Below are 67,576 nucleotides of genomic sequence, written 5' to 3'. Positions count from 1 at the left end.
ATATAGTTGATAATCCTTTACGCTGCGGCATAGTGTCGCATCTATTGATTTCTTATTAGTACAAAAATCGTATCTTATGAAATTACAAAGTTATTTAAAGTGCGTCCCTTGCGACTCAAAGTAGATATGAGAAAAGACCCTGTTAAGAATCGACGAAGTAAGCTGTCTGGTGTACATCTTACGTAGTTTTTTTTTTTTTTTTTTATTAATAACCAATGAAGGTTTTACAGTAGTCTATTAGCTCACTACGAAATTTCTTTGGCTTCCAACATAAAAAATTTACTGACCTTTTCATACTATATTGAATTAATCTTTCTTGCTTCACTACCCAAAGTGCTTCCGTCCTATATATACATTGCATATGCAAATAACTATTACGTAATAGCGTTCGTTTCTTCACAGATTTGTGTAGCTAGGTAGGCTGTTGGCAGATATGCATAGCCAGAACCCATACTTCCTCCTGGATCTACCTATCTGTTTAAGCCAAGGGGTAAATCTTTCCTCGAAACGCGTGCTCGGGCTCTTCTAAGGCTTGCATGCCCTCGCACTATTTATTTGTGGCACGCGAAGTTTCTTTATTATTGACGTATGCAACCTGGCATATCATAGCCTGCCAGCCATTCGTGCGCTGTTTGGCTTGAAACATACTGATATGTTCGGTCGGGTTGATGCGATGACTCGCATTAACCAGGCACTTCGCTGTGTGACGGTCTACATACGCAGATAGGTTTCTATTTAATCTCTTATGTACCTGTACGAGATCTCGCCGCCAAGTGTTTGCTAGTGAAAGTTTTTCCGATCGGGGAAGTCCGGGGGCGTTACTTGGAGGACCCAAGCGGAAGGCCTTGAGGTGCGCATCACTGCATTAGCGAACTTCAACCCTTCACAACCAGCTCCATTGACAGCGCACCAAATTCAGATTGAATGATAGCGGCATGTTCTCCAGAAACAATACCGAAAGCAACGGCAATGTGTTCCTGTTCTTTCTTTTTTGACCCTGATGCTACCTCTAGGGCTGCTGCCCCCGGCGTCTTCGACGCCGCCGCATTTGAGGTTGAATCAAACAGAGCGTCGAGAAGATGTCGAAACCGCTTCCAAAAGTAAAAGCACGCAAAATAAAGGCATAATAGCTACCAAGGGAGGTACAGGGCCTGACGCCAGGGACACGACAAGTCAAAATAGGCCGTCACATTGTATTCTAATAGGGGAGAGGGACAAGTTGGCTGGTGGAGTACCTGCCCCATTGTTGGCTCGCTTGACGAGTGAACAGCGGGGACACAGAGAATTTTAGAAGGATTTCAATAATCCTCCTAAAACTATCAGTATGCAAATCCAGCTAAATTAATTTTAAAAAAAATTGAATAAAATATATGATTACTGTAATCACATTGATAGTAAAAAATTAATAAAATAATACGATGCTCAGGATATTGGAAGTAAAACTAATGGTTACAAGATTCACAGAAGTAGACACTGACAAAGAATAGAGGAAAGCTATATGCTAAGAGGAGTGTGCCATAGTAATGAGTTAACGTCTTTTACCATTGCTTATGGTGAGAGACTCTGACATGTTTCGGGAAGCTGAACACGATCGAGACAAAAGGAGAGGCCTTCCTGATTCATAGCAGTGTATCATTACGCTGATAGTAGTCCAGTCGGCTACCACTTACAGTTTTAAATTTGCATCGCTTTCAGAGTGCTCCCTGGCACGAACGCTGCGACCATTGGTGTGCAACCATAACAAATTTAGGCAAGCGAAGCTCGGCCGTTCTATACTAGCTTTTCTCTCTCTCTCTCTCTCTCTCTCTCTCTCTCTCTGTGTGTGTATGTGTGCAGGATATATAAAAAGGAATTATAACCTCAAGTATTATTTACTTATAATTAATATTTATACTGCAAAATAATATACATAAAATGCTTTCGCTTTTCTCCTGGCGCGGACGTTTAGAATTGTTTTTGTTCTGGCAGCAATAGGCTGTTAATTGACGAACTTCAACGAATATTTGTGCAATCCCAAATCTTAATTTTGTATTATCACTATTCTGGCGTAGACCTTATGTTTAGGGTATTCCCGCAAAAAATCCAGTTGGAAGATTTTTGTCAAAAAATCACGATGATAGTATGCAAATACTCCACCCTATCAAAAATCCAATTCCCCCTTCCAACCCAAATATGTGATAAACCATGTTCTTGCAATAAGTTTAAGTAATTGACATCAATTACTATATCGTCGAAAAATAAGGGTCCAATTTAGCCTTATGCAGAAACATACTGTAACTCCTGATGCTAACTTAACACGGTGTTTTCGCTTGACGTATCCAGGTAAACGCAATTATGGGAATTAATTTAACCATTCTATTTGAGTGCAGATTCATCGCTATATATAAATATACGAACTAAACCACATGATGGTAACTTAACTCCGCGTGTACGCAGTGATGCTCTCGAAACTTAATTAGCCGTACATGATACCCAAAGTTCACAATAGCAGGAATGTTTGAGAGATTTATACCGCACCAGTAGTGAAGATAGCAGGCACTAACAGATAGCTACATTTAGCGTTAGTCAACGAGACATGTACGGTTTAGTGAGAATAGTTCAGAAGCCCCAAGGGGACCGGGCAAATTAATCAGTTGTTTACCGCATGGGTTGCTGTTGCCATCATCAGGATACGTTCGATTAGCTGCGCTATGAGCGATGCGTATATTTACTTACTTCGACGACGTACCTCTTTTTTTAGCTGACTCTCGTCTCTTTTATAATAGACGCTTGTCTCTTTAATAATGGATGCTCGTCTCATTGCTGGTGGGGAATTGCGACCAACTGATGGATTGATGTAGATCCGAACATCGCGAAGTAATTTCTGGAGGAAGTCAAGTCTTCATTTCTATTAAAAATGCAGACCCTTGTAAGGTTATGAACTTTGCTGGCTAAAAATGGCAAAAAATTTACGGAAACAAACGACGGGCTTGCGTCTATATACTCAAATATCTCCGTGGTGCTCTGTCTATGTGCTCTCCGTAATCATACACTGTCTTGAATCTCCCTTAGTGCTCGGTATCAAGCGCACACCTGTTTTTGGTTCTCTCTTTCCCTGTACAATTCTATGGTGGCAACTACTTGTGGCCCTGAACATAGTTTTAGGATCCTTGTATTTTAAAAAAGTCAAATTGTACTCTATCAATACAGAATCTTCAACATAGGACGTCCAGAACAATCATCTGCCTGTGCTGCTCCGTGGAAACATCAAGTAGCTACTTGTGGGTCAGGTCGAGACCGACCGCTTTGAGAGATAGCCTATTCCGATCCTGAAACGACGAAGAAGTATGTTTACCTATTTCGGGCTTGTTTTATTTTGGGGTGGCAGGCGCGAACTTCTTAACGGTTTTGTTTTTGCTAAGACTTCACCACCGTACAGCCATTAAGACTCTCGTGTCGTCAGCGGGACCTCGCTGTTTCAAGCGTGATCAAGCGAGAAGGCGAACAGGACTGAGAACAGGAACCAGGAAGCTCCGGTGGGTCTCCAAGTGTTGGTGGGTTCGAGACGATCTTGACAAAGGAGATTGTGTCAATTTGTTACGGGAGTGAACAGAAAACTCCCTAGAAAACTAGAACCCGCCCTTTCCAGCACAAAAGCCTCTGCGGCCCCTGTGGCCCTTATGGCTGGTGCAGCTTTCACTCTTTTTTTTTCGATGAAAGATTAGTAGTCTGACGAAAAAGGATGTTGAAAGCAAAGCAGAAGTGACTAAAAAAAAAAAAGGAGGTTACAATTTTTGGCTTAGGCAGAGTAACCTACCGGTAGTCCAGCAGAAAAGGTGACCAAGTAGCACTCGACCGTTGTCTATCTTCAAAGCAACAGCAATAATAAGTTATTGGCTGATGATAACAAATGAAAATGGCAGCAAAAAAGCGGATCTTCCTGAGAACGGCTGAGCATGAATTATGTATTGGTCACTACGGGCGTGAGAAGCGCGTCTGTGACACAGTAGCAAGATAACGAGATTGGAGAAGGAGAACGTTTTAAGTATTAATTATCTTAAGTCGCTAAAAATGCTATCGCGGCTTCATCAGGAATGTTTTTTTGTCGTCCTCGTCGTTATCGTTGCAAAGGCAGGAATCGCGTTTGCAGTCTTTGGAAAGTGGGAAACGGCATACGCTATCATTCACTTGAGGCGATTTCTTTGCAGAATTGTACTTTTTAAACCAAATACAAACACTGGCAACGAAAATCAAATGCTAAAAGTAAACTGAACCTTAAGGCTGATGTGTGGATATATTCGACAATTTAGGAATAAGCCAAATATAGGGTGTCTAAACTATTTCCTTTTCATTTCTTTTAATTTTCATTGAGTATACGTATTGAGTAGAAGCGTCTTCATAAAGACTGAACATTGGCTGTAGAAATTCTCTGTTATATAATGTTAGATTTTTAGAAGTATCTAGGTAGAAATCAGGCATATTAGCATTAACAACAAGTTTAACTAATTCCTAAGAAGTTACATATATATATATATATATATATATATATATATATATATATATATATATATATATGCAAATGCATGCAATTTGCGTTCTTCCTTCACTTCTCAACTGAAGACTTGAGCACTTTCCTGTTGCTAACGTCCTCTTTAAAGTGTTCCTCACCAATCGTAATGTAGTATGCACCGTTTGGAGTTGCCGGACAACATAGTTTGGCCCATTTTGCAGCTCAGTTCTAGGGCAATATTCCCGAAGCATCAGCTACCGTCAATTGAGCAGGAAGAGACGCCCTACTGGGCATTAGTCGCCTGAATTCTTATTTCCGTAAATTTCCTTTTCTTGTCCTTAATAATTTCAGTGAAGGTTCTCTGAATTGGAATGAACAAAATGCGGGGCCCAATGATCGCCAACTATTTGCGTGTGATCAAAATAACCGCATTAAGTAGAAAGCCTTTTCAATCAAATAGAAATCATGCCTTTTTTCGCTACCAGCTAGATCGGCTTAAAACCAACCCAGCAGAATCCTGCTGATCCGCTACAAATCTAGGTCGCGAACAGTCGCCGGCACCTATTCTGATAGGCGAATTCAGAGGCTGTTTGACGCAAGCACTCTGATAAAATTTCATCGCAACACAATTACAGCCGCTAACATTATTTTACAACCCTTCCGAACGTCGAAACGCTAGGGATAACGCAGTGTCATTGCGTTGCCCGAGTGCACCAACGTTTTTACAATATTTAATATTTCCTGATAGATATTTTTGTGTGTATATTGACACACTGTCGTTGAATGCAGCCGGGATATAGGGTCAAAAAAGACTCGACGCCGAGTCTGGCGAGCCTACTGTATACGAGGACAACGTTACCTAGACACTATTGGATTATGCCAAATTTGTCCTAACATCTACCTAAGCTTTGTATGATGAGCCACTGTAACCGTAGGCATTTGTGTTCCTTTGTAGGTTCGGTGTGCTACTGGAGCTCAGTTTTACCGCATAAGTGCATTCATCATAGTGCTTTTCGGTAGTTAATTGTAATATCGTGTGCATATATTGGGCAGGTATATTAAATTTTACATTGTAGCTGCCGTTAGTTCAAGCTCGAAGCGATCCTTCATGGCATGTGCAGACTTTTTCCGGCATTGTGATGAAAAACATTTTCCCTGCTTCACGTACGGAATTTGAACCGTTAAGCATCCTGTCAGACGGTTAGCTTCTGTCCTTGACCGAATTCCGACGCAGATTACTATATCTTCTTAACGTTTTTAAGGGAACACATTACTTACTGCACTATTGTATATCATGGATCCTGTGAAAAAGAAGGTATTTACGCTCGATCGACAGTCAATTGGAGAATTTCTGACCCACCTCGAGAATCATCAACTTAATGCAAAAGCCGGTCGGAATATTCCTCATCAGCAAGTTATAAGTTCAGCAGATACGACTAAAGGGTTCTTTAGCTCTGATCACACAATCCTCTTATAGGTTAGCTGGCTACAATGTGTCCACGGGATGCAATTTCTCTTCGAATAAATAAAAGGGTTCAATTCAAGGGTTAAACAAAGGGATTTATAAGGCAAGTATTAATCCAGTTAGGAGAGAAACGTGGAAGTCTAGGCGTAGGAATATGCGCAAAATCGCTAAGCCCGGCTCACAGAGAATATAGCCTTACTCAGTGATCCCCTGAATCTGTTTTTCTGTACGAACACATCTCAAAAGGTCATCTAAATTTGCAGTGCTTAATTATCCTTCTCGGTAGAGCGAGAACTCTGACGTTGAAGAAGTTATAAGAGAACTTACTCTTTGGAGAGCAGACGATGTAAGATATGGCATCATTTGTGCAGGATCCTGTAATTAGGACTTGGAGCCGGCAATGTACGATAGGCAATCGTCTATTAAATACCAATACAAAGATTTACATGCGTATATACACTGTACAGATATATACCATACGTGTGCCTTTTACTCGAACAAACCAAAATCAGCTGCCATGATCATTTGTGTAATATTATTGCTGACAGCTTTTGCATTATACCCTTATAGACTATCAAGCACAGTATTCTTTTTTTTTTAGTAACGAGACCGTTTTTCGTTAAATACATCTGGAGAGATATGCATTTAAAAATTAAATATAGTAATTTGCCCTTTGTTAAATAGTGTATTGATGCCTATCTACATATATTACTTAATCAAACCCTACATATACCTTTTTGAGGTGTAATTTATAACACTTTAAATGTACACATGCACATTCATAAAACGATATAATATCTCATCCTTTACATATGACGGTTTCACGTACCTAACGAAAAGCTAATTTCACACGATGGTTCCTGCAGTTCCTAGGTTATTCATGCGCGGCCTACCACTAACTACCATGTGATATTACCATGTTTCGCTCAGTTACTGCACCAAACTACCTTACGATTGAGCTTCTGGACAGTAAGAAGTACGATACAGATGACCAAGTTGCCTAGCCCTAGAACGAGCACAATATCTATTTTCCCATAATGGAATCCCTATACTATGCATAAGCAGTAGCGAGAACAGTGCACTGTATAGTGCGCTGCGATGTATTGGTTAAACCGGCCAAGTCAAACCCAGGTTGCGTCCGTCATGGCCCCCGTTCGATAGAATTCGAGATCAACCTTCCCAAATTTTCGATCCTATTTTGTCCGAAATGCTGGGGTTGACGATAGATTGAAACGGTGACGGAGGCCCTCGGCAACCGGCGGTGTTGCTACCAGGAAATGGATGAGCCTGTTACGGGTTGTGTGGCATTATCTTGGGATTTATAAAACGAGGCCTTTATACGATTCAAAAGCTCTAGATTCTCCCAGCTCCCTTTCTCTCTAGTAAGATCTAGGCTGAGATGAGGCCTACGGCGCAAGCGACGATTGGTACAACTTTGTGGTCGAGAAATTGTGCAGTGGTTTAAAAGTGGGAGCAGGATATTGCAGAGGAAGCTGTCAATGTCCTTTTGTAATGTGCTGCAAGAGATTTTAGTCGTTATACAGGATCAGCGACACTAAATAGGCGAGTTGGTAAGCATATGTGAGCGGTCGTCCCGACAGATATAACGTGTTCTAAACCACGACTCTGTCTAAGTTCCGTTGACTCGGTTCTGGTTGGGCTAGTGGCTAGTTTTGATTCTGGAGTCCAATGCTGCATATCAAGCTGGCTGTTTCCGCAAAGAGCCAAATCGATTGCATAGAGGAGAACGTTGCCCGAAAATCTTAAGTAACCCTAAGAACAGGAGATAGCGTAAGTTATCACTTTAAGTCACACCTGCCGTTTGGAAGAACGCTGCCAGCTCCGAGATCCCATTATCGATTGTATCCTGTTCTTCTGACGTGTGGCTGCTATTAAACTGGGCAAATGCAGAAACTTTGACGTCGGCAAGGTTGCTTAACCCTAAATTCCTTGAGGCGGAGCCGAAGGCATCTTTGGAGTCTACAAACACTGCGTAGTTAGATCGCCAAGGGCTAGTTACGATTGGCTTGATATCGGCAAATAGGATCTTGCATGGCATTTCGTTGGGCTGCTCCCGTCCAGATCCATGTTTCTTCTTAGGCATCGCGCAGACACACAAGGAACGGTTTATACCAACACTGTGACAATGTTCACATCTATTAGTCGCACGCTTATAATCGGCGACAATATATAAGATATAACCGAAATTCTGTAGAAGTTAAATTTAAGTGATTTTATCCATTTTTACATTTGCAAAATCCTTCAATAGCTTTGCTTATTAAGGCAATAGTTCGGAAAAGCTCATCATCGCAACATGACAATGTGATTTATGTTCAATACTTGAAATAAACCAAAATCATTGATACCTTTTAATATTAGAGACCGGATAAACGTGTCGATACCTCGTCCAATTTATTGTTAGTCAAAGTTCACAGTTATTCTAGACGAGCAGCACTAATCCATGCTCGGCATAAAATGTGCGTATAGCTAAAAAAAAATCGTGACTCCGGCCATGATGAAATCTTTGTTTGAGCCTAAAACAATTAATATCTGGAGCAACAATGCGTGCGGAAATATTTCTATTCCTCTCTATATATTGAATGGTTGTCTTAAACCGTGATCTGAAGAAGGAAGTTCGGCTGGTGGGCGCACAAATATGGTATCGTGCGTAAAGCGTCAACCTGTGAAATCACACCTATTCTAGTCTTTTCACCGTATGTCACCGTATTCGGCATGCGTGATCAACAAGTGTGAAGCGATAACATGGTTTATCTGTGTAATTCTAAATAATCAACACAGATAAAAACTTCTATCTTCCTTGCAGTTTGTACGGCTCTTAAATTATGTCATACACTCTCTATGAGCTAGTTTAAGTGGTTCCTGTTATAAAGCTGGCGAATATCTTCGCGGTTATGCGAAATTCTTCGTTCTGTCCCGCCGATTTAAGAGGCCTTGGCCATTCTCTCTGAGTGAATTTGGCCATTTTCTATATTATACACGCAATGCCTTTAATTTCGCAAAAAATGTCATGTTAGGAAAATTTCGCTATATAGCATCGACAGGTAGCTGCTTCGATCTTTTCTAAATAATAAAATTCATTCGGAGATTGTCACGATTAAACTCTACTACTGGCAATAAGCAGGGCTGTATTGATCTTCGTGTGAATCATCAGGCTGGGCTAGAGGCTATAGAATCTAAGCGGCTAAGCCAGCCTGAACTTGGAAGCGTCTATTTTTGAGAGCCATAACCGTCGCTCCACTTAAACGTTTTTTTCTGTCGAATGGCCCAGTCTAGCATCACCGCCATTTTGGGTAGAACGAGGACAGGGATGATGTAATCGAAAAAAAACCGTATACCCATCAAGAAAGTGTGAGGCTTGCAAGTTCAAAAAAGCGTAGAGACATCTGGCTGATTGTCACGTCCGCTCTTTCAGTGGAACTGACTGAGACTGCGATATTATATATGTTTGTTGGTCGACATTTAACACTCATAAGAATATCTCCAATAGGTTATTGGTTGCGTTCTCCATTATGGTCGAGCTTTTTAAAAAAGCTATTTAGTAAAACCTTTTGTCAGCTATAATATAATGAAGGCAGCAAAGAGTATAACGGCTGAAATCGCTATAGGAGCTTCTTGGTGTTACTCTTCATGGTGTTACTACAGACATAATCGTCTCCAACCTATATTATAACTCGAGCAATGTTATGTCAGGATTTACTCGAAAATCCTTTCCGAACGATCGAAAACAATTGCAAGTTTTGGAGGCCCATTGCGAAAATAAAATTTTTCTTACTTTACTTAAGGTAATGGCAGTCGAAGACCTTAAGTAGGTCTATACACTTGTCGCATATGAGTCGATGATGAGGTAGCAGTATTAGGTATGACCTTAACTGATTGTTGGCAACATAGAGCGTAATGGTCCGCAAAACAGGTGATAATTAAATCATGTGATCATTAAATATCTTTACGTCTGGGAACATAATAGTAATATGTAATTAAGCAACTTTTTCCTAAATATAGATTAGGCTTCGTCGTTGCACGGTACAATATGACATCGTGGCCGTTTACCAACAAAATGAAGTAATAAGCAGCAAACCTATTCTAGCCAACGCCAACGGTCTGACTGGACCCTATGGATTGTCATTTCTTCCGACTCGTTCTGATCACCCGCATTAACGCGCCCAGCTTTCAAACTGCCATCGAGTTTCGTGGCAGAAATAAGTTAAAATACAAAGCGAGATAGAAGTACATACAGTAAAACTGGACGGATCCGGGCTCCGCGTACTCAACCATCATACTTCAAATGTCTGGATGGCCATCTCCGCTTCGACTAAGCAGCGACCGCGCCGATCAATGAAAGGCTCCACGCATAGCCTATAGCGAAATGAATAATACCGTACTGTTTTCGTTTATTGTATCCGCTTGTTTTTTGTGTTTGAATCTCCTAAGGCTAGATCATATTGGCATAGTTTGACGTAGTCGAGAAACGCCATTTATCTCCGGCTCGATATCATCGATAAGCTTTACCCCCTACTACAATAAATGTACTTCGTGCTAAAAGTTCGTATTGTATATACGTACACGTACCCACATAAGTAGCTTGAACTTTAGTTTAGATTTTTGAGTTTTATTTTCCAGTTAAAACTTATCTATATTGTACTTATTTTCTTACGTAGCATGCCTTCGTGGTTGGATGATGGCAACAATTTTCCATATTAAACTTGGTCTAGGTAAATATATTCATTTGATTTATCTACTAGTTTAAGTAACTTGAACGACTTAACATAGATACATATATATATATATATATATATATATATATATATTGATCCATCGATATCGAGTCCTGCAAGCAACATTAAAAGTAGCTTAGTTAAAAAAACGTGTTAGTTAAAATAGAAAAACGATTCCGGTTTCGTACTTTCGAGAGGTGAATTGGCGTGAATAGGCTCTGTCTGCTCGATAAGATCGTCTTCAAAAAGAGGAAAGGCCGGTTTGCAACATGCTCACCTAGGTTCCTATAACACGTTGCCACGGCGTGACTACTCCAGCAAATAGCGAGATACCTATAGCTAGATTGCCATCCCTCGGAAAGAAGCTTAAGTAGATATACTTTTCTATTGTGGCCTAATTCAGCGTTTCTACAAAACGAAGCCGAACAGTATTTGTAAATAAATGCAGCAGACCCAAAATGGAAAGAACCGGCGGGTTTTAAGCTTCGTTGTCGTTAGGCATGCCAGAAACGGAAATTAAGATATACGACTCTCTTTACTATACCTACTGATCCCGTTGCAGTATAATTTTATGTACAACACAATAGAAGAATACTCACTATCAGCAATCATATTTGTAAGACTTTTACATGGCATATGGGGTCCAAGCTTCAACTATATTTGGCAGAGCCGGCTTAATACAGCAGTTAGATTTTATGCGAGATATAATGATCTAGAGTCGCGTACTGCTACGTGCTGTTATCGATTATAGCAAAAGTACTTAATCGGATCGAAATAGGACGAAGAACTACCTTATCATGTGAATTATGGCCGTTGAGTTCTGTCTTCAGTTGTTATATAGCCGTATATTGTTACATACAGATAGCCGCTAGTCTGCTATACAGCCTTAAATTATGGCATGATTTTACTGCTTATTTGATGGCAATATTCCACCATAGATTTTGGTACCACGCCTTTTTACTTTCGACTAATGTGACAGTCTATAAAAGATTTCTTAGATTTTCGTTGTTTACATTTCCAAAATCTGTCAGCAAACAACAGCGCCTCGGCCCTGTAAACACCGGCCACTAAACACTGTGTTGAAGAAGTGGCCTTCAGAATTAAGCATATTTGTATACGATATATATATATATATATATATATCGCAATTCCCATCATGCAAGGAAATTGTCTAAGTATGCCGTCTGTCAAGTATCTGAGTGTCTAGCAATTAGAAGTTTATTAAGGAGGTAAGTTAGGGTTGATTGAATTCTACTACAGATTATTGTTTCCGCACAAGAATCTTTACTTGCTCGTGCCATTATTGTGGCTGCGTTATTATTGGAGGTTTAGAACATAATTCTCTGACTAAACTGTTTCGTAAAATTTACAGAGTTTCCTACTTAGCCTCTAAAAGAAAAAAAAATTATGACAGATCATAGGTACTAATTACAAGAAATGGCTCCGATCACCAATGACAAATTGCCATTGGAATTGGCAGAAATATTAATCAGATGATACCATCAGTCATATCTGATTTTATGACTCGTATCTGACGCTTTTTCTCTTGGTTCCTTCCAGTTAATCGTTTTGGCTTTACTTGATATTCACTCACGTTAACACAGATCTTCTAATCCCAGTCGTTTAGCTGCGGTCGCTATGGCTACCAACAGTACGTAATCTCATCATTGTATGTTAATGAATTAATGAACTCACTTTTACATCTAGGCGAGCAGTGCGAGATAGGTATGATGCAAAAATGTCCGCTGCGCTTATCAATTTCTGATGATAAGATAACAGAAACTTTATCGGTTGATGCCCCTATATGGGAATATAATATATCAGTAGGTTTCAGGCTCGGCAGCAACGATATATGCATTCCTCGGACGTGAACGACGTATTCTCGGGGTATCTAGGCAACAGTTTCATTGCTAAAGATTCAATTGGATTGTTATCTTCTCTTTTCTTATATATTCTCATATATATTCACAGAGCTTTTATGATCACTCGATTAAGCTTCCTGAGTTCGAACTGATTGCCTGCCGTCTTAATACTCGTCAAATGCCTCACAGGATCAAAAGTACAATCTATTATCCAGAGACATTGTGCACGAAGCAAAATAATCCAAAAGAGGAATACGTGAACATTTTACTCATCTACTATCTAACGTTCGATCTTATTTGCTAACTGAACGGACCTAAAAAAACCTATGTGCGAAAGTTTATTCGAAAATGGAAAAAAAATAGGAAGTATTTAAGAGCGACAGCATACGATGTATATACAAATACCCGGTATAACAAATGACAAAAATGCCCACTTAACCCTGGGCCTTTTCTTTGAAGGAGCTAAATTTTTCAGCGGATATCAAAAGCATGCGCGTCGATATTCAAATGGCTGAGCTTCTTATTGTCTTCAAGCTTAGCGGATAGCCATAATAGCACATTAATCACCGTTGCCCTAACGTCATTCTACGTCGACCTTCTGCTATCCACCTGTCTCGCAAGCGATCTGGCAGCATTGCCTGCAGGGATGACATGCAGACAGGAACTAAGCCCGTAACTACAGGTCCGAACATCTGCACTCGCACGTAGGCTTATCGCTTATCCTCTGTCAAAGTCGGTGGTGGGTTTTTTCTGTTTTGCCTTATGCTGTGCAGGTGCCATTAGAGCGCTGTCAGTCACCTTTTTACTGTCGCTCATTGAATTGACGAATCTGATTGATGCTCAGGATGGCCTTGACTGAGAAAAGAACACTACCACACTTAAATACTAAGTAAACGTCCTCTGACAAGGATTGAAAAGATTTTCAAGGAGTTCTACTTATCGGAAAAGGTCGCCCGCTGAAATCGTGATGAGGGGGAACGGCTGGTGCAATCAAAAGTGGCCTGCCGTTAGTAAGTTACACACGATATGCTTAAAGCGAATTTTTTTCATAAACTACTTGAATATTTAAGTTAAGTTGAACTTGGCAAATATGTTGGGTAAACGAACCTTTAAATAGACCGGAACTACGAATTAAACGCAGATAGTCACCGCGCACTATAACTATCAGTGAGTTAATTTATTTTTAGATGAACGAATGAGCGGACTTGTCTTCTAACGAGGCGCAAAAAGCAAAATATAATTTTAACCGACTCTAAAGTTGAAGTTATCGATCTAGAAGTTCTATTTAGCCACTAGTCAACTACGCAACATACTCTCTGCTTGAAGATATTAGTAGAATATTCTTGCCGATATTATTGTTATCCATATTTAGAGCCACAGTCGTTCAGATGCAAATATCTAGACAATTTCTACCATCTTAACACGATATCACTTCTATACATGATCCATATTACGTACTTATATGTGTATAAGTGAATGGATGGAATTTCTGATTAAATTGAGTTTGCATGTTCCTATTATTACTATTCAGCTGTTTTCAGCAAATATATTATTCGACAATGTCCGTCTAATGGTAAACGCTTACTTCTCAAGTTTTTGGCTACTCATTTTTCCCCTCCTATTAGGGTTCGTTGAACATTTCTCGGAACCTTTCCCTATCTATGTACGCCCGTCCTATGCACCCCATTTTTATACTAGCCTCGTTCTATTATAATTTGGACCTGCTGACTCTGGTGCTACTCTCCCTTAAGCATACCTGCTATTGTTGCAATAAATATCTAGTAAAAAAAAAAGTATAATTCTACCATCACAATGTCCTCCTATTTGTTGATGGATAGATTAAGCTAGATTTAACAAGGACATTTTTCTAATGTCCACCAGCAGTTACCTACAGCCAACCAGTAAACAAATATTAGCACTCGTTTTTACTAATTATAGAGAAACATGTTATCCACCGTTTACGCATGCGTGAAATCTAAGACTTGGAGAAATTAGACATTATTGCAGAATCACGCTAAGCGTTCTCCGTTTCGGCCTTTCTAACATGTCAAATAAGAATCAGGCGATCTCAGCTAACAATTTTCGGCACTTCGGTTAAGGTGCGAGTAGTTGTCTGTGAAGAGCTGTCCGCTCAGCTGAGGATCGGACCAGACAGCAAGGAACATTAGCCAGACGCTGAATGAGTCGCAGCAGCAACTGGGTTCGTAAAGGAAAAGTTGGACATGAGAAAAGCTCTGCTCTATGACCAGCCATAACGATATTGTTCAGTTTCAGAGGTAGTAGTTTTATTCTAACTCTGTTCATTTATTTTGAGAGTTTGTGAATAAGTTGTCCCGATTGGCCCTTCTTCGCTGCTGATTTTGAACTTAGTTAGAGAAAATGCACTTTTTGACAGGCCAATTCGATACGTCCGGTCCACGGGAAAAGTTGCACGGTGAACAGAGAAAAAAAACAGCTGAGATTCTTTGAGCTCAGCAGGGGGCCAGGCCGCCTTGCCCAGATTAGGTGACTGGCTGCGTCCGATACGACGGTTCGCTAAATACGCCAGACTTGCAGGACTCGCGGTTGATTAAGTTCCTCCAGTTAGGTCCTGATCGGTCGCGTGCCCTTCGTCCGCCGCCAGGAAATTTGACACGTCCCAGCAATGATCCATATCTTATTTTAGCACGGCGATAATCAGGACAGACATCGACTACGACGCCCTTTTTCTTTGTTTTTATCCCGTAGATCAGTAACAGTACAGTCATATATATATAGTCCCATAAGTTTGGTTTAAAATGTCCTTACGAAACGGAACACAGGCTGACGGACCAAGCGAGTGATCACGGTTATTGAAATGCTTTTGGGAAGGCGGAACAAATCGGAACGGTAGCAAGGTAAGCAGACAAAGAAACCAAGGCCCATGATATCAAAGGAAGAACAAAGGATGACTCCTAAACCACTCTTCGACTTTTGTTAGCTGGGTGGTATTGTAGGACGGACGAGAGCATACGAGGCTAGCCTTAAATCAGATATTGCAGGCTGTCGAACAGTAAGTCGTTGAATGATGAAGATCTTGTGTGCACTTAAGTAACACGTGGATAAGAATATCATTGAAGAACAACAACGAGAATGACACAGAAAATAGCAGATCTATAGATATAGTATTTGTTTAAATCTAATACCGCATTTCTAACTCTATAAACAATACGTACCAATGATATGATTCTATAATGGCCACCTACCAACTCAGGCCCAAATGGGGACATATTCATACGCTGCTTTGGCATGACGTCGTATCCGCTCAACTGGGACAACAGTACCATCCAAGCAGTAGTAGCATAGTACCCGGATGGTTGTAGCAGAGGTAACCGCCGATCGAAGACGTTCGACCGAAGTCTTACCCCCTAGTTTCCATCGTCGCTTGCCCTAAATCTGCCGGTTCGGGGTGCTCGATTGCGGCCATCGCCCGCTGTCCGCCAGTTGCTTCATTAGCATGGCCAGTACAGCATTCGATCTTTTTTCTTCATATGATTAAGTACACACGCCCTGCTGTGCTTGCGTATTGGCCAGCCAGTCAGTCGTGTCGCTGGTGTTGTTGTTGTTGCCTGCTATTGTTGTTGTCGGTCCTGCTACTGCATGACAACGTTCAATTTCACTAAGCGTCGCAGGCAACAACTATGTTGTTTATCTAGGGGGCATTTCTAGTCGGTTGGCTATCCAAACGAAATAGTGGGGCTGCTAAGACATGGAAAAAGGTAATGAGCACCGACGCGGTTGGTAGAGCTTTGTAGATATCCTGCGCTAACATTAAGTAAACGATCTGTCAGTGTTGTGTCCGTTTGCATTGACCATTGCAGCATTGCAGGAACCATTTGCACTGATTGTCAGGTTTAATGAATGCATCTGTCCGTGTTTTCAGCTGTCGATCATAGATTTGGCTCGGCCGGAGTGTCTACTTGTTGCACTATTGGCATTATAGTGTTGTTTAAGAACAGGCAAAACTTCGGATGTTGCTGATGGTATTAGTATTAGTGAAGTTTATGCCGCTAGGCACAGTTAAACGTCAAAGCAGACGTGCTCACCTCTCACATGCATCGACACTCTTCTATTGTTTTCAGCAAATCATAGTTAGAATGTAGTCTCCTTCAAGTAGTAGCGGGATATACTTAATATATATGGGATAGCCATCGTCGCATCTCGCTTTACTTCAATGGCTAATCGCTCATGCATTTGCCGTGGGTTTCCGTAGCGCGATTGTACGCTGCATACTCTATTGGTCGGCGATGTGAACGGTACGCCGCGATCTGTCCTTTGGGTCCTGGTTCTGCAGCTGCCGTAGGAGCAGTTGCTATAGGAAACAGTTGCACACTCATAAACGCCTGTAGTTACTAGCCAAAAGGGACATTTAGCTCGTGGCAAAAAAGGCAGATCCCTAGAGGAGAAGGTTCTACAAGTTATTGCGGTATCAACGGTAACACATAGCGCGTCATTTTCTAGGTACTAAGAGGAGACACTGACTTCCGCGTAGGCCCGGTGCCCTTCCGAGAAGGTTAAGCTTCATTAGAGTTGTCTTAGCAACATTGCCGATGTAGTTATCGTGGCAACCCAAACCATTGTTTCACCGGTCTTTGCATCTCCATTTTTATTCAGCCGTGCCTTCTATCGTCTCTTTGTATGATATGAATAGTCACTGTTGTGATATACCCTTTGCACTCTGTTGTTTTTTGCTACTGTCTTTCCCTGTTGTATACAAAGCTGATGTTGCCCTCTTTAATGACGATAACAACAACGACAGCAACGAAGGATCTGGTAAACACGACTTCCCTGACTGTCTAAGCAATTTACGTCGACTGTAGCAACACTCGCCTCTACGTAAACTACAGGTAACGCTCAAGGTCAACGTATGTAACACAGTCACACACATCGAAATCGGTGGGGTGTGCGCAAATTCCCCGCTTACCCAACCGCCTGCCTGTTTCTAGCCAAAAAACATCCAACACTATATAAAATAGTGCACATTCAGCCACTCGTCCGGCGACTGTGACTATTACACGTTGCTTTTGTTGCTGTTACCATACATTTATTAGTACAAAACCACAATATTAGCAACGACTGTTACGTATGGGGTGGCGTGATAACATCCACGAATAATTGTGTCCGTCGTATCCGCCTGCCAGAATTAGCTCGCTGACATCAATTGTTTGTAGAGTGAAATCCGTGCGGACTTCTTGGGGTTCAGGCTAATGATATGGTAAGGCTTTGACGACGAATCGTACCACACTAGGCCGTGAGCAACGACCACGACGTTGTAATAAGCTTGTGAGTATCGGCCGAATTGAAAATGGATCAAATACCTAGTCGTTGCCATCAGTCTGTAACGTGTATAGTTGCTATAAGATATAGATGCGCACATGTGTGTAACACATGTATATGCCAATTCAATGTACAACCAAAAATGATATGTGTAGCTCAATACGTACATCGGATGTAATGTGTACTAAGTGTGTATAGCAAGAACTTACGTGTATGGCAAGTAATTACGCAAGCGAATATCCTATGTTTGTAGTTACGTTTTTTAAAAACATTACCTTTGTCTTTTGATTTTTTGCTTCTTTATTAATGATAGTTCTGCTGCTTGTTAACCCTGCTATGCAGATCTGTTCCACTGATCTCTGCTTCTTATAACCTAATTTGTTCAAAATGCTTGCAAAAAGATACCAGAAGAAAAGTGTTTGTGTTTTTGATAGGCATGTTAAAGCAATCTCAACGCGCCTTTGCTGTCGTACAATGAATGTGAGCCCACAACGATGGATGCCTAGGCCGCTAGATCATTAACTATATTAACATGCTTAAATATTGGCCTTCTTCTCCTTCCTCTCTGTTACAGTCAATTTTACTTCCATGTCTCATCCGTATGTAGGCCGTTTTTTTCAATGCCGCCAGCAACAATAGCGTATGCGTATGCGTGCCCGGTCTCAAGACATGTGTATCTCTGCGCAGTTAACAGGTTAAGCGCGTGCAACCCACAGTTTCGGCAATCTTTTACCAGGGCTAGGAGCTGTGGGACACTTGTATTTCCTGTTTATATTACCAAACACGATAAGGTTTGTATAGCACTGCATTAGGTAGTGACCGTCTGGTTAACCATTCTGTTTTCCGAGTTAGCTAGTCCATACCGTGCAGCCCCATACTGGCATTACATTCATGGCGGTTTGCGTGAAACGTTCCTTGTGATCGAGGCAGTGGATACGAGTGAAGGCCAGGACAAAAAGGAGTTTGAAAGAGTAGAAGTTTTTTCGAAGAGGATTACTCGGACGAATCCCCACACAGCTCGCTTACCGTTTCGCACTTACTGCCTCTATTGATGAGCCTTTCCCGGAAATAAATTTTAAATTATCTGGTTCATTGTTTCCACGTGATCCTCCCCGAGGAGAAAACTTCCAAATTTTCTACTCCTTCTCATGCCTGCTTCTCCGGTAGAAGCCTTCCTTGCCGGCGTGGTTAGTCAGCTCTACGGTCCTGCAAGGTAAACAATCAAGGAATTTATTGACATCGTAAAGAAGCTTCGAGTGCAAGCATAAGTAAAATCTGAAGAGTATCAAGTCGTCACTTATGCAGAATTACCTGTCGCCAAATCCCCACCTGTCTGTTCGCCAAGCTAGACGAAGAAACAGAAAATCCGCGCAAACGAAAAGGGAAGAGTCAATAGTTCAGCTTATGCTCGGAGTTGTCATGTCCTGCAACTATTCAGTGTTCTTTTTTATGCTGTGGCCGTCATATTACCTACAAACTGTCGCCACTGCCTGTTGTAGAAAGCGAAGACTCTATTAGTCATGTTATTTACCAATACTCTGTGTTCATGAGCTACGAGGTGTGCGCTACATTAGCTTTCTTATTCTCACAGTACCCATTCGCTAACTCAGCTATTCAGCAAGGCAGTCATATTACATCGGGTATACGTTAGACCCTCGTAGTAAGATGAATATTCAAGCTAGTTTCCGTTAATGTTGTCCTGCTCGCAGGGATTCCGCAGCAAAATAGGCTAAAAATAAAAAAAAAAACATTCATTACCGCCGCAAGGACCAGAGTTCAATTAATAAACGACAATACTTCTGTTAGACGGACGGTACAATAATCGGACCCGAATGTGCCTTTTGGAATTTTTCAATTAAGTATTTACGGGTGGAGATAAGCAGGGTCGAGTGCTATAAAGTACTTGCTCTTAACTGTGAACCCCACTCAGGTTTTGCACTTCAAAAGTGCTACTGAAAAGGTTAGGCAATCCACGAAGCACGGTTTGGAACGCCCGTGGCAGCTGCAGACTGATGACGTAGAAGGTTCTATAATGTTCTCAATAGAGGACGATTTTATAGTAATTGAACCCCTCAATTGCACTTTACTGTAATTTTCTGTTGATTTTCGTCGAGCGGAAAATTCATGGATGGATTTTTAACATTAATGTATTTGTATGATGCTAGTTAAACATTAAAATAACATTAATGTCGCTTAATTAACGAAGCTCAACAATGTTGAAATGTACCGTGTAAGTTTTTTATATATGCTCCATATGCGTCGGAGTTTGTGTATCGTCCAACCGAGCCTATACATGTGAGGTAGTCCAAACTGTTAAAGCCGTTTTTTAAATGTTATTCATTTTAGGTTCCATGTATTGACTATAAAGTAATTAGCCAAACAACTTTGAATTGGATCCATGTATAGACTTCAAAAACAGCTCAACAACTAACCTTGGGTGACAGTGGGGTCTGCATATGTCATCATAATACATCCCGTAAAAACAGTTGGACTAGATCACTTAACAATCAAGTATATGAATATACAACATTTACTCTGCCTACTGCCACTACAGCTTTATATGTAGTGAGCGTCATTAGGCCGAGTCTATTTCGTCGTCGCAATTGTCAACGTTGTTATACAGAATTCATCTCGTGTTAAATTATCATTTGCAAGGATAGATCCACAAGCGCAGCTTAAAATCAGGTTTAAGCTAAGGGAACATCCTAGCCTGCGCAAATGGCTGTAACCGAAAACAACAAACGGGATTCTGACGCTAGTCGCTCCTAAGAGTTAGAGAAGAGCGTTAGGGAGGGGCGAAGCTAACAGTAAGTAAGTTCAGACTGGGTAACTAGAGGGGACAGCAGTGGCGGCAGCATTGGCGGCGGCTGGACTAGCAGTTATACTCTGGGGGCTTTGGTTGGTTGAAGAGAAATCTTTACAACGACAGCAAGAACGGTACAAATATGGGGCCTTTCGCTCTCCTTTAGCGCCCTTTCCCGCCAATAAACGCCAATGTAGGCCTCTGCAGACTTTGCCGTAGAGCTGATTGCCGTCTGGCACCACGATGGCGGGCCAACCTCATAAAATCCAAGGTACTCCAATAGTCGGGCAACCCTCCCGATCAGTTCAAGCTGCATCCTTAGGACTAGCTCGATGTGGTAGATGCCATTATGGCAGGAGGGACCGGTGGCACCGCTTCATGCGGTCCTAGGTCTGATGAATAAATTGGGAAAGGCGAAACCTTCAAAGAGTTTGGGGTTTTCGGGAACGCATGAACTGGGAAGGGGGGGGGGGGGGGACTAGAACCATTATCCGATCCGCCCATTCGCTGATCCGATACACGTAGCACCCTCTGCGTCCCAAACTCCTCTATCCGTTGCTCATAAATCCGCACGCCCGCTGTCTTTGCTCCAATCTTTCATGAAGTTGTACGCCCGGACCTCGGCTATGCGTGCAGCTGCAGACTGAGCAACAGCCGACCTATTGCTGCGCAAATCGAGTTCCGTTGAACCAACTTTGTCATATAGTAGTTTACTATTTGAAGTTACGTTCGCTTACTAGTTTTGCCAGTAAACGTTTGTAGTGAAGGGCAGAACGTTGGGTCACCATGACGTTGAGCCATCGCCATGTTGAGCTGAATCAAGTTCACTTTCGCTGACTGACTGGCTCAGGTACAGCACAGCTGAACTGTTAGCACCTTTGCCAAGTCCGGCAGCAGCATAAAGCAAAGTGCTTGGCAGGAACGACACACCTTTCCGTTGCACGACGCAATACGGACATGATGCCACACATAGAAAGGTTTCAAAACAGTTTAACTCCATGCATAATCTGCAACAGTTTGGAAATCGGAAGGACACCTGAAAGGCAGGAAAGAGGACGGTCCCTGTTGGTTCTCTGAGACGCGAAAACCTACCTCTGTTTCTCGATATAGTACGTATAGGTACCAATTATATGCGGTTAGTACAGAATGGCCGGCGGCTGATCGAAGTCGTGTCCCGAGCGCTTGCGATGCTTTGGCAACGTCGATTTAACGGGAGCGAAAAAAAGACCTGTCGTAACGACGCCGACAGAAACCTGGTCCGGATCATTGGCTGCGAGTCGGTTCAGCCGCCTTAAACCATACTAATTGTGCGATGACTGCGATTGTAAACAAAAACAGCAGTCGCATGTAAAGGCAGAACAAACGCCTTTTGTTTAGCGACAGACAGGCTCTCACTATATATATATATATATATATATATACATATAAATTAAAAACACCCTACATAATGCTCAGTTATGGATTAGTTTGATAGAATAATAATAATCAAATGAGCTTTTCTTTTCAAATGCAAGGGCTGGTGAGAAAATATTAAAAAACATGGAATAATCAAGTTTTAAGTGATCTTCATCTGTGCGTCGAGCCCAGAACCATTTATTCTACATTTATATCTGTTGGTGGGCCTACATATAAAATCGATATTTATAGCACTAGAACTGATAAAAAATCCCGCTAGTTTTATTTAAAATGTCAATAAAGCTATGCTATTCTATTTGGCGTCCGGGAAAGAAACAATGGAGTATTACCTTCGTTATTTACGAACCCCCGATGAAGAATCGGCAGAGATACAAAAGAGACCTTACGGCCTGAGTTGTCAACGGGCAGAAGACTAGGAATACGCAACTACCGTCCCTTGCTACCCCAAGCACTGGACAAAGCTGCATTGAAATATTTCGTTTTTCCTACATCGGCATCGTGAAGTCAACCGGTGAGTAGTGAGAATCTCCAGGGTATAATTGTTGCGCTTGCTGGGCTTCCCGTGACTTTGCTTTCATTCCCACTCCCGTACCCCTGCGAACATTCACCCAGGAGGTCATCGACGAAACGATAGCGGTAATTCGGAGCAGTACAATCAGCGGGTCTGACAACGTCCGCATGATTATGTCTCAGCATTCATTCACTTTTGTCGATGCGTTTCAATTTAAATAAAAATAGTAAAAACAAAGAAAGGGGCTCGGTAGCCGATACCTGAATCGCGAATTTGGCCCAGCTCACACAGATTGCCTAATTACCAAATGTACTATACCTGATAAATTTTTTGGGTTTTATGTTTCACACCTATGAGGCAGTTGACGTCTAACCCTTTCACGTACACCTCTCATTCAAAATTCAAACATGCCGAAAGTCCAGTAAGTAGAAGGGTCAGTACTGAACTAGTTAGTTCTGAATGAGTTAGTATTCTCATTACTGTTTTCGAAATTACCGCCCGGCAAAAATCAATACAATGGAGGACTCTTCCTACACAGTTTGTCGGAGAAGACAAACATCAGGACATTAATCCACTGATGTGCAATAAAGGCTGCCTATGGCCAGGGCTATTGCAGAGGGTGGCGCAAGGCTATCGTTAAAGTTCTGAGTATATTTTCTCGAACAATTGACAAACAGTGATCCATTATTTTACTTAAACCAATATAAAAAGCAGGGTATATGTCTGATCGGTTAAGTGTGAATGTGACTTACTAACCGCAAACTTAATAGCATTTGATTGATGGCACAAAGTTATCAAGACTTTGCTCTTTCGAAGTCAATCGCAGCGTCCTAATGGTCCGTATTGCTTCACTCTTCCAGCTACTTACTGCAGGCGTTCTCTCCAATTGGGATGTTTCTGTATAATCAAAACAAGTGCTCGTCTCCATTCACCTTTGAGACTAAGGCACACGTAAGAAAAGGAAAGAGAAATAAGGAACTTCTCGTTTCGCAAAAGTTTTTTTCTCGTCTCGCCTTCAATGTGTACCTTTTTTTACTACTGGCCTACTTAGGTTCGAGGTGTATTCGAATAGCGCATGATGAGTCTCGGTAATATTACTTTAACTGATTCTACGCACATTTTCGTACGGCTTCAAACATAAAATGTCTGTCTCCGCCTCAACGCCGTTTCAAAAAGCAACGTATATTTATCTTAACGATCGTTTTCCTTGCGGTTTTCAACTTTGCCTGAGTTATTTTTCCGGATAGCTTAGTTCGTCACAACGCCACCCTTGCGGCACAGCTGCAAAAATGTTTTGAAGAAATTGGCTTATGAAACGTGATTTATTGACCTGGAATTTTTTACAGCCATCCATGGCAGTAAAAGGCACGAATTACCAGTTCCAGTTAACGATAATATAGTTTCTAGCTGACGCACAGCCTATTTATACGCAAGTTTATACCTCAGGCCATCTAGCAGTAATCTGTGTTGTATTTACAAGTATTGAATCTAGACACGCACTTTATTAGCTGTCACCTGATCACAGCGAATCGGATCCATCTGATTACTTCGGTAGGCTAGAAATTATTGGAGCCGCTACACAGAGGCGCATCTGTTAATCGAACGCATTTTTTTGTACAGTCATCGATGGTACACTCATCGAAAACACCCCATTACACCTAAAGCACGTGAAATCGGCCAAAGTCAACTCCATCTTGCGTCGTATTCAGGACGCAATGCTCATAGACCAAGTTACGCGCGTACGTAAGCTGTCACTTAGGACGTTTTTTATAGGGTGCATATTTACTCGAACTGTCGGCTGCAATCGATAGACTTTGTTTCCTGGCTAAATATAGCAGCGTTCGCTGGGCATGAAGTACAACGCCTACAATTGTATTTCCTCGTAATCTTCCATAATTTCGAAAATATGAGGTGACAACAGATAGCTTTAATTAGATTTAAGTTATCATCAACTCCTAAGCCCTATAGATTCCAAAAAATTCCGCGTTAGCGTATCCAAGTCGCCACCGAGCCTAGGTTCAACTGAAGTTACGTCGCTGTAGAGCGCAGGTGTTACTAGAGCCAGTCCCTAGCTGAATTGAGTTGGAAGTGGTGATTTTAGCATAAACAAATGCTACTAGTTGATGAACATTGTCGCTACATACTACAGTGAGTGATCTTCCTAGCTGATTTCGAAACGGTGCTTTAGACCATATCAGCTTTTACGAAACCATTACTTTTCTCCTCTTTCTAAAATGCAGGCATTTTGGTTAACTGGTAAAAAACATTAAATAGGTAGAAATGTTTTTATTTGAAGTTCGAGTATTACTGCGTCCGACTTAAGGGGAGCGACAATAGCATGCTTTTCGACAATTAACTATTGTATTACGAAGTAGTATGAATTACCTGGAATCATGTAAAGGGAAAATATACGACCCATCTGTCATGTAGATGCTGGGTTATTTTTAATTCAATATTTGTTTGAACATGTAACTAGTTATTAAACGCACTGTCTGTCTAGGAAGTTTTTGGGTAAACAGGCGTCTTTAGTCGTACATGTGGAGGCGCGAAATCAATGGCTAAGTGATTGTTTTACAGGTCGAAGTGTTCGGGCACAGTATTGTATATTGTGAGGGGAGCGGGGATGAAGTTTGAGATCCTAGGTAACATCTCCGCTTTAGACGATGTACGTGTTATTTGTATATGAAAAAATGCCTTAAGGAAAACCTACCTAGCGAAAGCACAACTTTCTTCAGGCGTTGTCACCCCACAGTCGTCTGTTAACAATTAACAAATCTATAAAAGTTTAAATACGACCCCATTGGGGTCTAAAACGGATGTAGAAAGAGAACATGAAAAAGAAAGAGAGTGAACTTTTTTTCTATTTATGCGAAGCTTGTCAAATCTATAAGGACAATACTCCATGCCTAGGGTCGTTTGCCAAATTCATGGGACCTACATGGTTTGAAGCTGGAAGCCTTTATCTGGCCGCATTATCTGGCTGAAAAACTACAAATCCTAGAAATTGTGTTGCGCTTTTAGACTTACGCATAATCTATCTTTCATTGTTCGACTTAAGGGGTAAGCAGGCAGATTTGAAAACGATAATCTGATGCAACGATTTACCTGGTTAGTATGCACCCAGATACAAATGCTATTAGATAACTTGTGAAACTGTTAACTTGAAGAGGTAAATTATTGGAAAAAGATTGCCAATGGACTTAATACTTATATTGTCAGTATTAATTTCAGTTGTAATTATTGAACTATATAGGGTCTTACCAGACAAAAACGATTTACCAATACGAGTCCACGAGACTTGCCCATTCGATACAACAGTCTCAAAGCAGGCCTACGTACTTTCAATTTAAGTTAAACTTTTAGGATTGAATTAGAATAGAATGGACACGGAAACTTAGCCTCTCCTTAGTATATCTTCCCACGAACATGTAAACATTCAGTATTATACTGCTTCATTCTGCAAGTAGGTAAATGGAAAGAAAAAATCTTTTTTCAGGACCGTTTGGTACTCTGTTTAATTAATGCTGCTACTGTTTAGCCTAATTTAGTATTTGCGTATATCCGCTTATGGCTCCACTCCTTGCGTTGTTTTACCTCTTCAGAGAATGTTCATCTTAACATAAAAACAGCCATAAGTTAATGAAGGATTGATGTACCGAATACGGTGTATGAATAAGCAATTCAAACTTTGATTGTAATTAATTGGCATGTGGGAGGAAAAGTTGCTCAGATGGAGCTGTTTATGTTCCAGCCTCAATGGAAGGCACCTTCCATTACTAAGATCCTTTAGGTGGCCCGGGGAAGTAGTAATGAACGTATTATACGAATTTCAAAAAAAACGGTCGTCGATATCTTTTTGGCTGACAGAATCAAGCAGTTGGCCTTCATGAGTAAAGTATGAAACTGCGATCATACGATGACGTCAAACTCTCTTCGATTTTACTGCGTGGTCCTACTGGCTTTGTTGCGGCGTCATTCGGACGCCAATTTTCATCCGCCCTGAGCTGTCACAGCAGTTGTTTATCATTAAATCTATAGGCGAAAACGCAAGGTTAGATTGCGTCGAGGTTGTCCTATACGTCTCTGTGACCCGACACATCTTGTCGGTTACCTTGGACTAGCAGTGTAATAGCTTTTGCTTCAGAATTGCCTTAATTGGAATATTCTATTCGGTCGAACGTGTTCGGAAAGCCAGCGATAGGCCATTAAATTTTACGGAAAGGAGCCGTTTGCTGACGGAACCAACTGCTATGTTCGTATCCTATCATCGAAAATATCTGAAGTAAAAGCTTCGCTGACGACACGAGTCTCTCTTTTGTTCATGCTGTAAGGCATACGTCGTCTCTTGTTTGCTGTCCAATCTGAACGAAGCCTCGATGGGTGCGTGTCTCCTAAAAGACAGATCTGTTCAATTAAATGACCAGATCGCTCTATAGTACATTCGATTTCTCTATTTAACCACCCTTATATATATATATATATAAGGGTGGTTATATATATGTGTACAGACTTGTCGCCGCAAGAGTTTTTGAAAAAGGTTGGCTTTTTGTTTCTATAATAGTAGCGTCAAAAACCGAGAGAACAGAACGGTAATTTCACGTGTTCCTAATGAACTAGTCAAGATGGCGACAGTTTGACATTTTTTGAAGGCTATTAATTTAACACGAACTGGGTTGGCTAAAGTACTTACTGGGCCAAGTAAAAGCATTGAAAATATGAAGCGGTTAGATACTCTTGGCAAAAGCAATTCATGATCGAGACATTTAGACGTTGTATATTATGAATGAGGTGGATAATTTCGATCTACATGTATGTTGTTAAGAAATTTATCGTGTAGCATGCTGTCCAAAGGCTAGAAAAACAGCATTCAAAGGATCTGACGGAACTTTTCAACAAAGATTATGGAAATAGTAATCCCAACTTACATAAAATGCTAAATTTTATTATTATTTGCAGATTAATACTACGCTACATGTATGGATGAAACAAGGAGTGTACATTATTGTTGGTAGTCTCAATTTTGAGGACCGGACGTGCGTTAAATCACATATGACGGGGGGATCGCTTCGACGTCGAAATCTCCGTGCAAAAGGTACGAAAAAACGTGGGGCAGAAACGGTTATACGTCTCGTTCATGTATGACTCACCATGTGAACTACCAGATTTTATCTAAACAGTTGCATAAGCACCTAGCGCAGGAACGGATGGCACCGCTTAGGCAGCAAATCGTATGTCGGCAAATAACGTTATAAATGGATGATCCACTGCTAATGTGTTAGCTCGATTCAAACGTTTACGTTATGACTAATGATAAAGGCGACGCACTATTCGCAACAGCCGGCAGGCAGTGTCCTGTCATTGAGGATTGAACTCGTCGAGGCTTCTTACAGAAGTTGTTGTTCCAAAGTTCAATGTTTACGATGGTATCGTACATTCTTCAAAACTTTTTACTCCGTCTTTCAGAATGGGTTAAGTCGACTGGGTCTGCAACTGTCACCTCGTGCCTCTAGTACCCACGGAAAGTCCGGACGGAAAGAGTCATTAGCACAGTGGCTAAGACATGAGGCTCTAAACATGCTAATCTTCTGCTGATTGCAACAATCAGGCCAATTCTAAGGATTACATGATGTGTGCTATACGAAGAGCTCGGTGTTCTGTCCTATGAGATTCGCCTAACCCGGAATTTCAAAGATGTAAAGCGGCGTACGAACAACTTAGGGCGATTGTAGTACGGGGATCCTGGGCAAAAGATGTTACTAGACCTTTTAACTCGGTGTCAGAGGAGTTTCTCTGGGAAAAACTGGATAAGCCTGCTTCGGACGAGATGACACCACTCGCCTCTGCGTATTCATAAATGTTAGAAAAATTTGGTAAATGCATAGTGTTTCGTTGGACGCCGACAAGATGGCCGGCCCAGTTGAACATACTAATTAACGACACTCCTCTGGGCGAAAAATAGGAAAAAAGAAAAAAGTTCACAATCGGCATTCGACTAAACTGTGTTCGACAAAAAATGTTGCTACTTGCGCCCGAATTTTCTAAACAACTTCTCCAGGATTACACGCTACGTTTTGACTTTGAAGATAAATCTCTAGACGATTTTCCATAACGTCTGAACGGTAATGACAGATAGCATTACCGTCGTACACGAAATGATTTTCGCTGTTGTACATATTCGGTAAACTGCTGTTGGTTTCACAGTTTAAAATTGAAGCATCTGGATTAAATAACATACCTATTTATTTAGATTACACCATTCGTTTCGAAGTTTTTCTGAGGCCAGTTAGGCTGCGCTACTTCGCGAACCCTTCGTAGGTTTTTTTGCAATTCTAAATCGACATCTTGCCGACATATGCTTAACCTCACTGGTATTGGGTAAAACACACTCTACTTTCAATATCCGCGTGATTACCACAGCCTTCTACTAATTGGCCTCCACGAAATAGGCTCGATGGGCTGTTTACCTAATCCGGTATGAAAGCACGATCGGTAAAATGGGTTATAAATTTTCTCTCGTAAGTTATACAGTCACTCTTGATTACTATCATTAGTTTCTTCCACGCGCGATCAAGTTTTGCCTGTGGCTTTCCACTCCATAGACACTTAACCAGCTATAGCTGAATTTAGTAAGCTTCGTATCTGTAGTTCTTTTCAGTGCAATTTATACCGAGAAAACTTGGCAACTGTTTGTCCTATAGCTATATGTATCAGCTGAAAAAAACCTTGCTGCCCTTTGTCCATAACTGTAGAACATTTCAGCCGTAAGTAACCTCGTCAATCAAGGACAGAGAATTATTGTGAAAGATTTTCCACCTGCTAGTCGAATCGCTAGGTTAGCCTATCAATGGGATCTCCTGCCGTCCACATCCGAGTCCTACCATTAGCATCAGGTTATTCACTACATGCCCAGTATTCCGCATTTCTACGCGCGCACGCGCCCGTTTCTCCCCCTGCTTGTTCCTAGGTTAGGACGAGCTATTGCTTTATAGTAATAGTGAAATGAAGAGCAGTGGTCTCTTGCCCTTACGTATGCTGTGAAGACGTTATTTTTAGATGAAACTTGCTTAAGAAAGAGAAAGTAAAACATTTTATATGGTAGTATTTCCACGTCGTATGGCATTTACCAGAAAATGAAAAAAGTCAGGGTCTGGGCGTCCGTATTGGTTTGAATGCATACGAGCGATGGAGTAACTAGTCGAGGGGGTAGAGCGGTAGCTCCGTTAAAAGCGTAAGTGCGAAAGTGTCTATAGACGAAGGTGGCGGCGCAAGGAGCTGATGAGAGCCGGGAAGAATAATAATAATATGCAGCAGTTCTCAAGCCAACTCGGGCTTGCGCCCCGGGCATGAGTTGCAAATCCTCTTTTATCCGTATAATCGTAAGAGCCCTTTTCAACAAACTGTGTACACCCACCGGGTGAGAACCAAAACAAGCCTGCTACCGGCCTACAGTCATCAACAAAAACTTCGTTTAAGTAGCAGCCGTTTAGAACTAGTTTTGCTATCTATATTGTTTGACTCTTACAAGTAAAAATTAACTATCCTATTTTTAACAGTACAGTGGCCCTTAAACCTGTAAACATTGTATATTTATATCTTAACTTTGAAATGGAATTCAGACAACCCAATATTTGAACGATTTTTGGGGGTTTATTTTTCTCACAGACATTTTTCAATGATAAAATAAACTAATCACTAGTTCCGAACACTTTCTTGATCCACAGTACCTCAGTTGCCTAGCGGTTAGGTAGGCTTGTTGCTGGCTATCTGTACGCCTCTATCAGAAGGAGGATACCTGAGAAGTAAAACCACCGTCGGCCGTGAAGCGAGCACTCTACTATTTCATATTGTCTCATCTTACCCCCAGCAGCTGACACAGACTACAAGCCAAATCTCTGTGGCATACAGCGTCTGAGGAGCGTGCCAGTTTGGCAACGATTTGAGCAAACTTGGTTGACGGCTTCCAACAGGACAGGAACGAACTCCGTCACAAAAGTAGATATTCTAGAAATAGGCCACAGAGCCAGCCATGGCCTATAATTTGTGAGGGCAAATATGGGACGAGCAAATTGTGTCACCTGAGACCACCACCACAATGACGGTAGCACCAACGATGTTCGTTGATGGCTTTTCCCGCTAAATATAATCTTCTTTGGTTTTTTTTTTTATTCTAAAAACAAACCAACCGCTGATTGTACCGGTGTCATCGTTCCGTGCAATGAAGTTGTTCCGACCTAGAAGAACTGGTTACATCAGGAGATGGTTTTACGTTTGTAGGTATACGTAAGGTAACCTTTTCCTATTGAAGTTAACTGCCGAGTAAGAGACGGGTAACCGAAAGCGGCAGTGTGGCAGAAAACTAGGATGAAACCCATCATGTTCAGGCCGTATTTTCGAAATTTAGTCGGATGCAAAAGACAAAGTAGGCCGAAACAGCTGTTTTTCAAGAGCTGTAGTACATAGTGTGGGGTTTATACATTATATAGTAGGAGTACATAATAGTTAAAACAATATTAGCAAGAGCTCTTAATTTAATGAAGAAGCTTAAATTAAAAGAATACTTTCTAGATTTTCAACTATGAGCGGCATCTCTAAAGCTAGAAATACGTATAGGTCCATACAGTAAGTTCATCTGGGTGGAGCGTGATATCGTTTGTATTGAAAGCTGTTCCTTCATACATGGCTACTTGTTGGCAATCCGCGATGTTATTCTGGTTATAGTTTCAGCTTGTATATGGTAAGTGAACTTCACTTTATATTTTTCAGGTTCTTACGTGTAGATTAAGTTGTTTGCACTCGTGATGACCGAAAAATATATGGTGGACCATGCTTTCTAGTGTCAACTTATTGCTCCAACGTTTTTTTTGTCCCAGGTTTATATCAAGTTAATATATTTCACATCAGAGTGCTCGGAATCAAGTGCTAACCGAACACTGCAAATATCGTATGATATCTGTGTAAGGTCTTCAGACCCTTAACTCACCCAATAAAGCCCATTATGGACGTTGCATATATTAATTTTAGGGAAACATATCGCTCTCCGTACTCTTTGTATGTGCCTCTTTAGCACTCTAACTTATTTTTATTGGTTGACCCTCAGCCTTATATGACTCATAACTTGCGATTGTGAAGTTCCTTTGGGCACTACCACGAAAGTTGTAAGGAACACATGCTGATCCCCGTAACCACGCAGGCTCCATATAGTCCATCGTGCTTTGTATCATTTTATCCCTACTGTGAAGACTGTCTTGCTAGGAAGATCTTTAAAATGTGGCTCATATACTAACCTTACTAGCAATTTAGGTATCACCTACCGTATTCCGTGCTTCGAATTGCGATGTTCTAATTATGATAGCGATGATGTTTGTTATTATTATTTTAGTTTATTAATACATTACAATTATGTTGTGTAAATGAGTTACTTAACTCATATCAGTGTTATCTTCCTTTCAATATAGACACCCCTCTGCAAGATGGTGGCGGTGACAGGTAGCTAATTTTTCCTTCCTGCCTATCTCTCGTATTAGATCCCGTGCGCCTTGACCTCCGTAATATACGTCTCAGGTCAATTATAAATAGCTCGTCCCCTTCCCTTTTCCCCCCAAAATCGCTTCCGTTGCAATTCGATTGACCATTATCTATTCGTATCTTCTTCCACCTTCGCACCCTTTTCAAGTCCGCGTGCCCGACTATGCGAGTACAAGGCCTACGATAAGGCCGATATACATAAAGCAGTTACATCCTATGCGGAGTATCTGTTTTAAAAATATAATGCTGTGCTTTGGTTTTCTTCCCGATTTTCTCTCCTCAACTTGTGCCTAACCACGGGGTTTGCTCTAACATTCTCTAAACAACCGCAATAGCACTGCATCTTTTACTCAGACTCTTAGGGGAGCTGAAAAGATCTTAATCGTCGTTGTCCACGGCAGCGTTAGAGGTAGTTTCTCCCATATTCTAACAACAAAGCCATGCGAAATATGTTGCGGGACGGCCTAGTGCCAGGTAGTAGCAAGAGGTACTAAAAGGATCGCGTACAATTTTAAACACTCGATTTATTAAGGACAACTGAGTCGAGAGAAGATGCCGTTTGTTGTAGCTAAGTTTCTTTTTTGTTGAAAATTAACGTTTGGTATATGCAGGGGCCTTCCTATACCGAATGAGCCCGTACGTTATTGGTCTGACTAAACCGTCTTTTTTTCTTTAATGTCGTAAAGTTAGTTCCGTACAAAATTGCTATAAAGAGAAAAACATACAAACTTACGAAATTCCTATAACGATATCTCTATCGATAGTATAATGGTATCTAGCATATCTTAATGATACCGAGGGCTCAACCCGTCGAGTCCGAATCTCCAGACGAAGCAAATCGTCAAACTACGGTCAAAGTCATAGTCTTTTTTCGCATATGGGTTGTCCGTTCGATTTATAAGTTGAACAATTCTGATACCTCGTATTTAGAAGTAGTCGGGTGGATTTTAGTTCATATTAAGTGTTCCCATCAGTACGTATAAGCCAGTCTCAGAGCACTCCTACGTTGTGGCCTGGGTGGAACGTTCTCCCGAACGCAGACCTAGGCCACTTTTGGCATTACCTGCCTTTGGTTGGTACGACTCATCTAAACAGTTGGATACTATCTCAAACCCATTTTGCACAATGCCATGCTTCGCGTATCGCCACCAAATAAGACTGGCCATCATCTTGTTGGTAATTACTGACTATTTGTTTTTTGCTGACACATAAATTAACACATCTAATCCGCTGAACAGTTTTATTTGTAACGGTTCAACGCTAGTACGCTGATGATAGCGCATAGAGATGTGCTGATGCGGGTTCCAGGATCTGTTGTTTGTTAATCCTGCGTTCGCATACTTGGCCTCATGGATATTTTTTATTTTCGCTTGGCGGTTTTAGGATAGTAAAAAAGCTGAAAATACAAACATGCTAGCCTACATAACTTCGAGTTTTCCAGGAAGAAACAAACCGGACCTTAGTACACCTCACATTCAGCGATTCGGCCTTCGTTCGTACGTAACAAACTGCAATTAGGTTGAGAGTAAATGCTTCACGGTGACGACAAAGCGTCCTAAACGGAAGTCATCTTTCGTTATATAGTTACGCTACTATCGAAAAGCGTCGAGACCGTGTTATACGTGCCCCCACAACGTGGAATATACAAGGCTTGTTCTAAAACAAACGCGTTCAACAAGCCTAGGTTGTTCGTCACCTCAAAATACCGGGAATTAATAAGAGCGTATGGGACAACGCCAGGATGCCGTCGGTGAATGGATATCACGAATTTCTCGTACATTGTCAGGGCTATTGCCAAAGTTTGGCAGGGTGTAGATATTATGTGATTAGGACTATGACTGGTGGAGTGAAGCAAATGCAATAAAGCCATGCTGGTAGTCATACTTAGTTAAACATTATGTGGAAAATGGAACCGTGTTTCTACGACAGACGTACATTTAGTAATGGCTCAAAGCTAATCTGTGTGGGTCTGCAGTAGAAAAAAAAAGCGTTCAGCATGATGTACGAATTACGTGATGCACTAATATCGAACACAAGCGCCAAAAAACTCTCTTCCTACACATTCCAAGACCCAAGCTTTAGTGGCAAATTCGGCTATACGTATAGATCAGTAGCTTCATTAGATCTAGCTAATACGTACAGCTACTTTTTTTTTAACTTCTGCTCTAGAGACTTGTTTTAAAAACAGCTCCTATACTGTAAACAAGGTACGAAACTGGGGGCGATGGACGTTGATTAGATAATCGACCTAATCGATCTAATGATCTTAGCTGTTTCTGTTGTGGCTGGTTCCTCTATTTGTGCCAATGCTATAGCGGCAAGAAAGTTGTATGTATCATTTATCCGATTAGTGAGGTGGTCCAGTGCTGGAGCTTCATGCTGCCGTGCGGAGCTGCTGTTTCTTAGACGACTGCCTGATTCAAGGATTCAAGGTCCCTCGTATGAGAAACTTACCTCGAAAGCCATCGCAGGATCGGCCAACGCGGGACAGACATTCTGCTGAGGGGAAGACATTGGGGATAACGGTAAAATCGTCTTGTTTATAACTGAATTATTGAAGTTAACAATAGCTACGTAAGGCCTAGACTGGCGCAAAAAATAGCTACTGTAACGCAATGTATTTCTGGCTAAATTTTTCTGCCATTATCCCGTTTCCCTGAAAGCTCGAAACAATATTTTAGACAAACAATACGACTTCCGTAAAGGAAAGTTAGCAATTTTTGCTTGCTAAGACAAGATCCGTCGTGAGCACGAGGCGCATAAAACAGTTCATGTATGTTCTGCTCATTGCAAAGTACCATTCAATAAAACACCATGGGCTAGATTCAGCGCGCCGAAGCACGAGCTCTGCACAACCTCACCCATCGGATCATTTTGATTCTGCAGGAAAGCCCTGTTATGATACTGGATGATGTAACGGGGGTGAGCCCCGTTCAACAGGTGACAGGAATGACTCAAGGCGATAGCCTCAACTCCTTACTTTTCTTAAGTGTCCTAAAAGATCTCCCTAGTAGCACAATCAGAAAGGACAAGCCCGTGAGAGCAGATAGTCTGCTGTACGACGATGACTTCGCGTTTTACGCGACAAGTCACTTTGAGACTTAGCAGACATTGGCCCACTTTCAACAGTACTTAACAGACTTCAATCTGAAGCTCACACCAGTGGCCTCAGATGGTGTCGCACTTATCTAGAGGAACCTTAGCATAACTCAGTTGTGTAGGCTGCACTGGGTCAAGTCTGTTTTCCCCAAGGGAGCACTAGGCCTACACATATCCTGTTGTAACCAGCACGTACATTTGCTGGCAGATACGCCTCTATTCGTCGAGGATGTACAACGTTGGTTGGCTAAAACCTACCCGGAGTTAATCCGGCAACGGAAGAAACGAATGACTGAGGCCGACCTCGAATTTTTCTATGCTGGACGGGTAAATGGAAGGAATCACACAAACATGTTCTAGTTCACTTGGCAATTAATGGCTTCGACTATGTTGTGCGTACTAATACAGTTGTACGATGAGTCAAACGAAGGTGGCACTCATGTCCAAAGCAGAGGCCTCTATGGGCGATATTACGTAGGGTCATGTTCAAAGACGCCCAGAAGAAAGAAGCCGTCGTAGCGCTCTGAGCTATATACTTTATTTATGTATCCTATTCTTAATCTACTTTAAAAATGCGTTTATATTGCCTACATACATAAAACAACAAACAAAAAGATAAAGGTAAAGATAAATATATATGTAATGTAACTAAATCGGTATTTAAATCACTACTACTCATTTTCAAAATATTTCTTTATTATGCCGCAAATAACTTTTCAATTGTAACCGTGTGTCAAGCGATATTGGTAGGTGTAAACCAGTTAAAGTATCAGTTAATTATGCTATATATGAAAAATTTTCGGCGGAATTAAATTTTCGTTGATATCAGGTCAAGAGTAGCAAAAATAGAAGGCCTTGAAACATTAAAAAAAAGTTCAAAGAGCGAAAAGCTTTGACAGACTAACCACTGGCGTTTATCTAATGGCAGTCGACATTTTCCGTTTTGAAACGACCGGTAATATTCGTGTTAAAAACCCAGACATATAAAAATGACTTCTTAGGCCATTTCAACGAACTTTTCGAGCTTTTTAAATTGATACCCCATAGAGAATATTTGGGTTTTCCTCATGGAAATCTTTCTTGCGTTTTCCAGAGGTTGAAAACAAGCTATAACGAAAGCCATTGATTTCCGTCAAAAAAAGAAGGGGGGGGGGCCAAAATTCTAAAGACGGCGCGCTATTATGAGTTTGTTGTTTTATGCTTGAAAGAACTAGCTTTTTCCCTGGTTCCAGGAATAACGGATGAACGCAGGTTTGTTACGATGAACGTTTCCTCAATCTGAGCACATTACCCTGTAGACTAAGTAGCTCTTTGTAGTATGACGTTATTATGACAACTAGTGATTTTATTAAGTTCAAATACGAACGCTTAAAGGGTGGCATCGAAAGGAATCGTTGAAAGGCTCGTTAGTACTATATTTCACTAGCGTAGCTGTTTCCTTAACACCTTCGCATGTATTATTGGTTTCTTAAAAAGAAGTTATCCTTAGACGAGCCTTTTCTCATTCCATATCTAATGACCCTCTCAAGAATCCAACTCGAGTCTCAGTTGTATTTCTTGGATTATCCAAAATGACCTTAGTGATACCTGGTCAGGAAGTGAGCATAATGAAGCTGGTAGCACCAGCGGCGATAGTTGAAAGAAAACAGATGATTTCATACATTGAACATTTCCTATTCTTATAGTTGCTTCTCTCTGGTTCCTGCTATTTCTGTGGTTTCCTTGCTCTGTTAACGTACAAAACTTATACATTTTTACTTCCCTGCCATTTAGTGATGTAAGCGATTTTATAATTAGGGACGTTTTGAAGCAAACAATTGACCCGAGAAAAATATCTGTTAGACACAGACGACAACTTTATTGCTAGGCGCTATCAGAAATTGAAAAGTAAGCGCTCTAAGAGTCACTAGGTCGTTTATAGGAAAGGACCTGTTTGCCTCACAAGCGTAGCGCAGCAGACCGAGCTATAACAGTCAGTAAGGTCGTATCAAAGTATGTCACAGAAGACAAATTAAGAACACTGGAAGTGGCTGTTAGGATTTGCAATTACAAACAAAATAAGCTTCAGGAGTTTTGAAAGCCCTGAAACTTGCTTTTGATGAGAATTGAAAACACCAGCCGCTTGTTTCAGCTTGTAACGTTTAGTTAATGTTTGATACACGACAAGCCGGTTATAATCCCTCTTAATGTAACAGTTTCATAACCTATGCGACGTTGTTTACAAATAGTAGTGCAATCTTCATTTTTATGCATTTATTTTTTAAGTTTCAATAAACCCTATAATTACAAATCAAGGGCAATCCTCATCTTCGGTCATTAGTTGAGGGAATTGTTATTTTAAATCACTTATGCGGTCACTTAAATCACTTGTTATGCGATCATCGTTTCAACAAATATCGTATCTCAAAATAGTCGTCCGTGTTTTTATCTCGTCTTCTGCGATTTGTGTTATATAAAAAGTACATAACTACAGCTGATGCAGTAACTGATGGATTTTGGTAACCCTCCACTACAATCATGAATATTGGACTAGGCTCATTATTCGTCGGAAGAAAAGTAATTATGGAGTAACAGTTTTAGTTTTTCCTAGTAATATTGTTTAATTAAAAACATTCTACCACCCACTTTATTTTTTCAAATACATTTCTAAAATCAGTCTAAAATACATGGCAGAATGACTGAATACTTATGCGAACCACCGTATACCCATCATATGTACTTGCATACTTTCTTTTTGATGGGCCAGTTCACGATATCTATGTTACCCCGTGGTGTTCATAGCAAAAACCAGCCGTTGCTTATCTAGGTTAGCTTTTTTTTGTTAGGTTTTAGCGTCGCTCGAGTGTCTATAAATATCCTCTTCTCCCGGCGTACTGTTGATCCCGGCGTTCCAGCGAGGGCTCGACTTCATTTCTATTGAGATTCCCTCTCAGCTCTTCCGCAATTTGTCGCCTTTTTCCCTGATCGTCAACCGTCGACATTTGCGAGACCCCGCTCTACCCGGGCCTTCACGGAAACTAGTCGGGGCGCATACAGCCTTTAATATGCCTGAAACGTAATGCATTTTAAGACAGCTGTAACAAATCGACCCCGAAGGAGCGTATTGGCGTCTGTGGCGGCAAAGCAACATGTCGGTTTCCAACAGCAATCATCCCATAAGACGTAAGAACACTGTTGGAGGTGCTAGATCGGTAGAGGCAAAGGTTTCGCGGAAGGCTGCAGATGATCCGAGGAAATTAACCCTCCATTGAAGCAGGGATACATTGCCTTCTAAAACCTCTAGATAGTGTTGAAACGAGAGTCGCTATAACTAAATCTATTTTACAGACATAGCTAACTGTATGTTCTGCAAGGCTATGCCCTGTCACGTACGGATCAATGATAGATTTTTGCCTAAATTCATGCTTAGGGTAAAACCTATTTACAAGACCAGAGAAATTGGAGAAAAGGGTATCATATATTTATATATTCATATATTTATAATGAATTTTCTTACTAGAAGTATTGTTGAATGTTCTAGAAAATGGTTCATATAGTTACTTTACGACTCGCAATTAGTCGTATGTTATAGATGGAAACGTATAGAAGTATGCGTTCATTAGCTCATTTAAAAGCTCTTTCATGTCACTGTAGATCCGTTTTATCCATAGCCTTATTTTGATTAGGGATTACAATAACGGAATTGTTTTTCTGTTAGAAGGCTTATGACTTAGTTTGCTTAAGGTCCTAATCATGTTTAGCAAATCGGACTAATCTATTTAGTTGTTGTTGTATTGTTGCTTTTATCTTAGAAAATGGCAGCTAATCTTTACACGTGATCACTTAATTAAAAACGCAACCGTTAGGTACGGGCCAAACGCAACCATCGTGCAACCAAGACCTCGGTGAGGTCTCTGATGCCCCGAAGTGTCTTTACCAGTTCTCAAAGCAACAGACGAAGCAAATCATGTAATTTAAAGTGCCATTCTAAGTCTTTTGGCAAGGGTCTACTCTTTATTCAGAGATATCACGAATAAGAAGTCAGAGGGTTCGTTTTACAACATCAAAAATGTATTGTAAAGGCTAATAATGAAAAAAGAAAACATAAAATACGTGCGCTAAAGTCATTAAATCATGCAGCTTATTATAACTACTAAAGAATAAGCTTCACACATACAGAGAATACAATTTAAAAGTACGATTTCTCATATGGCTGTCCTATCTGACCAAGATGACATTTAGGTATTGTCGTCGACAAGAATCGCTGGTAGTGAATTATGATCTCGTTCAATGTTATCATGTAAGTAGCATAAAAATCATATAGCATTTTTGGAAGAACGGCAAATAGCACAACAGCGGAGCTTCTGTCACACACATCTATTTACATAAATCTGATAGAAAGCAGTCATTACGTGACTAGTAAGCGTGACTATGTCGGAAAGTCGAGTAAAGATCTACAGTACAAGCGTAAATTTCATTCTAGTCCATTCTATGACAGAATACGTTTGTTTTTTAAAACCCGACTCGAAACCCACCTACCTGAACGCCCAACAAACTCTCACAACCTATCGGATATGCGTGTTGGCGCTGCAATACACAGATTCCTCCATAGATGTCTGGGTTTTAACCTCTACCATTTGACCCTAATTTTTACAAAGTCGAAACTCCGACATGATTTTTATTCACACTGGCGCTATTGGGCCATGGTGCTTCCTTGTTGCCGCCACTTCGCGATGTTCATATGTACCTTTCAAGTGAATCATACATGGGAATTACGCGAACGGGAACAGCAACCGCAACTGCGGTGGGAAATCCACCAAAAATGAGTTAATAAGCACGATTAAATCATTGTGTCGCGCCAAGCTCCGTGGTGCAGTTTATTTTCCCACCATGGCACATCATTCGAGATTTGAGACACACAGAGATAACGTTAGGTTGAAACGCAACAGGCGCGACCTAGGTAGTCCCATGTGACCAAGTCCACCGGCTCATCCCAACACTAGTTAGCCTGCAGAGACCTGCTATAAAGTTTTACGCCGCATTGGTCACTCTACAGGATATCTCAGCTGACGTAAGATGCGTAGAACTTTATCAAATGCATTATGCCCATTTACGTGCGTTGTGCGTGACATATGAAGATAGCCATCATCTTGCTAATTTCATTGACTCGTGTATCCTCAGTAGCTACCATAGAGGCGACAGACGTTCGTAAAGAAGCAAGAACAAAGATCGGGCTGGCACGACCGTATTGTGTGTTTTCGTCCACACAAGCCCATGTGTGATGGACTCTGATCTAGTAAGCTGTGAAATGCCAGTCTGCCTTTGTAATTTGAAGAATACGTGGGTATGATTTAATAGGGGACATAAGTAGTCTCCTTATCAGTTCTAACCCATGAGGTATTCACTACTCTGATTCAGCCTAAACAAGCCGTTCGCCTCCCTATACTGTTCCAATTAGTAAACGATGTTCTATGTTTATGTGAGCACGACCTGTTACTTGAGCAAAAGTCTACCAGAGCACGCTATCTAGTCTAGATGTTGTACGCATCAGGATTTGTTGATCATGTAGAAGGGTATTATGTTCAACATTGTACTGTAATGTATGCTACGCTTACTAGTTCAACGTTTGCGATTCTAAAAGCAAATATATTTCGTTGCTTCTATGAACGACTTCATTGTTTCTATTACGTATACGGCGTCTACAGGACTACAAGCTGCTCTCTCAAGTATTGCGATACTCCCGTTTTTCATGATTTATTTATGACTTCAATATAAAGAGTTACAGTTGCGGCATTAGTCGTCTGAGGGAATGTCTGACTATCATTCCGGACGTGAAACTCGGACATTATGTGACTAACTCAACTTCGCCATGAACAGCACAGCTTCTTGTTGATAATGGTCGATTTTTGCCTTCTATTTATTGCTTTACTATTTGCTGAAGTAGCCCTCTAACGGTTTGATTCGTATCGAGCTCCACATTTCAATAACCTGTATGTACCAAAAGTATGCAATACTTCGTTTTATCGTGGCTCTATGGCTTCCTTGAAGGTACAGCATTTGCAATCGACGATGAATGCGCGACCTTTCCTCCGCCACCAAAAAGACTACATGTACATTGTCATAGAGCAGTGAAAGGTCTAAGACTTTGTCGTTTTTACATTCTCCGCCTTCGCATGACAACGGAACTATATCTAGTTTGAGAGAAACATTTAACAAACAGAAACCTTATTCGAATAGTTGCGGATCGAAAAAATGGTTTCCTCAGACAAAAGCCATGCCCGTGTCGAGCAGTTAATTTCAAGCCACTCGAGAAAACTTGGCCTAAATAGATTTGTGTTCATATTTTATGGCAAGTTATATTGTTTCTGTTGGGAACAATGACGATTTGCCGGAGCTCTGGGCAATGAGAGTGATCGCTATCATGCTTCCGTATAGATCATTGCAACGCAAGACAGTTTATAAGTAAAGCTTGAAAGATTACCTCTCCAACCTTGGCGAACTCTCCATCCTTTCTACTTATTTGCTTTGTGTATCCTGATCTCTCTTCGGGGACTCGAGAAGCTATCGCAGCGGTCGTTAGGAGCACATCACGTCCTAATCACAGAGAGTCTTCTTGAGGTTTTAATGTGAATTTAAACTTTTGCTTTGCAATAAACGTATAGTCTTTTTTTCTGTAGTCATTAAAAGTAAAGCACTTCGCTTTGTGTGCCCTCACAAAACGGCGACGTATTTACAAAACGTCCTGCTATACTGGCCTTATAATTAAACGTTGCTAAAAGTTATGAGGTACAATGTTGCCTTAGATCGCTGAAAATTAACTTAACATGCGCCAAAAGGTGGTTCGTACATACCGATATGCCTAAGTGCATTTTAGCGGATTACTGAGAAGTGAGCTGACAACGCGGTCGGCGTTCACGCAGAACGGATCTGTGTTTGCTTGGCGACGGCCCTGGCCTAAAAGGAGAAAGTTATTCTAATACATGTTCGCAAAGCTTGCAGATGATGCACTAGTTGTTTCCTCTGTGCTCATTGTACACCCAATGATACCTCTTCCGCTGGCGCCGTTAGCACCGAAGAGTTTTCATCCTTCATCCATCTCTTGACTTTCCGCCCATATCTTTATAACGATACATTTTATTATCTCAGTCAGTCGATTGGAGGATCGAGCATGCCGTCTCTGCTGGGCCGCAGCTGCAACTGTACTCTTTGCCTGCTTTGTTGCTGCTGCTGCTCTTATGTAGGTGCACTACCAGTCTTCTTGGCGTCCAACAATTACTTCTTGGTCACCTATTCCCCGTTTAGCTTACTCAGATGTCCGGTCGAGCCTTGCCGAGGACTATCACGATTCGGCGGGACAGTCGTTGACTCAGTCAACCAAGCACCGTAGACGGTTCTACTGTTGGCTTTGGTGGGCAGCCCATTCGATTCGTTCGTTGGTAGGAAACGAATAAGCCAGGTCAGTCGAAATCGTTTCGACTCAATGCAGTCTCTACTGATGCGAACCAGCGTCGTGTCCCAACCGAGCCCGGACACCTAACAGGCAACGAAACCTCGTTGTCGTCCTCGGGTCTGCGTCGTTGCCGCCGCTGGAAAGGCCCTCCAGCATGGAACTTCGGGACAAGGATGGGGATGGCCAAAGAAAAGTGAGGTTCGTTTCGACGCCTTGCTGATCGGCAGCTTACTCGGATTAAGACTCTCGGTCGCATGTTCGAGTATAGAGTACATCCAACCTATTAGTAGCGAGCTACTAACCTGAACCGAAGGTAGTCAGTAAAGGTGGCCTTATGTCCTCGCTTTCGCTTTTTTGTTTGTTTCGGCGCCGGTTTGTTATGGGTCTCACTCGGTAGTAGGCGACGAATGAAGGACGGATCCTAACAAGGCCGCGTGGGTAGCCTCAGGGGGAAGATGTGCTGTGCTTTTTATGCCTGTGTCGGAAAGGGCGTATATTCTACTGTTGGGACATACAAGCACCTATTTTCACTCAGAGAGGTTCCAATACGCGTCCATACGTAATAGCAGCAAAATCCCTCGTTGAAATAATTCCTAGTGACAAGTGTCTACGTTTGTTTCTGTGTGTGAATTAAGAGAAATAACGGGAGAACACTGGAGGTAGTTAGGCAGGGTGAACCTCGAAGCAGCTATTAAGCAAGACGTTTGTAGGACGAAGTGGGAAGTCAGGGTACACTCAAGTCACACGGAAACGTTGGACTAGATCCTCTTGCTACTTGACCGTTCGTCGACGTTATTAGCAACGTCAGTTCTCCCACTAGTTTAACGGTGAAAACGCTGGTGTATAGTATTGCTTATTACCGTGTGATGACCGCCCCACTTTCAAAACTTTATTGGTAAATAGAACTCTGCATACCGCGGAGAACTGACATTTTCAAGAGCTCACTAAACTTTGGATTCCGCCAGTGATTGTATCTAGTACAGACCTTTCTAATTTCAAATTGAAAATTTTGATGCCATTGATACGACTGGACGTAGGCGGGTGGGATAGTCGAGCTTAAGAACGTTTATCGGCCAAAGCGAAAAATTGGCAAAAGACTATAGTACAAGTCGGTCCTGTTGTGTCACGCGTTGTTTCTCACGGAGCAGGCTATTCGTGAAAAACGGTGTTTTCGATGATCACTTTTGTACGTATATCGAAAGCTCTTGCGAAATCAGATATTCTCACGAGGCTCACAAGAACCGATCGAATTGAATGTAACAGAAAAAAAAAAAGACGCAGCAAAAAGGATTTAGCAGATGTTGCTAGGAGACGCTGAAAAATTAGGAAAAGGACACCGCTGTGTCCAGTCTGAACGCGTGTGGATATGGACGATGCAGCAGGAGAATGAAGCGGACGAGAACTGTTCGTCGATCAGTTGCTGAGAGCTGATACGTACAAAACGAGCGCAAAAACACAGCCATATATTTATATGGATATGCAGCGTTTCGAGACCACACAAACAAATCGAACGGCTTGTTACGTCGTACTGCCAGTTACTAACCAACGACATGAATTCAGCCCTCAGCTATTTTTAGGTTTATTAGCGGATTCACTCAGGAGAAGGAGTTCAAAGTCGCGTTCCCTGAAAAACTTGAGTCAGGAACAAGACTAGCTTCGTTTTTTTTTTTTGCTGGTCTATAATCGACGCTCTAGTAGAGTAGGGATTTTAACAAGAGGAAAAACAATGAACGCTTCCTTTCTCACTCGTACAGTCGCTCCTTTTAGATTGAGTTAATGCGCGCCCACATTTGAATGTAAGGCGATCGCAGTTTTTGTCAACATTTTTACGCATCCGTACATTTATAAAGCAGTTAGAATTTAGGTCGTATTACCGCACTTGCAGATGATTATAGAACCTGTACATTTTGTTTTGATGCGTCTTCGAGCCATTTTACGACAGTGATCTTCAAATAATTAGCAGCGGATTTTTTGTTTGGACAGACAATATAGAGCCGGTAAGTCACAGCAATTTCCTGTGTCCAGTTTCGTTGCGCGATGTTGAACAGCTTCGAATCGAAGTTCTACAAAAAAACCGTAGTTTGAGTTCTAACTTGAGATAGACACTCCACCTGAATAGAAATCATTTTCAGTATTAAGGCTTTTTTTCAATACGGTGTGTCCGATAATCGGCTTCATAAAGTATACTTTTCTGGCTGGCGCCGTACTCAGCGGCATGTTAGATGCTAAGGATGTGGGCTCTTCATTCGATGTGTCTTCGAATCGGAACACATGAATCAATACTTCGTACCTACTACCAGTACGCTTTGTCACTTGCTCAGATGGCAAGCCAACGCAGTTACGTTATTTTTATGAAGGCATTTCCCAGTGCTTTAGACTAACAGGAAGATATTCAACTAATTAATGCCAAACAATATTCGAAACTTCATCCTTACTTTCCCTACAGTGAACTTATCAAGCCGGTAAAGCTTACTAAATTCTATCCATAACAAAGTTCAAAATAGTAAACTTGAGTCCTTCGAGTCTTTTACGTCCGATTTTGCCGGTCAGTGTTGCTCAAATACCGTAGTAAATCTACCTCGTTACCAATATATGACGGTTCGGTTACCAACTGATAATAATATTGCCTCGCATCGTATTGATATAATATACAAATTACCTGTTTCCATCTATTATGACAAGTTCCTATTAATACGCAGGTAAACGAAACGAACTCTTCTCTGTTTTCGGGTGCCCCAAGAATCGTACTGTTGCTTTATTGGATAATGAAGTCTGGAACGAGTTATGGCCAGGACACACCACCCAAGATGGCTACCACAAACGATCACATTTCTGGGAACAACTATGGGGTTCGATCGTGAAAAAATGCCGTGCACTTATTCCCATCGACGCATATGGTCGCGTTTTACCAGCGAGACGGGTTCGCCGGCTGCGAAAGCAAAGGTCGACTAACAAGAAACAAAACCTACTAGTTCTTTGCTGCACGAATCGAATTGGGCTGTTCTACAAATCAGCTGTGTATACAGCCGAGTCGTAGGGCTATTCAATCTAGTTGGCTCATGCGAATACCAGCGTCTTACTTGTACGATAGTAACAGGCCCCTCAAGCTTTTTTCGTGTCCTCTGAGTGGGCGTGACGATTTCTCCAGCAGGCAGCTGCGTTATCTGCACGTGCACGAGCAAAGAGCTACAGCAGGACCCTTGCGGAGACTATCCCGTAGGCCTACTGTGGCTGAAAGAAGGGGGAAAAGCGTGGATCTAACAGCTAGACAAAAAAACAGAACAACATCAATGGAAACCCACAACTGCATTGGGTGAAGGGCCAATTGTCTATATAAACACAGGCAAACTGGTAGAGTCGGGCATAAAGGGTTCATGTACACACGATACCTAAAAACCGCGTAGAAAAGCCAGTCATCTCGAACAAGATGTACTGAGTAACATACGAAAGAAGATCTTCGAAAAAAAGAAGTGTATTGCAGACAGAAAGAGACGCAAATAAAAAACAACAACGATTAACTTGTAACCAAAACTATGAAAAGAATTCACCTAATCTTAGCGGGAAAAGGTAGCATTGTAACATCTTCACTCCATAGACTGTTACCTGATACAAAAATAAGATGGGTTGCAATCTGCTTTCCCATGCACAATTTAATCTTTCTGATGTTAAACGCCCGTGACAGGTGCGCCGATGACAACGCAGTGCTAAACAATAATCTCTCGTCTTAATCGTTAGCTATCAAAGGCAATTCCCTTTGTAACACAAACAAGTAACAACTAATTTTTGTGCTTCTATGCCATAAACCTGCGCTAGTAAATAAGTTTATTTGCACGGAAGTGGCCTTTGTCGGAAGGGCTATGTGAAGCTTTCAGGTCAAGTCTTCACATCACGTTGCGATCGATCCATTAGTAACCTACGAATAAAGGAGCTATTGCGTCACATATCTATGTGCTAAGCTAGTACCGAACCTAGAGGCATACCTCTCGAGTGTGAAGCACATAAGCGAAACTATGCCCGTGAAGTGAGTTCACGGCTCGCAGAACAGTGAAGAACTGCAGTAGTTTCAGACACCAGGATCAGCCAGGGAACTGGCTGATCCTGGTAGTCACTGGGTTAGCTCTTGCAACTAAGGTGAGCGGGTCTACTCTGCTCAAGTGTATTGAAAACGGTGTTTCTTCTGTCCTAACGCTGTCTCACTTAATTATTGCACTAAACGGATTAATAGATCATGGAATGAATGCTATTAGAAAAAAAGCAATTTTGTTTCTACCGAAAAGACCTCCAATTACCTGGTAAACTGTCATAGTATGAGAACGATTCTTCCTAGAAATAGATTAAGGTAGTCAAGAAAGTTAGTGTGGCGCGGCGCGTCTCATCGATGAAGTAAGATAGCAGCTCCTCTCACCGCGAGGTCCAACAAATGGTGGAAGTGGATTGGCGTTACGTGGTATTGTTGCCATAAAAGTGCGTGCGCATGTGTACCTCGGTACTTACGCCTTCATCAATCCGTAGCCTTTATGAGCGACGATGACCTCTCGTGGGGCAGGCAGTGAAGGCCCAGAAACCAGCCTCATTCTTCTCTTTTTCAAGGGCCTTGAGCGACCTGATGGAGGAGACCGCTCAAATAGCCACAACCAGGGATGAAGGTCTCTTACAGATAGAGGTCTTGGATTCCTGCGTAGTCTGTTGTATAGTGAATGTATATTCTCTGATCTAAGCGTAGACGGGAGATTGTTGTGACAGGAGGTTATTCGAGGAGCTCGTATAATCGTTAAGGGCATGCAATTTGTCAGCTTATCCACAGCAGCGAGCAGCGTGCAGCGATAGAGAGAGAAAGAACAATGACTAACTACGGCTGTCAAAATGCTTCCTCAACTGATCGCACTCTTTGTGCTTTTGCAGTAATAATAAGTCGGTCACGGACCGGCCCTGAGTTTACGTTTCGGCTGTGTAGTTTAAACTTCACAAGATGGAAGCTTAAAAGCAACTTCTGAACGCTGCGCAGTTATATCAGGGTATTCGCATTAAAGCAGCGCTGAGAACGTAACAAAGGAGGTCAGCGATACAAAGAAGATATATGCCAACGTAAGCAGCCCACATAGTAACTATATGGCCAATGCCTTACAGTCAGAGTTTGGTTAATCATGTCATTGTTTGCGAAGCAAATCATATATATATATATATATATATATATATATATATATATATATTACTAGTAGCAGTATTAACTAAATATCTTATCGGTTCGTATTAACTGCCTTGTGGCTGTAGGCCCAATTAAGGCCGCTCAGTTAATTTGTCAATTAGATGACTACATGCAATGCTCAGGCAAATTTGGCCAAACTTGCATGCGCGTTGCTCCCTTAGTGACCCAAGTACTTTATGAGAAGCTACTTAGCTATTCTATCCCGCTAACATGTACGATTAGAGATACATTACTGAGCATGTAGGTTGGACTGGTCACAATACCATTCGGTCACAGATTGAATTTCGTTAAACTATTCATGTGGTAGACCCGGTTTTGGGTCCTGGGTTTGTCCTCCGTTAAAAATTTTGTTTTGCAAAGCGTCCAGAGTTGATTTTTCGCTGTTGCATTTTGGTTGAAGACGATTTGCCTACTGAGGATGATTCCCTTTTAATTTTAATTGATACGAACACTTTCTTCTTCTCCGCCTTTACCACTACGTATCCAGTGATGGTAATAAATTCTGCCGCTGCCCGTAGCTTCAGCGGTGTGTAGTTCTCTCACGTTGGCATTTGACCCGCGGGCGTTTGATTGTTCTGCGTGTCGATATTGCTGGCATTCAACTAATTTTATACAGGTAAGAAACCGAGTGTATTCTAAGGCGCTTGGACTCAATTACAGGCTAATGTAGTTTTAAGCATTGCTGGGGAAAAGGGCGAGGTGTTCGTATTTTGCCTGCGGAAAGATCTACTCAAAGGTATTGATCAAACGCGAAGACGTTCAGAAAGTGGGTGTCCAACATACTCGGAAGGAAAGGTTGGCAACTGTTAAAACCTATGCGTATGGAACACAGCACGTTTCCGTGGTATCATTCCTCTTCACGGTACTACACACCATTCGACGTGAACCTAGAGACACTCGCCGATCTTGACATGTTCGCAAATCCTTAACGAAATTCACGCTTTCTATTAGGGAAGCCTAAACGCGAATGCCATAATGTCTCTCAACATTGTCCTCTGCATGTACATTGATATACTGCTTGCTAATACAGATAGAAATCTACGTTCTTTAAGGAGATTTACTTGACTCGCTACTTGCCATGCAAACCTTAAAACATCATAATCTAGCAAGAGTTATTGGGCAAAGTCATGTTGATATAGTACTTGTTGAAGCTGTGGGGTAGTTTCCATAGCACTGGTGCCCTGCTAGCATTCCTACTGATAAACGAATATCAAAATAGCACAGTTTTTATGCAACTGGCGCAGTGCAGAAAATTGATCTTTAAACTATCTGCTACTCATTCTATATGTCAGATATACACAGGCCAGTATCTGAAAAGTAGTGTAATCTTTTTACTTTTCCGGTTTTTATAAGCATTTACCAAACATGAGCTTTCCGTTCTTTTGCAAGTCTTCGTTCATCTCACCTTTCTTTCTTGCCCTATCCTGGTTATCGGCAAGTGCCAATCAATCAAGATGTGAAACGTATTATTGTCCCCATCTTCTATGTGTACCTATATGTTTGGTGGCCCGGGCTCAGCCGTAGTTAATTAATCTGGCATCATTCCCTCTCGAATACATCGAGGTTACAACTGCCGCGAGCGCGAAGCATGAGGTTTTTCCACTTCAGCCTATTATTGCTGTACCGGCAGAGCATTAACCTCGACAAGCTTCGCAGGCCGATTAGGACTATACTATAAGACACAAACGACGATGGAGGCAGCAACAGGACAAAGCGAACCTTACTATTGTAACACCGTTCGGATAAAGCTCGGTTCCATTGGTTGACCCACCTGGCAAATTCACGAAGTTATGTTTGAGGCGAGAGGCTTTGGGCGCTTTTGGAACCTTTTGCGAAAAGCATTGTAGTTTGCGTACATGTGTGTGTGTGCTTGTGCGAGTATGGATACAATGATTTCCGTAGGCTTCTATGGGAGTTTTTGTCGGTGAGTTTATGCTGGCAGAACCAGTGCAAGGTTCAAGCAGTGCCAGTAGACACACAAGTGAATGGACGACACCGTAGATGGGGAAGTTTTAAGGGGATTTTTAGGAAGGCTACCCACCAAAGGTTCAATGGCGGATCGAATCGCCTTCGATCGTAAGCGAAACGCCGGTTACAGCATTAACGGAAGATGGCCAGCTGGCGGAATCAATATGAAGAACCTAAGCTGAGCGTGCCTGAAGACGTAACGCCTGCAGGCTCCCTCACTCACCGATGCAATCAACTGCTAAACGTACTGTTGTCAGGGTTCCTCTTTTTGGTACAATCAACCTCGTGTTGTGTACCTTTTATCTGGCGACACAATACGACAGAATTGATCATCGGTTGCCACCGGTTAGCAATCCAAGGCCATATGAGCGGAGAGGGGTCTGCGCCTATATTTGTAGCGCGTAGCAACTTACTTGTATTAGCAGTTAAATTTTACCGGAACCTCGACGAGAGGGACTCTTTTTGAACTGATTGTCCCTGCACTTACAGCGGCTTTACTGCCTTTTTACCTCGCGTTTTTTGTCAATATTGCTCTTTCACGGCGAGATCGAATCCGCTGGGATATCGGCCCTGTAGATTCCTTGGGCATTTGATACAAAAACCAATGTTTTGAGTTTTACGTCTGATAATGTCATTAAACGTTACTTTAGACGGCTGGCTCACGAAGTGTGTCTACACCCGACTTTGAACCTGTATTATTAGATGTGCCCAAGTTTAGTGGGATAACGTGGTACCATAGGGATGGTGCCATCACAGGGACTTTTGTGATGAAAACTGATTGCAGACGACAACTCCAACGGTATGTTATGTATGAGTCCTCTATAGACTATAGACACATCTGATTGTTGCCTTAGCGGAAAGGCACGATGTTTCTACTAGTGCTACTCGACAACAAATGGCTCGAAAATAGCGTCTTAGTAGGACATCGAGCCTCTTCCATCGAGCAGAACTGAAACCGGTTTCGTCAAGCCGGCTAAGATAATCCTCTCATTAAATATAGTGACATTCGGAGGAAAAATATTAGCTACACGTTGAACATACTCCTTTGTACATATTATTACAAAAAAAAACTTGTTCAATTTTTTTAAGTTTAGTTGCTAGTGATTTTATAATCAGCTGTATTTTTCTACTAAGAATTCAGCTAAAATCCAAAGCAGAGTTCAACTATAGCAGGATTGGTCGGTTGTCGTTAGGCGATGATATCTAAAATGTAAATAATCACGTGTTGTTTTTATAACGAACGATGTACACACGATTCTGTATCTTGTGATTTTTCGTACGAATAAATTTAAAATATATAGTCTAGTGCAGTCTAGAAGAAGCAGATTTACTTCTTTGCCACTAAGCGTCTATGGTTTTTTTTTCAAATTGAGAGACAAAACTGTCTCATGCTAGGTCTATTCCGTTGGATTTATTCTGCATTAAATATCATTTATCTTTGTTTGCTCGGGGAAAAGTTGCAATTGCACGTTAAGAGTAAAATATTTAACAAATTACGCAAAAACCGTATTGAATTTGATAATAGAAGGAATATTTTATAGAAAGAATATATAAACTACACGCAGAACGATAAAAACGTTATAAGGCTTCCCATGAGAGCGCAGTGGGTAACGTGTTGCCCGCTAAACTTGTGGGCACAGGGTAGCTTAGGTTCGACTTCGGGCGTAGACACATTTCTTCCGTGGTGGCAGAAGTCAGTTGTCTGAAGTTATGCCTTATGACTTGCGTATCGGGCGTAAAATGCGATGGACACTTCATAAAGGATGGCTGCCCATTTCTGGCTTTAGTAGAATGTACTATCTAAAGGTACATAGAAAAAGATGCATTGTTGAGCACATGCTAAATTGACAAGGATCAAATCTTCCCAGTTAAACGAGGTTGAAATATAAGCTCATAAGAAACTAGTCTGTTCCCTGTCTTAATGAACAAAACTACCTTTATAAAATAACCGGCCTCTTTTGTGGAATTTAAATGGTAATTGTACGGTATACATTATCTTATCCACTTTTTTTTATTCGGCAGCACCGAAACCGGCAAACAAGGCAAGATTATTTTTGTGATTGTAGAACATTTGTAAACAAAGGAAAATGCCACACTTAAGAACTTCTTTATATCACTTTCCCTAATTTATTGTTTACGTCTGATAAACTATTTTAAAGCGCTTTTCTTGATACATGAGCGTGCTGTAATGATGCTCTTTAAAGATTGATGTTCCAGATGAAGATTACAAGTCGTGCACTTCGTCGAAGTCAAAACGCTTGCCTTCTTCGGCAACGACCCCAATGCTAAAATAACTTTTCTAGGAAGGTTTGCCAAGCTTGAAAACGGTACTTGGGACCTAAAGAATGCCCCCTTTGCTTTCCAGATGCGTTAGTCAATCATATGCGTTTGGTGACGACCATCTGAAACTATGTAACCATAAACAGCTCGAAAATTAACCAAAAAGATGAACTGCAGCCACAAAACCGTCTGCTGCCTCATGTGTTTTGGATTTTCACAGAAACTTACAGCTTGGGTACCTCACGAAGTCTATGAATTCGACAAAGAATTTTGGCTCAACGGTGTCAACGTCTCGCATGGTATCGAGTGTTATGTAGTGACAATTATGGATGTTTGCACAGAATTGCTATCGGCGACTAGATGTGGTCTCTCTATGTCAATATGAACCAGAGCTTGGAATCAGAGGAAAAAAAGTCAAAATTTAAGGCTGAATCAGATTTTTACAAAAAAAAAGCTGTGCTTCACGTTTGGTACTTTATTTAGTCAAAAACAGTTTGTATGAACCAAACAATTGATCACCATTTATATTTGGCCCAGTTGCATCGAGTTAACCAAACTGTTTAGGAGAAAAGGCCCGACATGCGAGCTCAGGCCACCCAGTTCCATAACAACGGAAGGCTGTACAAGAAAAACATAGTCAAATCTGCCCTCCTGGACTTCGAATGGCAACTGTTTTTGCATCCTTCATATTTTCTGTATATATGGCATCGACATATTTTCAGCTTTTTCGTTCGCTGGGCAATCACTCGTAGCCTTTAACGTCGACACGGATCGACATATCGAAACATGGTTACAAAATACGTTCGAGACCAAACCGGATATCTTTTGGCGAAACACCGCACAATATTAACTAGAAAGATGGAACAAATTCGCTACCAATAACGGGGGTACATAATAATTTTCTATTTAGCGAAGACGTGTGGGGTCTTTCTTTCATCATATCAATAGAGTTAGATTACTTCTAATAATGTGTACTATTTCTGTACACAAACTACTCTACTGAAATATTCGAACTCAATTAAATTGCGTAGCTGTCTTCAGTACTAAGATATTTAGAGTTTAGTATCGGGGTAGTGTGTACCTGTTGTTTTTCCATTTTGCAGCTTCGACAATATGGACAATGCGCTTGCTCAGCCTAGGTTACTGAAATAGCTATCAAACTTTGGGCTTCTTCTAAATCTTGTTCCGAACTCGTATCTCAACTGTGAAGTAATAGTCATAATAGGAGAATCTTTTGCTTTATCTATAAATATATCAACGCTAATGTTTTTGGTCTCTTTCATTTCAGGTGAGGATTTTACCGTTAGTAACATATCTTTGAGTTCTCCTTTGGTGTCCCGCTTGGTCAACCGTTCGATCCCTTCTGCCGACGTGTGATCGCCTTCAAGCACAAGACTTTCCATCCGGCAATCGGTCTCTTCTCAAATTGGATCTTTCTCGTCGTGGACGTTTGGCGTGCGCAGGGTGGCTCGCACGGCCTCAGCTATAGATGTCAGGCGATGGAGCCTTGCTTCCCACGCCTATAACGGACTCGTTCCATCTACTTATACTAGATCGCCACGTAGCAGCCACAGCTGCCTCCGCGACGTACAACAACTACATAGGTCAGTTGAAACGATGCCACACGGAACGTCAAACTCATTTATTTAACAAAAAAAAAAAAGAGACTGATAGAGAATTGAAGAGTACATACGCATTTTTCGTGACCAATTAAGGATCAATGCATTGAGAAAACATTTTTTTATAGTGTTGACTTCGATTTAATCTCCTGCTAGCTATTTTATATTACTAGTACGTTTATCAAAACTAGATGCTATTTGATTAAAATCACTAATGCAGATGACCCTGTTTGTATTTTTGTTGTTATTGTTTTTGTTATCTTCTTACCCTCACAATCCTTATTTCCTTCCACCCTGCCGCTGACCTTCACAACCGTCATTCCTTCCATTGCAATACTCTGTCCAACGCTTTTTCATCTTTTGTACTTCCGTGTGTTCCGGTACGAGACAATATTTCGTTCGATCAATGTGATTTTCCTCGATTTCCCTGTTTTTCGTTCGTTTCGGTGGCACTCCACTTCATTTCAGCGAATACCTCAGTGTCCCAAAGACATAACACCATACCACCTCCGAGCAGCTCGTTCAGCAATGTCTACGGCGCGATCCACTCCCGGACCACCTCGACGTTTAATGTGCCGTACCAGAGTCCGTACCCGCAGAATGCGCTCTCCAACCTCGTCCTCTATGGCATCCTATCCGTGCTCGGGACGACGTTCAACGTCTTTGAGATATCGACGCTCATCGTGCAAGAATGCCTTCGACGACGAGGCAACCTACTGCTGGCCAATCAGGCCTTAGCCAATCTGATCATCACGGCCGGGTCGTTTCCAGTAATGTGCGTGGCGATCCTTGCGGTTATGCAGGATGAAAAGCCCGTCTGTCACGCCCAGTGGTTCTGCGCACTCATGTCGTTCTTCATTAATATCTTCAACTTTCTCTGTATCGCGTTGGAGAACTATGTTCGATCCTGTCGACCTGAGGAAATGGTGGAAGACGGTGCCGAGCTGGGCGACCGTCGAGTTTTACCCATCGTGGCGACGAGGCCGGGTGAATTCCGTGGCGTGTATCGCACGCTTTGTGCCGCGCCGGTCGTCGTCATACTTGTCTTTCTCGGGTGGGCCCTAGCGGCTGCCGCGTGCGCCGTCAGCTTCTTCGTTACGCAGGGCCTCGACATTTGCAACAACGACATGCGCCAGAGCCGGATGCTGCTCACGCTGGCGGCGCCGATCGCCTTCAGCGTTTTCGTATTCGCCAAGGCCGTGAATGAGCACCGCGATTTCACGATACACCTCGAGCTCCGGAACTGCTCAGCTACACGCGAGCAGATCCTTCAGCGGCGCCTGTTGCGCACCAACTTCACTGCCTTTCTGCTATTCATTCTATGCTGGTTGCCTTTTCTCATGTGCGTCATCCTCAAGCCGAGCCTGAAGTCATCCATCCGCGACAATTTGTTCTTCGTTGCCCAGAGCTACTCTTGCGTGTGCCCGCTTGTCTACGGCGCGACCCACGACGCTTTCCGGCAGGGATTCGTGTACCTCATTCACTATTTCTGTTGTAAATCCCATCCGGAGATACCGAAGCCACCGGTGGCGCCCGATGATCGTCAACGCGCCGGCGCCGTCCGGGTGGGCATGCGAATGGTAGAGACAAGGCGGACACCGCCCAGGGGCACCAAAATGTCCACGATGGGACTGCTAAGCTTTGCCGGTGGATCAGAAGTCAACAGGATGCGATATGAAGAAGATTTCCTATAGCGGCGCTTCAATACAATGCATAGAAATATGATACGAATAGGCCACAAACTAAATAAAGAAGACGCGGACAAACGAAGTAGAGATAGCGAAAATAAAAGTCAAAGCAACAAAGAACAACAGAAGCGAAATGACAAGAAAAAAAACTATGGAGAAATTGGGTTCACGCTGATAAGAAAAGTGGACAAGATAAGATAATGTTAATAGTAATTCTTTTGCAAGCAGAACAATTAGTTGATGAACATTGAACATGAAAATAATAATAACAACGATTTTATACATGGCGGTTATCACATGTTTTCCTATTGCTACTGAAGCAACCAATGCCAATCTGCGTCTTCTCCCAGATTCGTTGGGCCGACAATGACCAAATACGAACTATAGCTGTCACAGATACTCCATCGCAAGCCGCTGTACGTCTAGTTACCGACCACCAACTACAAGGCATATAAGTACTACAATTTTAGTGAGAAGTTACCACTGAAGATAACTGAAAAATTGTCGAAATAAACGAGGAACTTATCAAAAAGAAAACCAAAGTACTAAGGTTGAGTATTTCTATAGAGGAAATTCTACTTTCGTCTCGTTAGATCTGTCAAGTTACTAGCTTTCCCCATGAACCGCTCGTAAAGTTCCCGTGATTGAACTAGTAGAGAACTACTGCAGCTGTCCATAAAGCTTCACAGTCAATGCTACTTAGCTATTGTTGGTTACATGCAACAAGTGCGCTGGAACCCAGCTTTGGGATTCTGTATATCGACATCCTGCCGCCAACAACAACAACAACAACAACCGCTTACATGGCTAAGCAATCCAACAACTCTGTCTGTATACGTAACGTTTTAGTTGGTGCGATGACGCAAGGTGTTGTGGAGGACGAGGCCAGCGTCGATATCAATCACGACAACAGCAGCAGTAAAAACAATAATAACAATAGAAGAGGCCAATGGTCTTCGTAGAAATTGTAATGATCATACAAACGAAAATACAGGTAAACCCATTAGGAAAGCCAACGCTGAGTAAACGCCATGACTTCACAAATATCGCTATATTCTAAGTGATCGAGAACGGCACAGTACAACACAGATGAAAAATAGGCGGACAACAAAACCAAAAAACCGATGGGAGACTATGCAACGAGGATTATATAATGATTTGTTAAATATGCAGCGAACAGGAACATCTACTCCTCTAATTCTCATTATTTCCATTGTTTTTATTGATAGTTATAACTGTTATTATTGCATTACACTAAGACAAGTCGCAATTCATAAATTTACAAACAAGGGGTAAGATGTCTAGGAGGAAAAAGAAAAAAGTTGCGCGTAAGTAAAATCGAAGTTGCCAGTAAACAATGTATCACGTTTACTAATCAATTAGTGACAATATACCAGAAAATAAAACGAAATCACATACTATAGCAAGGTGGAAACACTATAAAACAAAAACATAGCTACAAGATATTCTGCGTTCGTGGTTACTCAAAGATTACTGGAATGATCTATTTAGTGGTAATTTTCTTCACTCTGCATGCAATTAAACATACGGATACCTATAAAACTATCGAAAATTAGAAGATACATGCGTAAATAACGAACTAGTAAAATAACATGTTGCTATCAACATCGATAAGAACGAAAAGGCCGATTGAACCGATCACGTCCAAACTGGTCCAGCTGGACGAGCCTGTACGCACAGCAAACCCATCTAGAGATATTGTAAAACTATTGAACTCCAGACGGCAAATGAAGGATATATATATATATATATATATCAAGGATGAAGTGAAGATATTCACACAACAAGCAACATTATGACAATAAGATTAGAGGTTAAGAACATCAACACAGAGGATCGAGAACGGAAACAATATCTATGTATATATATATATATATATATATATATATATATATATATATATATATATATATATTGTTTCCATTTTCGGGGCTTCTGTGGGAAAGCATGGGCACAAAACAACGTAATAGATATACACATAACAATCGCTTTTGGCTCCCAGTACCAGAATAAAAACGTGAAATCGAATTGAAAGCCTTCAGAGATGTGACATGACCTGCGAAACTATGCTTCTTTGTGACAGGATACATTGGCGACATAACAAACAATGACGCGATGGTTGCAACCAAAACAAACAATTCGTCGCAGAAAACACAAAAGTCCCTCAAGACTTATAGCAGATAACATCAGCAAAATGCGAGCAGGACGTCTTCGTTTAGAAATGCATATTCGCACGATCGCTAATGGGTCTAGCCATTAGCTAATAAACCTACTTATTACACTCATAATTAACTTCTATATCAATCAATAACCAATAAAAATGTAGTTACTAATAGAAAATTATCTGTTCGCGATAGTCAAATAGTTGCAAATCCAGCCGCAGTGTCGCCCTAGAGAATTCGCCCACCTCTTACGAAAAACTAAAAGCAAGCAGTAAATACAGAGTGGTAGCCATTTAGCACCAAAAATTAATTCCATATATTCGACAGAGAGAGAGAGAGAGAGAGAGAGAATAGCCAGAAGCGGTGCGGTGATAGCGGTGACCCGTATTAAAAATTAACAAAAGAGTTCACAAATACAAAGTCTGCGTCTGAAGCTTCCCCTTTGACGAATGAAGTCGTCGACACGACGAGGAGCCAAGGACTATCGTAGACTAGCACGGACAAATAAAAAAAATGGTGAAATAAACAATTAATAACAGCGCTCGAGCGAATCATAACTCGCTCCCGATGTCGATGCATGATGAAAGCAGATTAACATAGATGGCCCCAGAATGAATAGTCCGGATAAGACCGCGACGATGGTTAGACTGATGACGGCGAAACATTACTAGTTAAAATCTTCTTGCCGCTTAATGTTTTTGGGGGAGCGGGGGAATTAACGGGACGTGATGATGAAGCAACGTACGATAGTGTATAAAAGTACCGTGTAGATGGTTATTAAGGGTAAATGAAGAAAAGCGCCCGCAAGGAAGCCCCACGGGTCGTCTGCTAATACGCTGTGACACAATGTCCGAGTAAATCGATCTCACGCATACTGGATGGTTAAGCTGTTACCAGCAAGGCGTAAATTGTCAACTTGTAGGAAACGGGAATATATGCTATTTATTTAAGTCTATTTTGAAATCGTGAAAGAGAATAAATATCTGCAGCTCTTCATCTTCTTCGGACGATCCTAATAATTGCGGTTAGCGAAGCTTCAATAAAAATGATAGCACAAAACGAGGGGATGTGAAATCATTAATTTTCGATGACAATTTGACGGCGATCGCGTATGTGCGGAGATCAATGTCGGCCTGTTTGTTCCTCTATTCTGGAATTGCTACACACGTATCCCGGAATAATGAAACTGCTACTCAAACGTAAAACAAACGAGATGCAACTGTCATACGAGCGAAGAACTACGATTTTAAACCCCTACAAATGGAAACAGTTATAGCACAACATAAGTAGGCCACGAAGGAACCCCTTTCGCATGTCCAGACTCGCGTTTAACCAATGAGGACATCACATCCTTAACTGGAAATGTATTTATGAGTGTACCTAATATAGAGACTATAGGACCGTCTAAGGAGGGCGGTGGACAGTGGTAAATTGAGATAATGCGATCCGATTTACGTGACGAGCGATTTCGGTCTTACTGATTCAATATGTGTGGGAGGATAATTTTACTCCATCTCGCATGTTCATGTTGCAACATTTACTATAGCCAATAATACGCTTCTTACAGATCTGACTATTGGATTTGTTCCTATGTTAAATTCAAGTAGGTCGTCGCTTGTGTATTCTTTTACTAGTCAATTGTTAAACGTATCGAAATATCATTGAGCCTTGATAAACGACTTGATCTATCCATTTCCGGGCACCAATGTTATTAGAAAGCCTTGCACACCCTCTCTAGCTGCGAGACTTTAAAAATACTCACTGAATTTTTGTACGGCGTATGCAGTGTTCAAAAAGCACAATTGAAAATCGGTGGCTATCAAACGTTGTCGCAAGGGGACAGCGAAAGCGCCGTAGCAGTAAGGCCTCGCCTATGGATCATTTGCTAGTTAGTTAGAAACGAATTATTTCAGTATGTCGCCGGCCGTGCGATGAAAATAGACCTTCGTATGAAGAATTTCGATGATTCTATCCCTAGCAAGTAAACAGTACTTCTCCGATTAATTATACCATCGCGCCCCTTTTGATGATAACTATTATCATTGTTATCTAAACTCAGCACTACCATTGATATTCAGTTGGTAGCAATTTACAGTGTGACATGATTCAGGCCCACTTGTGCTTGTGTACCTAAATGGCAATAACCGGCAGAATTTGCCTACTCGCATTTCATTCTAGTATAAATATGGAGGCTCACATTATGCGGACGTATGTACGAGAACGTGTGCTTGTCTAACCGGATTCGTGGCTCGATGCGTCTTGCTTAACGAGACAAATTGACGTTATTACATTTTGGGCGAATCAAGCATAGAGAGCAACGAATAGGGCCTTAGGGCGACGGCATTTGCCAGCTATTTCGAATCAAGCTTTTCCGAATAGTGCCTCTAACAAAGCTTACATAACATACATACATACATACATATATATGCTTTTTTCGGCTATTGTGTATAAACATTTCATAATAAGAGTTATATAATATGCGTATGACGCTAGTGGAGATTTGACATTTCCTGTTGGCCGAAGTTATTGAATCTACACATGCTTACATATGTTTCTCTGTAATAGTAAGGTTTATAGCTATCGACTATTGTTTTACCGCGATGACTAATACTAGCGATGTTGTTGTCATTTGACGGTGCAGCGCGTAGGACAGAACGCTTGCGAACGCGCTATTTACTAAATACTATTCCGTACATAGGCGAGCGTACATATGGCGGCGAATGAGGGGTTTATCCTTATTAGTATTTTCATGACGGTTCATAGAAAGCTAACAGCGACAGAATTCGCATGTTACGAGGTAATAGCGCGTAGAGACAAAGAGACATTGATTAACTGTATGCAAATATAGAAAATCGCAAGAATTGCTTACCGCTGTTGTACGATATATATATATATATATATATATAGAGAGAGAGAGAGAGAGAGAGAGAGAGAGAGAGAGAGTCATACCGTTCGCACACCTACCGCTAGTAATAACGCTGATGTAACAATAATAATGAACACGATTATTTCGAAATCTTAGTGCTTTTCATGTTCGAATGCCCACGCCTCGGGCGGGGCCAGCGCGCTCTCCGACTTGAATGATCTTAATAGCGAGTTACTGTTATCGTCATCATGAACGACTGCACGTTACAGGTCTCAGATTAATAATATCGTTACTATTGCCACAATTTATATGACGAATACCTGTATTCAGCTCGATGCGATAAAGACTTGTGGATAGTAATACTCGATACCTCACGAATCGTAGTTAGCAGCGAGATAAAACTTCTAAGCTATTATCGTATAGCTGCTTCCCTAGGCACGCGTATGTTGTTCCCTCAATTGTGTAATAATGACCAAATAGTCGTGTACATCTCAATAAATAGGTATTATATAGCAGCTCAATTGAGCGGACGATGATGATGATGATCCGACAACAGGGGTCGCTGTTGAAAACGGTTGCTTGGTGTAACAAAGAAACACATCTGTGCAATGAATTAGAAGATGCTCTGGCAGAACCTTAATACCGATCATGTAAACTAGTTCCTGTCGTCATGGTCTTTGGCAATTAGTTGTTCAGCATAGCGACTGAGATCATCAACGAAACAGGTTGTTTATTTCTACTATATTAATGCAGCACAATTATCCGCTCAGTAGAAATCTATTTTAATATTTTCTTCTTTTTTCCGATACTTTCAGTAGTGCAAACACGCGCATCCTTTCAGATATGTTCGGACAGCCCAAATCAACGACTTTCAACGATAAATCTAGTTCTCACCGCACAAAGGCTTGTCGAAGGACGGGCTGCCCATTTGAATCTGGAAAACATATCGTCAACTCCCATGAACAATAGTTTCTATGAAATATCGAAGGGTATTCAATATAATTTTCGACAGCCTTTCCCCTCCTTATTCCTTCATAACAATTTGGCATGCTCAAATTCCGGCCCACTATTCCTGCTCTTTCTTTTTTTTTTTCTATAAACTGACGTGTGCAAGGGCTCTCACACGGTTGAACGCGAGCGAGATCCGGAAAAGAGACGTTCTCAAAGGATAGCGTATTAGGCACAAAAAAAAGACGAGACGGTTCAAGGAGCGATTCATTGTCCAATCAACGTATAATCACTAGAGTTAAGCTTTTATTGCTAGGACAGAAGCTGCGCAGGCTGGCGTCATTCGACGACCATGCTAAGGCGGCCTCGATAGTTGGCGGGAAACGTCCACCTCCCAAGGACTGTTCATTTTGTGAGACGACGACGAAGTCTACGTGTGAAAAGGCTGAATCAAGTATCGTTCTGCTCCGTCCAACAGTTTCCCTGCTAGCTGACAAGACAAGTTAGCTTGCTAACGAGGGCCGTCAGCGGAAGGGCAATTGTTTTCTAATACAAAGTCTAGAAACAGAAACAGCAAAAAATGAGAAGGTCAGTTACAACGTTACCTTTTGTTTCAGAAGTTATTGAAATTCTAAAAAAAATGTAAAGCATTTGGGTGGTAGAGTCAACCTGACTAATGAGCAGATCAGCAAGTTCTTTGGAAAAAAAGTGACACTGGATGCCCGCATTTGTAATACGCTAAGAATTAGAAGTACTGTTTTTTTGACAGAAGAATTAGAGTAGAAAATCATTCGTTAGACAAAAAAGAATGAAGCACATCGTGTTTGCACGCATCCAGTTCAACAGCTGGCGCCTGTAGCTGTTGTTCTACAAAAGCTGGTAATTGCCCGGCGAGCCCGGGTTTTTTGGACCAAACACCCCTTTAGCAATGAAGGAATACGTTAACGAGCGGGACGAGGAGCATACCTAATGGCGATTGTATGAGTTTTAATATCGCTGTCAATACATGTTAAATTGCGCCCCTCAGAGGTACCTCTTGACGGGCATGAATTGCCCGTACTCCAAGGAATTAGGGAATTTGAGAAAGAAAGCAATAGAAGCGATTGGCAGAATGAAAGCACACACCCGCCTTTCTTTGCAGCATAACAGCCAGAGCAGCGTACTGTAATAGGGACTTGAAATCCAAGGACGTCAAAAAAAAATCCAATTAAGCGAAAACTATGAATGGCTAATGAGGAGGAACACTGTTCATAATCAATAGACGCAATCATTATTCCCCTGGACTGACCGTCACAGCATTTATTATATTATTAGTTATTATAAGATAAGCGAGATAAATTTTGCTGGTAGCCGAACTGGTGCTGGTAAAATCCTGTTAAGATGAAATTAACCGAACGCGCGTATCAAGTTCTCTTTGACGTTCTCTCAAAGGCTCTCCTTCGTGAAGAACTATTATTATAATAACTAGATATTATAACGGCTAAGTGAAGTTCACTTTCGTCGTTGTCCATTATGTACTAACCGCGAAGATATGCTTTTTTTGTTCAATGTATACATGGACATGGCATACGTTACAAATTACATTGATCTTTGATCATACATCGAGTCGTATATACTTCACGTTCTGCTCCCCCTGTATGTATTCGCTTGCATCAGTCATGCGGCTTCCACCACCACTCGATCCCTATGGTGAAGCAATCTAGCATTGCATTTTGTCTTTGATGTGAGAATGTGACAGAATGAAAAAATAAACTTAGGTAGGTAGGTAGGTAGGTAGGTACAGATAACGTTCAGGCGTACAGACTACGTTGAACGACTTATACGGGAAAAATCACGCATAGCGAGAAATTTGTCATACTGATAGCATTATTATCAATAATCAACATTAAACTAATGTTGAAAGAAAAGATGTGCAGCACGATACAATGCAAAAGAGAAAACGTATAAACTTTCACTTATACGGTGTGGGTCTAAAATGTGCGTGGGTGCAGTTGTGAGTTACCGAGATAAACACCTTGAGAGGGCCAATGCATAATGTGAGCTTTCTGTGTGTGAATTTAGAGGGAAGCTAGAAATAGATGGGGTTGAGGACGGGGAACACTTGAAAAAAAAACTGAAGTATACATGTGCCTGTGTTAATGTTCGGTCTCACATCTCCAAAGGCGATTTAAAGGATACGACGCGATATGAGCGTACCACAACGACATCACCTGGAGGAGACCAAGCGTACCACAACTAGAGAAGACCGGTGTCAGAAATAGGATGGGGTAAGGAAAAAATTGTATAACAAATAGAGAAAGATATCGTGTACCGTGTCGTCTGACTAATTGACTATAGACGCACTAGATGGCCGAAAATGACACCAAAACTGAAATATATCGCTGTAGTAACGAAGCAACGTAACGCTATGGATGTTCATTTTTGGGTGAAGAAGACTCCAGCCATTAACAAAAGAGCAGGGACCCCTCATCCACCTGCAGGTCGTTTACGATACATAATTACACCGCAAGCGCACCATAATTATTTCACTATGCGATCACTCTAGCATAGACATAATATACCACAATGAATGCGAACCAGCAACGACCCGTAACAGGCATAGACACATGGGAAAAAATTTTCACAATTGAAATAAATATACGCGCGGCAGTTACACCTAAAATTGGGAAAACTCAATAGCCAAGTATTTCTCTGAACGAGATTTCGTAAACGAAAAAGAACCGTGACCAACCGGAAAGATCATGACAGGTGGGTTAGAGGAAAACACACAGCATTTGTATTGGAAAACACGGACGGCGAGTGTGAGGACGTAAAAGGTAAGCGTGTTTTCTGCCCAGAGGGGAGTCGTAAAACCAAGGGCGAAAATAACAATAACAACAACATATGGAAAAAATAATATAAAAATAATAACATACAAAAATAACCAAAGATAATAATTCGTTAGTATAAGAACGAGCGAGTTGGTCGAAAGACTAAAAAATACTAGACGGCGGGAGAAATATGATAAGGAAAAAAGATAAATAAAGATAAAGCAGAAAAAGTAAACGAGGTATAGATAAAAAAAAAAACTAATAGTATAGAATACAACAGAGAAATATAATATTATAGATCGAGATTTATTGTAATAAGAAGGCGTTTATATAACTTATATATAATATTAATAAGAATAATAAAATAACAGCATACGAGCACCTCCATTTATAGCTAACTTTTCTGTGTACTCATTTCCGTTTAGCTAATGTTGTCTACTGGAACAAATGTAAGAGAAAATATATATTCCCAGATATATTGTATATACTGTAAAACATAGCTGAGACATAATTATTTTTACTTAATCATTACATCGATCACATAATATTTAAGACGTTTGTGATTGTATTGGTCTAATTAAATGTCGATAGAAAAACTAAAAATTATAATTTGTATAGGCGAGATGATCGTATAAAAAGAAAGTATCTTTCTTTTGGAAAGATGCTTTCTTATTCCAGCTGTACTGCATCTGCACATCCACAATACAGTACATCCCAGTTTATATTGGGGTTCGTAAAAAATCACGGAGGGAAAGATGTGAGATACGACATTGTTCTAATTTCGTGACGAAAGTGTCCAGATTGTTCGAAACAAACAGAATTGAAGTTATGTCTTTGAAGTTCTCTTTTAGCTGACTCTCATCTTCTTCACTAGAAGTGGACCGAGGCGCGTTGCGGAAGGTTAACATCAAAGTGTTTTACATGGTACCATAAGTACATAAAGTAAACCAAGTGATGAGCTCCTTTGAATTAGGCGTAAATAGCAAAAAACCAAGGCACAGTACGCGAAATAGCTGAAAGGTGTAATGCAAACATTTGTTAATCAGCTTTTTTTTTTTTTGATCAAGACTGATATCTCTCCAAGTATTGATATTCCTGCAATAGGCCCTGCGAGGGCGAATTTAAAACATTATCTCAAGTTGGAAATCCAATAAAAATAACGTGGGTCAATAAAAGTCGCGAAAAGTCGACATGTATTTTCGTGGATCTGAGCAGTGTATGCCACACGTGATATGGCATTCCGCGGCGATATAAACCTTTGTAGAGTTTACAAGAACAAATATGTCATTAAAATATCAACAAACCTTCTTATAACTAGTACGAAAGCGGCGATTTCGACTGCGGTTCCCTGCGTCGAAAGTAATTTACATAGTACCTATGTCCTAACAAAACACATCCTTAAATAAGGATGTCATTGGTCATGCTAGTTAGAATTTCGTCCATATTTAGAAAATGTTTGTTTGCTGTATTTTTACTAGGAATTAATAACTTTGCTACCGAGCAATTTTTCAGGACAGAACATCCAAGTTAAAGCCTGAATCGTTTTCGATTCTCGCATTCGTGATACGGCTGAGAGCGGAGCGTTTGCTCCTTGATCTATGGTTTCCTGGTGCAATGCACAGAATAAGATGCGGTCGCCTCACGCAAACAACAAAGTACATGTTTACATAGATATTGTCCTTTACCAGAATCATATCAATGACTAGAACGAAAATGCGCCTAGATTTCAATTTGCCCACACAATAGAAACCAACTAGTTAATCAAGTGAAGGATCGTTCCCGAACGATAGCCACCCCTCTTCAGCCGTTGCAACAAGTATTCTCTGGAACACGATTCCGCCCGTCAACAAATACCATTTTTGAATTAGATTTTTAGAAAACTTCTAACTAAGTGCGCTCGCTCCAAGATAATTTTCTTACCGTGCAACGATGGTTTATGGTACAAACGATAATTATATATCATCCGTATGGCGTATTTGCGTGTTAATGGAACAATACGAATACAATGTTATAGATACGAGGTGCTTGATGGTTTTAATCTGATGATATCTTTTTTTCAAGTTATTTTCAAATAAAAATTAACGGAAATGAATCACAATGCTTAATTATAGTCGTTGAATTTTGTTGAGGTCTTTAATCAATCAACAAAATATTAAGTTGCACGGAGTACTACTTTTGAAGTTTTATTTAAATCTTCATGTGGTGCTGTGGCTTTCTAAGCACATTTTGTATGTGCATAAATATGCTTAGAATATGTACATATACATATTATAATGACGTAAATGGATTGAGCTATAAAAAAAAGGCAGCTTTATATCTAAAACTGACCAATCGTAGGCGTTTGTTAATGGAGACTCACAACCTAGTTACTCTCTGTCAAACTTGAAACACGCGAGAGCAAAGCCAGTTTCCGGAGCCCGTAATGGCACAAGACTGATGGCGCGCAAATATAGCAATATAGAGTGGAGCTGTACCAGAACCTATTATTTTTTCCTGAAATTTGTTAGAAGCCCCGAGATCTCAAATGAATTGAAAAACCCTACGCCTTGTCTACGTTCTTTTCTTGCCGTCATCGAGCAACTTACCGACATCGAATCAGGTAACCCCACTGACGTTCCAGACGGCTGGAACCCTCGCGTTGCGAACATTGAGATACATCATTAATCACGGGCGTCTTCTTTTAAGAACCTAGAGTGGCTCTCACCGAAGCGTCACACGCACATCTGACTTCAAGTCTGATCAGCATCTAATTCCTAATCTGCACTTTTGAACTTTTGCAAAGTAATAAATAAGGTGTCAAAATAAAAGTACCCAGTTTAGTGTGTTACCGTTGGGTAAACAGCGTGCTGTCTGCGGTATAGAGAACCGGTAGTTTTCCGGGGCTATATATTGAGCAAAAACAAATTACGCCTGTCATAGGTAGACGTGGAAGCAAGTGCTAAGTAGAACTCAACTTTGGGCCAATACAAACCGTTTAACTAGGTCGTACTTGTTTAAACTTCTAGTAACAAGGTTATTATGAGTGTCAAGCAGCTCGATAAAATGCCATTCGATCGACAATCTGGGCACTGATACCAGTGACATGTGTATAGAGTATGTACCTCGGACTGTACTCTATGTTCGATCTGTATGAAGATTCTCGTTAAGTTAAATGCAACAAGTCGTGGCTGCCTGCTGTGCAATTTTTACAACTGAAGCTTTGTTTTAGTGTATTTTTGCTGTAAACCCGCAAGCTTCTGGCCTGAGCGCGAAACTCAGGCGCCTCAAACACTCATTAAACTTTGACATGTAGCAATAATCGTGTACCGTTTCTAACATAGTTGACAAGCGTAAACGACTTTATAGTACAAACAAAGTACTTAATCGTATAATTTTCAGAGT

General features: G+C 41.3%; 1 protein-coding gene across 3 annotated transcripts; it reads left to right on the top strand.

Annotated features, from left to right (window-relative positions):
• The first annotated feature begins 12,240 nt into the window (after positions 1-12,240).
• Positions 12,241-64,587, top strand: LOC111244547 (pinopsin-like). Of its 3 annotated transcripts, none has more exons than XM_022791776.2 (4): positions 18,428-18,635; positions 27,531-27,666; positions 53,370-53,685; positions 54,181-64,587. In XM_022791776.2, exons 3-4 carry the CDS (start codon positions 53,571-53,573, stop codon positions 55,392-55,394), a joined length of 1,329 nt encoding a protein of 442 aa, XP_022647511.1. In that variant the 5' UTR covers positions 18,428-18,635; positions 27,531-27,666; positions 53,370-53,570; the 3' UTR covers positions 55,395-64,587. The 3 variants fall into 3 exon arrangements, with proteins under 3 accessions (XP_086836427.1, XP_022647511.1, XP_022647510.1); XM_022791775.2 differs by having other exon boundaries at positions 54,169-64,587; XM_086980301.1 differs by lacking the exons at positions 18,428-18,635; positions 27,531-27,666 and adding an exon at positions 12,241-12,338 and having other exon boundaries at positions 54,169-64,587.
• Positions 64,588-67,576: the final 2,989 nt, after the last annotated feature.

The sequence above is a fragment of the Varroa destructor genome, unplaced genomic scaffold, assembly GCF_002443255.2.
Source record: "Varroa destructor unplaced genomic scaffold, Vdes_3.0 BEIS01000002.1, whole genome shotgun sequence".
NCBI lineage: Eukaryota > Metazoa > Arthropoda > Arachnida > Mesostigmata > Varroidae > Varroa > Varroa destructor.
The sequence above is the reverse complement of the archived record's forward strand: the minus strand, read 5'-3'. Positions and strand labels throughout refer to the sequence as shown.

Excerpts from the sequence above, each read along its gene's own strand:
- LOC111244547 (XM_086980301.1), top strand. The coding sequence starts at position 53,571 with ATGTCAGGCGATGGAGCCTTGCTTCCCACGCCTATAACGGACTCGTTC. Across the intron at positions 53,686-54,168 it reads GACGTACAACAACTACATAG|CGAATACCTCAGTGTCCCAA; the intron begins GTCAGTTGAAAC and ends ACTTCATTTCAG.